The sequence below is a fragment of the Juglans microcarpa x Juglans regia genome, chromosome 4S, assembly GCF_004785595.1.
Source record: "Juglans microcarpa x Juglans regia isolate MS1-56 chromosome 4S, Jm3101_v1.0, whole genome shotgun sequence".
Taxonomy (NCBI): Eukaryota; Viridiplantae; Streptophyta; class Magnoliopsida; order Fagales; family Juglandaceae; genus Juglans; species Juglans microcarpa x Juglans regia.
Window position 1 is genome coordinate 6,312,544 of NC_054601.1, and position 72,089 is coordinate 6,384,632.

Below are 72,089 nucleotides of genomic sequence, written 5' to 3' on the forward strand. Positions count from 1 at the left end.
TAAGATCCATGAGCCACCAACTTCTATTTGGAAAATAAAGTGAGATATACTTCCAACAAAAGAGCGACTCAGAAGCTTTATCCCAATATCCCTTCTTTCCATTGTCCATTATGTGATGAACAAGAAGAATCTCTTGTAAATCTTTTCATTAAATGCCTAATCACAAGAATATTATAGAGTCAAAGTAGCTGGCCTCTAAATTTCTCAACATTGGATATAAGCTCCATGAAGGATTGGTTCCTATTCATTTTCAACCCAAAGGTGAAGTTGGGTTTAACCACTCAAGAAGAACATTATTTTCAGATTTTTGCGACACTAATCTTAGACTTTATCTGGCGACTGTGGAATGATATAATTCATAACCAAACTGAACTCTCTCTACAAAAAGTCTCAAAACAACTGAATTTGGCATACCAGGCAAATCTTAATGCATGGACTGGTAAGATGATGTCCAAAGTTGAGCAAAAATGGCAAAGCCCCAGATTGAATCAACATCTCTTTTGATGCTGCGTTCAGAACCTCATCCTCAACGGCTTCAACGATAAGCAGAAATTCAGAAGGGGATATCATAGAGATCTAGAATGAAGAAAATCCCTCGACAACCCCAATCATTGCAGAAGCACTTGCTGCAAAACTGGCCACCAAAATGATGATTCATCTGAATTACCCGTCCATTTCTTTAGAAGGAGATGCTCAACTGGTTATTTCTTCTATCGAGGGATAGACTACAGATTGGAAGATCACCAACATCACTGGGGATATCACAAATATCCTGAAAATCTACAAAGGCTGGCACTTTAAAAAAATTAATCGATCTCAAAACTAATTTGCGCCCTCAGTGGCGCAGTGGGCCATTACCAATTTCGTGTTTGGCAGCATTCCATTAGATATTATCCCTTCTAGTTTTCTATTAATTGATAGTGAGAACGATCCTCCTTAGACTTGTTTGTATTTATTTATTATATTTTATATAAATGCAAGCTTGATTAGGGGAAAAAAAAAAAAGACCCAAGACAAATGTATAAACAGATCTGATTATATATATATTGGAGATATCTATTCTAGCTTTGTATGTACAGCTAAATTGATGTGTTTTTCCCAAAGGAATCAGAACAAATAATGTGAATTAAGAAGTATTACGGAAGCTGCTATGCGCAAACATATGGTGGGTGACACGCACCAACAACACTACATATTGTCTTGGGGAGGTCATGGACGGTGGAACAGTGAGCAGATCGATCGGGTTGGGGTGTGGGGTCAAAATTCGTATCAACAATTGGGCTCTTTTGTCTTAGGCCAGTACGCTCGATTGACAACCACGTACATGCATGGTGCAACATGCAAGCTGGCTAGCTCTGTTGATTTCTTGATCTGATGGTTACCAAATTCTAGGGGTTGGAGGACTAAAGGGTACGTGCCTATATAGCCTTTTTGTTTAATTCATGACATTTGAACCATTTTGTTTGGGCAGCTAGAAAGCCATTTTCTCTTACCAACTCAAATAATTCTTGAGAGTATTAGATGATTTTCAAGTCCCACGTGCTGTTTGGCTCAACTATAAGCTTCCCCACATATTATATATATATATATATATATATAATCATCAGTTGGTAAAGAGGTTGGGAGCTTTTTCTTTTGAAAATTACTTTCTTCGTCTTAAGTTTTATTATTTCTAGTCAAATGATCTATTATGTGACACTTTTTATCATTGAGTCGTTATTTTATATATGAAGTCACTTAAAATGTATTGCATTAATAAATATAATTTGATATGACAAAATTTAAGATAGAAAATTTGAGGGTTATTTTACTAAGAGCAATGCTACGTACAGTTCCTATTTGAAAATTATAATGCAAGCTTAGACAATTCTATCTTTAAAATTTTTTAAAATTACAAAAATATCCCTCTTAAAATGATATTTTTTCTCATTTAATAAAGGGTCTGCACATACAATCTCTAAGTGGAGATCGCAAATAGAATTTCTCTTTTACTAATTGTTCAAAATCATTTTTATGTGGTTAGGGTACTTTAATTAGCATGTTGGGGGTACCTTTTGGTGAAAAAAAGAAGCAAAAGTACCTCATACGAGATAATCTTAACCATTTAACTTGAAATCAGTGGTTGGGATTTTTTTAAATAAATAAGCAAATAAATTATCTGATTGATGGAATATATATATATATATATATATATAAATATATAATACTTTATAGATAGGGATATTCTTATCTAGTTACTACGTATCGCGCGCCATGCATAGAAGTAATACTACTGGGCCATCAAAATAATGCATGATGTGCCTCTCATTAATGGCATATAATTATAATGAGCTTTAATTAATATTTAATAATAATGTTTTGAGTACTAGATTGTAATTATTATTATTATGCCTAGGATCGGTTAAACATTGTTTAATGGCACGAATTTAAGAGTATTAGTATTGGTCTATGTATATGTATATACAAAGTCATATTTGTATAATATGATCTTAAAATCCTCCACATTAGCTTATGCATATCCAAATATTTAACTACCTATGAATAATACTTATCCAAATTTGGATAACTACTATTCACCTTACAAATTATATTTTAATCATTATTTCTCTCTCTTCCCACTCTTTCTCTCACAATCTTTTCATTTTTTCTCTCCTTCAACAACATAACAAATCTTCACTTGCACATTCATTTTATTATTATAATATATTATATATATATATATTTTTTTTCATTTTATTATATTTTAAATATAATATATAAAAAAATTGATTTTAGGAAAAAATTAATAATAATAAAATAATAATATTTTATTATTATTTTGTCTCAAATATGCATAAGTCAATTGAGAATTTTGCTTGAATGGCAAAGTGAATATATAAAAGAGGTGATTTTAGATATATATATATATGCATAAACCAATACTAATGCTCTAACACGATATAACTCACTTTCGGAACAACAAGGACACCTCGTCATATCTAATCAGCATGGGAAATTCATTTGGAATGTCGCACATTTGATTTTGTGCTAATTATGTAAAATATTGCTTAGTCTCGAATATATTTGATTTAGATGAATTTTACGGTTTATATTTTATGATAAATTATATTTACAGACATGAAGTATGCAAGTATTGCATAATCTCTTTAAAAAATAAATAAAAATAAGATTCGCATAACAAAAAAAACTAATTTTTTTAATAATTGAGTAAGTACCACACTCTTTTTCGAAACGATTATATGTTATTTATGTAATTTACGATTGTACATAATGCGATTACTCAGGCATAGATGATTATGATGTTATATTAGGCATACTTGCAATAAATGCTAGCTACGTATAACTCTTTATCCCGACTCTTGTCATCAAGTTATACTATTTTCAAGTCGGTATGTCATTTTTGTAAAATATAATTTAAAATAAATCATATATCAACTAATTTGATTGAAGATCATGATAATGGATTTATTGGCCTTTTTGAAGTTCCCGTGACAAACAAATTAGAAAAAAGTTGAGAAGCCTGCAACTATGCAACTAGAATTATCTTATATACATATATATATATATATATATATATATATATATAAACTTAAATCCAGGATGGGTCATATTTGGTAGTTTGCAATGAATAATAAAAAGCTAGGCTACCACTCAATGATAATATTAATTATAACTATGTCTTGCAGCATAATTGCAATTTAAATATAAAATGTAACTTAAAAAAGATACTGAAGGGAATTCTTCTTAAAAGAGAAAAGCTCGATCGAATCTGGAGTTGGATTAAATATTTCATTAATCTTTCCCATGTCATTATATATATGGACCGAGGAATTAATTACTTAGTTACAATTTGTGACCCATTCTAGATAATATTAGTAAGAAATCTGTAAAATTATCACTTGTCTAAAAAGTTTAAAATAATAAAAAAATATTAATTATTTATATTTATCTTAACATGACCACATCGATCTGGTGAGTGGTGCATGCCATACATACACCATAAAGCTGGAATGTTTTTTTATATTTATTTTCTTCTTCTTGTTTTCTACAGGGTGCAGACATAATTATCTTGTAAACTTTCAAAATACACTGTAAATAAAAATTATATATATATATATTAATAATTTGTATAAGTCTCAAATAGATAAATTTCGTACATTCTCTTTGTAAAAAAGTGAAACCACCATGAAAGTATATATCACTGATCACTGGCTAGCTAGGTCTATGTATATGCATGCATGTTAGGTTTTCCATTTTAACAGAAAAAGTCATGCTTTCTAATAAAGAAACCATATATACAAAGTGTTTTCTCCTTTGGAAAGATCTCTATATCTTTACGTGCGTTGGCTCCTTTCAAGATTTCACTTCCTACCGATAAACCTGGCCCGATCTCTATAATTTCTTCATTGCTTTTTCATATGTTTGGCTCTTTTCGGCCCCCACAGTGCGTACGTGATTCATTTCCTCCACCTTAATCGCACACTATACATGAAAAGAGAAAAAGGGAAAAAAATAAAAAATAAAAATAAAAATCACCTCTGCTTTTTCCAAGAGATCATATAGCAACGTACATGATGATCATGATTTGATTTGACTTGGATAGGTGCATGTAATTAATTTCATGAATTGCATGTGCAATGATCCTTAAAATAATGCATGATTTTTTTTTTTTTCCCACTGATGCTTATGGCAGGTCGTTTTCCTTTCTTTTTGACTCAAAATCTTTCCTCATGATTTCGGCATTAATTCCGATTCATCAAAATTGACTATATATATATATATATATATATATATATATATATATATTTCTATATACCAAACTTATAACGTCCAATTATTACAAAATTTTTGTACAACTATTTAATAAATTATTTAATTTTTTTTTTAACTTTTTCTTTGACTAAATGTATTTGAGTTTAAAAAATACATATAATTTTTATTATAAAATTACCAAATAATTGTGAGCTAATTGACTGTGCATGATCATCATCATCATCATCTTCACTTCTGATCTTCAACATATATATATATATATATCATGTTTTTCGCCTTACATTTACACGTACGTACTACGGCTTCGACGTACCTGAAGCCCAACTAGTCAATTAAGCCTAAGCTATATATTTAGCTATTGAGTAATGCTACTCATCATCTCATAAATTTCTATCATCCTTTTATTATCTTATAATGTGTCATTAGATGATTAGAGATTATTTATTATATTTCACTTATAAACCTATCATCTAATGTCACATCATGAGATGATAGGAGGATGATAGAAATTAAGATGATGAATAGATTTTTTCTAAGATATTTATTATGTATCTAGCCCTATTTAAAAAGGGAAAAAATTAGCCAAACAAATCCTGAGGGTTCTCGTCGAATTAATTTATTTATGTTAATGCATGAAACCTTATAGTACGTAATTCAAGTCATTCAATTGCTTAGAAATTCTTCTATAAGAGATAATATATACGATCGATCGGGTGCTTAATTTGTTCGTTTTCCTTTTTTTATTTTTTGCTTCATGGCAATGTGATTAGGGTATGTAGAAAAAACTCAAAAACAAATATACCACCTAGCGTTAGAGATTACCTTTCAAAAGGAGTAGTTTGTCCATACATACATACATATATATACCATTTATTCTTATATTTTTATTTGAAGCATTTTTCAGTTTTATTTATAAGAAATGATATTTATAGTCTTGGAGTGTACAAATCTCTTGCACTTCCATTTAAAAAAATGGGTTAATCTGGTATCCACATGAAAAAATTATTTTTTTTAATAGCGGATCTCATTTTTTTTCAAAGTGAGTACGCTGGGTTTGCACACCCTAAAATTGTATCTAACATTACTCTTTATTTATTTTTGTTTTTAGGTTGCTAGCTAAGCCTACAATAATAGTAGATTGGAATCCCTTAGAATTTCTACCCGCACTTAGGATCTAGAGTGGAAGAAAGATATTAACGTCATGTTTCATATGCCTTTGTATCAGGTTCTAGTAATTCGAGTATTGGTCCTTGTATCTGTACACTTAAGAAAATACAAAGAGTGAGGGGCCTTGGGAGAAGTCGGTGAGTCTCTGATGCTTAAATCAGTCTATCTCCTTAGTAGTGTAGCTTATGCAAGAGCTTAAAGGAATCAGAGAGAGTTCTTCGTACTTGGGAGTCAGCTTTTATACTAGGTTTTTGGGTAGAGACAGCTTACACCTTATCTGAGGGAGTTCATGTCACTTTAACTGTTCACTTAGTTAGAATTTTTTAATGTGGCGTGGCTCCTGGGGGGCGCCATTAATGTGGTGTAGAGTCCGAAGAGGTACCATTAATGCGGCGTGGCTCCCTGACTCACTTTACCCTATAGATATTCGTTGTTAAGCCCCTCCATGCCTACTGTCAGGAGATCGAGGGTTCTCCACATCTCTCACCCACCTGCCTGCACAAGTTCTCGAGGGTTGGGTGTCAAGGCGGCGAGTCTCATTTGCCTTTACCATCCGTTTTTCTCACATGAATGTAGCTTCATGAGTTGATTTTACTCATAGGCTGAGTACTCTATAGAGACCCATTAACTCCTTTTAGAGGATGGTTGTTGGACTTGATTGGGCTCTCTCTCCCCTTCTCCCAAAAATCCCTTATGGGCATGTTAAACGGACCATTAGGGGAGAAAATCCTCTTACAAAAGATAAAAGTAAAGTCGGCCAATGCTCAATGAATTTATTCCATCAGTCGTAAGAGTTGTAAGACACTTGATGTATTTATCTATTTTCCATTGTAGGTCCTAGAGTTTGAACATAAACTTTAAAAATTTTAATTTTAATCATCTTTTTGCACTATTCAAATATGTAAAATCTTGAAACCTATTCTAATAGGACTCCAGTGACAAACGTCCCAAATATATAGAAGCTCTTGTGAGTCACAAAGCTGAGTCCTCAAAAAGGACAAAAGAAATATATATATATATATATATATATATATATATATCATAATCAGTTTACTTAAAGTAATAGTCATTGTCATCTTGAGGTTCTATATATGCTTGATCTTGGAAAATGAAGTGGGAGGACCACTCCTACACTCTTCAATCAAGACCCCCCCGCCAACCCACCCCCCAGCCTGCCTCTTTTGACATCCACGTTTATGGGAGTGACAAGTTCTCATTTAAATTACATCATATACAGCAAATTTGATTAGACTCTTCAATTCTTGAAAGAGAGACACATGTGATCTGAACCCTATAGTATATAATGTCGTCCATATAAAGTTTTAAGGCAATGTAAATCTCACAAGAATATTTAATGCCATCCTCTTCCGTATTATACTATTCAATTTGATATGTATAAATGATGAGTAGAACTCAATTAATTTAGAAAGATTAATAAAACTAAAAAAAGAATTTAAAAAAAAAATAGTGTGTGTGAATGATGAGTAGTAAAACTTTATATATACATATATATATATATATAGAGAGAGAGAGAGAGAGGATTGGAATCTTTGGCCGGTAAAAAGATGCTGCAAATATTTTGTTTGGAAGAAGCTGACAAGGAAGATTCCTAAATGGTCATGCTCAAGAATCAAGATCGATCCTCATCGATGGCTGTTGGAGTGAGTCTGAGGTCGACGGTCATGAGTCAGAAGTGGACGACGCATCGATCGGTGGCCATTCCTTCTCTTCAATTGCTCAGCAAGAGCCCTCACCTCTCGATCTCTATAGGCTTCTATATATTAATGTTTCTTCCAACATGCACTCCATCGATGAGCTCAAATTCTATTATGCTCAACACTCAACAGACGTTGTTTGTTATTGATGTCAACCAGAAATTCAACTTTCCCGGCTCTATTAGTCTTTTGATCATCATGATCATAATTATAAGCCCTCCAAACTAATAAGACAGTTGTCATTTTTGAGCACCTCAAGTACTGTTTCATAAAGTTAAGAAGTAATTTCCTCACATGTTGAATCCAAGTGCACCACTAATGGTTCCATGCACACATACATACACATATTCATTTTTATGCATATATATAATTACCAGAAAATATTATTTACGCGAGTGGATTGATCCATCATTCTAAGCCAACTCGGGATATTCCTTAATATTAATTGTTATGATATTGTTATGATGTTTCATTGTCATTCTTTGAGCCTTATGATCTGATCACAGTCGAAGTTAAACGGATCACCGATTAATGTTAAGTACAAGTCTCAAATAGATAAGTCTAGTACAAATCCTTCATAAAAAAATGGATACCATTAAAAAAGACTAATTTTTTTTTTTTTTTACAATTTTTCAAAATGAAAATTTCTTTTTTATAAAGGCATGTACAAAACTTGTCTATTTAGAACTCTTATAAATCACTTATGGAACCCTAAAATCAGCAGAAAAATCAGCAGTGTCTTGAGAGTTTATGGAACCCTAAAAGTCAATCCAGTAAACGTGTATGCTACATCAAAAGTTTCCTGAACAATATCTATTATATTAATTACTCTTGAGCTGTTTGCCACACTTGAATTAAACCAAGATTGTGTACAGACTGCACCTGTGATGTGAATTTCAGGGAACAAGCTGGTACCAAAAGCAGAGAATGGATCCCTCCTTGTTTCTTTGCCTGATACCTTCTTGTTGGTGTTTTGCAGTCCTCCCTGCTTAACCTAAATATATTTATGTTGACTTGTGAATTTGTTTCTTCTCAGCTTCATTGGGAGAAATAAATAGAAAAATGTTCACTAACAGTCAGAGATGTGGTATATTATTCAGCAGTTGTATCTTCAACAGCTTTCTTGTATTCTGGCTTAAGCTCGTAAGTTCCTTGGTTAGTTCCCCTTTTATTGTACACACACAGCTCGTTGAGTATCTCCTTCAAGAATTGCTGCAAAAAAACCATTATTACGAGAGGTGAATGCCAAGTTAAAAGTAATATTAACAATAAAATAAGGGAAACAGCATAACCATTACTGAGAACACTGGGACATAGGTAACTTATGCTATTTGTTTATTATTATTTTTTAAGATGAGGTAATCATCATAACCTTCACCGAATTCACAGGAATCAGGTAACAATGTTTGTAAAGGGAATATCTATACCATCCTTATGCAATTAACAAATAATCAAGTAATTCTTAACTTGTGCCCTTCACTTAAAACAACAAGCATATTATTCCACCCTAAACATGGAAGAGAATGCAGAAGAGAGAAACAAGTAACATAAGGAAAGACTTACTGCAGGTTGATCGGTCTCTTGGACGAGCTGCTTCAAGGCCCAATTTGGTTGTCTTTCAAATAGTTTGAACATTATATCCTCCAGCTCCCCACGATCCCTTCTAGTTCTTTTTACGTCTGACTGCTTAACTGGTGCAGTTTTCTTCTTATCCTGCATAGATCATTGACAGTGAGCATCATGTAATTGTTCTTCCAAGCATGTAAATGTGCTTACTCTAGAGATAGGACTAAATTTACGTTTGTTAAAAAGCATAAACAAGCATGTGTGTATGTGTGCGCACTATTGTGTATGTGTTTGGGGGACATATATAAGAGAGAACACAAATTAAGAACTAAAAGGCTGGACTGTGAAAAAAAAAAAAAGCCCAAATTGGCACAGGCCTACTACTCCATCTCGACACCCCTGAACTAGCCATTTCCAAAGTCAAAACAAGCTAACCTTACAGGCTGGGCAGCCCCCAGGCTAAGGCTAGCCATTGCCACAAATTGGACCCAATCAGGATGTGCTGGAAGGTTAGCTTTTTTGGGGAAGAGGGGGCGGGGGAGCTGTGCCATTTATAAGGATAAATGTTTTTTCTCTTTCATCCAGAAAGATTGGTATCATAATACCAGGACAAAAAAAGTTCATTACAAAAATGTAGCAAACACATAAAATTAGCAACACACTTTTTAATTCAGAGACATTATTTTGTTCAAATAAACACAAATAAATCTGTTTGACAGGTAATAAAAACAAATAAATCTAATACCTTGGAAGTGGATGAAATCAAGCCAACCATTCCAGGCATGGGCCTCATATGTACTCCGCGATCGTTGTCAATGACCTTTCAAAGAAATCAAGTTATTGGATGAAGTGGGAAAAAATGAAAAACATTCACAACAAGAACTGCCCTGGACAAAGCAATGCATGGTCGAATGCCCTACCCGTATTTGTCTATTCTTTATCATGGACTTGCTTGTCCTTTCACGGCACAATCTTCCATACTCTTCAATGTTTTCACCATGGGGTTTCATGTCAAACTTATGCTCTACCTTTCCTTCCATTGCAACCTTACCTACAAATGCAATAGTTGTTACCCAAATTAACATGGGGAACCCATTTTTAAGTGCCAATTTAATATTACTGGTTTTGGACTTTGTTAAAGGTTCCACGTAATAAACTTAATTGTGGGGGCGGTTGTGTATGTCATGCCCAACAAGGTCAGTAAGTACCACTTCCATCAACATTTAAAAAAAAAAAAAAAGAACATCCATAACAATTCTCCAACTTTCTATATATTAACCATCCCCAAATGAAAAATGAAAGTGGTCCCGTATACCCGGATTTTTGTCTATTCTCATGATCAATAAAATTTTGTTTACCAATAAAAAAAATGAAAGTGAACCCTTCGGGAACCTTAAATTATGATCCTCACCTTGATTTGTCTCGGAAAAGATACACATAGGAACAAAATCTTTAAACATATTCAAAGAATAACTTTTTGGAATACTCCCTGCCTCGATACCAGCCATCTCCATTGTGAACTGATTAACAATTCAAAACGTATTAGGAAGTTTGTCTCCAAATATATTGACAAGGTGTATGTATCCCAAAAGCAAGCATGCTAACAAATATGTTCAAAATAATCCTCTAAGGGATGTGACCCTCGGTAAAATGTGGCTGCCTCTACATATACACGTAATAGTTAAGGAAAGATAAATATTGCTTCCCTTGAGAAATTAGTTCCAAACTTATGCTTACCACTTTAGAGTCGTCATAAACGAGCACCATGGGGTAGGGGAAGGAACAAGATAATTCATTGAACTACCAGCTAAATAAGTGAAGGATAATCCAAGGGACACTATCCAACTAATAATGAAAAACATGATGAGGACCGAATGGGCCAATGGAATCCATTAGAGCATCTTACGAACAATATTTCATATGTCTATGCTATCATCCTACAATTTGAAAAATCACATAATGAATACATAAGCTCCAAGGAAAATTGTTGTAACCGAGTATAAGAAAATGCTTTTAACTTCTCATACTGAAATAACTTAAAGGCTTAAAGCTATTCTCTGCAATATATGCCTAAATGAGTTCCGCCCACTCTTTCTCTATCATATTGTTTTCACTCTGCCGACTTCTTAGAACGGAATTACTTCCAAGTCAAAGCTTCAGAGAGTATAAAGTTACAAATGAAAGGAAATAAAGAGGGGAATAGAGACAAGAGACCAACAATAAGGCGAATATCAAAGTACTCTCCCAGTTGGAATTCGAAGCAGGTGAATTTAATGCTAACCGCCACAATTAGCTCATCAAATCCCAAGGAGGACACAATTTTCTCTTTAGGCCGGTTTTGGATAGCAAACGCCTCATCTCATTTCATCTTATCTTAATATCTTCTTATTTTTCTTTTTTTTTTCCTTTTATATATATATATATAATCTTATCTCAATATCTAAACAATATAAAAACAAATATTTTTCAATTTTAAATCTTTAACTTTTTCATCTAATCTTTATAACTTTCTCAAACTTCTAAACTAAACATAAAAAATAATTAAATTTTTTAAATCTTAAAATAAAAATTATATTCTAATAATATTTTAACTTTATAATATTTTTATTCAATTTTTTTTCTCTTTTCTCAAAACTTCATAAAACACCTCAACTAAAACTATTTCACTACTATTTACAAATTATTTATTCACATTTCATCTCCTCTCCCAATCCAAAACAGACAGTTAACAGGATTCACTCAAAAAACAAATCAACCACAGTTAGGAAATAGGCCATGATTTCCCCGGAGCCTGTAAGTGAGAGGTACGCAAAGAAGCTCATATTAAAAACTAAAAGATTCATTTGAATTAACGGAACTTCCAACCGAGTGAGCAAATCCACCAACTTAAGCACCGAGGAAATAGAATCCGATGGAAAAGAGAAAGAGGAAAAGCACCTGGAGGGAAGAGGAATCATCGGGGTGGAGAGGATCGAGGGAGAGGACGACCTTGGCGAGAGGGTGGGGATCAGAGTGGGGATGACTCTGCCACGACTTGGCAACCACCACCGGGCACTTCATGAGCCAAACCGATCTCTCGGCCTTCGCTGCATCCACGTTACTACTGCTACTACCAATACTATGACCATGCGCTTCATCCATCATCGTTCCCTCTCTCGATCGACCTCAAGATGTCTCTCAGTTCGGGGGCGGGGGATCAGTGTGCACTTCCTTTTCTCCCCGGTTTCCAAGTTTCTTGCCTTTGTTTTTCCTCCTCCTGATGACGATGGTGTGCGTGGAATATTTGGGCTGGACCTTGTTTGGTACGGAAAATATTTTCATAGGGTATAAGGAAAACGCTAGTCGGCCCGAGGATTGTGACCGATGAATTTTACCGACTGACGTGGCACGCGAACAAAAAAAATGAAAAACACATGTTCTACCTTATCTCTTATATTCTCTTTATTTTTACAGATAAAATAAGTTAAGATTAAATTTAAAAATAAAATAAAATATTATTAGAATATATATTTTTGATATTATTTTTATTTTAAAACTTAAAAGTTAAATTATTTATTTTATTTTATATGAAAATTTTAAAAAATTATAATGATATAATGAAATAAAATGAGTTGATAAAAATTAAAAAAACAAACTAGATCCTTTTGAATCAACCAGTGAATGGCACCGTAACAGCTTTTGAAAAGCTTTTTGATCGACATGCGTCCCTTTAGTTTTGAAGCAACTAATCATCGCTCCCCTCCTTTTGTACCTCTCGTCATAGAACACGCTATCGCAACAAGTAAGCTTGGGCTAAAAAAATCGTAGGATCGACCAGTCCAAATAATCTGACCCGACCCAACCGATCAATGCGGATTAAATGTATTTTCGGGTCAAACCCATAAACTGTCGGTTTTAACCCGCCTAAAGTCATGCAAATGAAACCTAACCTTCCCATTCTCTTCCTCATCTCTCGTATGAGTTTGCTCTTTTCTTTGGGTTTCTTATATGTCGCAGCCTTTGTTTTGTGGTCGAGAATGATGCGGTTTCTTCTCTGGATGAGGGCTTGATGGGCGATGGAGAAGTTGGCGACGAAGATAGCCGGACGAAAGCCGATATGCAAAGTAATGATGGGGCCATACCTGGTGTGGAGATTACGGAGTATGGGCTCGAACTCAGAGAAGGACTTGCGAAGCAAAGAGAAGTTGTCAATGATGGGGATGTTAAGGGGTCTGGGAGGGAGTTGCTTATTTCCGGAGGATTTCTTGAAGAAAAGAAGGTTGGGACTGTGATATAGAGTGAGACGATGTTGATGAACCAGGTCTCCATTGTCGACCTCAACGATAGGATTATGCTCAGTTCAGTTTAGTATCCGACCAATTTTGTGTGGCAATTGTTGTGAAGTGTTATGCAAATACACACACCAACGATGACAAATAAAGTAAAAGCAACACAATCAAGAACACGATGCACAATATACGTGGTTCGGCAAATTGTCTACATCTACAAAGCTGCATAAATCTTATTAACCAGAGGAGATTACAATCACTCAATCTCAACTCACACTATCTATGGCTTTCTACTCTCTCACACAATACGTACTCACTAGATAATTATTCTCTCTCAAAATATACTTGAGGCCATCCAACACAAGTCTAATATGACATATATATAGTGAATGGTGCTGAAAATCCTATTCTAGCAAAACTGCATATTTCACTTGAGCGACGTGTCAAGCGCTCCTTAAGCGAACAACCAAATGAACATTGGCTCGAGTGGAGTGTCAAGTGATGGTCGAGTGAACACTAGGGTTTGTGTCTCGCTCGAGCGATATGTCAAGCGACGTCAAGCAAAATTTGGCTTGAGCCAACTGTCGAGTCGACTTTCAGCAAACACTTTTTCAACTCCAAAACCAGTCCACATATACCCTAACAATCTCCCACTTAGAGACGGGGTCTCCACATGCCAGCCACTGTTTCCAGCCAAGTCCTATCATCTCTATAGCTCACAGCTCCCGTCTTCAAGTTAGAAGACGCACTGAAGTCAAGCCTGAATTTAGTCTTCCATTACATCCCCCTTAGTCAGCACATCTACAGGGCGATTCACAACTCCTACTGCATTAGGAGTATCCGATCTCGAATCAATCTTGGCAACCTTAGACAACTTTCCTAGGCTTTCGTGAGGAACGGCAAAACTAACTCATTTTGGCTTCCGCACATGTTTCGCGCCATCAAGTCTGTCTTTTTGCACTTTGTACTTCCCTGCACATCACTAGATCCTGATATTAAATACAAAGAGTTAGATCTCTTACCATGCACTAGGACCAGCGCACCCTTAGTGATCTTCCAAGCTCCTCCAGAGAACGCTACTGTAAAACCGCTGTCATCAAGCTGTCCCACAGAGGTCAGGTTTTTCTTTAGATCTGAAACATGTCTAACTTGTTGTAAAGTTCACACACTCCCACTACATTCAGTGCCTCTTCATCAGCCGCATACATCTTCCCAAAATCGCCAGAAACATAATTCTACATGATTTCTCAATGTGAGGTGTTATGGAACGAAGACCCTGAATCCAACACCCAATCATCAATCGGACTGTACACTACAAGAAGTAAAGCATCATGAATTTCTTCTGCCACTACATTCACAGTATCATCATTAGAACTTTCTTGATTTCTGTAGTTTCTCTTGATGTGTCCCGGCTTGCCACAATTCCAGCACGTGATCTATTGCCTAGATCTCGTCTTGCTCTTCCCTCTGCTCTTGGAGTTTGACCTGTCATATCTTCTGCCCCTATTGTCAACAATCAGGGCCAATCCAAAACCCGAGGACTCAATCAAGTCTCTCCTACGTACTTCTTCAGAAAGTACCATGTCACGTATGTTATCGTAGAATTTTGCCTTGCCGGCTGAACTACTCACAGCCATCATCATGGCCTCCCAACTATTTGGCAACAATGCCAATAGAATCAACGCTCTGATCTCATCATCAAACTCAATCTCTACAAAAGATAATTTATTTGTGATCGTATTAAATTCATTCAGGTGTTGGGCTATAAACATACCTTCAGACATATTCAGACTAAACAATTTCTTCATCAATTGCACCTTATTGTTCGTAAACAGCTTTTCATACATACCTGAAAAAGTCGCTGTGAGATCTACTGTGGTTCTCTCCTTACTGACATTGTGTGCCATTGTTCTGGACAAAGTCAGCCGAACAAGACCTAGAACCTGTCGATCTAATAGGGTCCACTCAGCATTAGCCATGCTCTTCGCCTTCTTTCCCAATAATGGAAGGTGGAGCCTCTTCCCATGGAGATAATCCTCAATCTGCATCTTCCAGTACCTAAAATCAGTGCCGTCGAACTTCTCGATCTTGGGTGCATTCATTTTATCTCCAGCCATCATTCTCCTTCAAATCCGACCTGGGTTCTTGATACCAGTTGTTGTGAAATGTTATGCAAACACACACATCAACGATGACAAATAAAGTAAAAGTAACAAAATCAAGAACATGACGCACAATATACGTGGTTCGGCAAATTGTCTACATCTACAGAGCTGCATAAATCTTATTAACCAGAGGAGATTACAATCACTCAATCTCAACTCACACTATCTAGGGTTTTTTACTCTCTCACACAATATGTACTCACTAGATAATTATTCTCTCTCAAAATATGCTTGAGGCCATCCAACACAAGTCTAATATGACATATATATAGTGAGTGGCATTGGAAACCCTAATATAGCAAAACTGCATACTTCGCTCGAACGACGTGTCGAGCGTGCCTCGAGCGAACAACCAAATGAACATTAGCTCGAGCGGAGTGGCGTGTAGAGTGAGGGTCGAGCGAACACTAGGGTTTGTGTCTCGCTCAAGCGAAGTGTCTAGCGGTACTCGAGCGGCACTCTCGGACTTGAGCTTCGCTCGAGTGGTATGTCGAGTAACGTTGAGCGAACTTTGGCTTGAGCCAACTGTCGAGCCGACTTTCAGCAAATACTTTTTCAGCTCCAAAACAAGTCTCCACGTATACCCCAACAATAATTTATATGATTGCCGGTACTGATCAAGGCACAATGTTGAAGCAGGCGGTGCTGTTGATTTATGACCCACTGCCATAAGAACATTTTTTCATTTTTTTTTGGGAAAAATGTGTCAATCATACCCAACTTTTAGTGGGTCAAGTTGAGCTGGCTTGCAAAACAATGCGGGTCGGATTGGGTCAGGCCCAGATACTGCACGGTTTGGTTGGGTTGCAGACTCACAAATGCCTCCCGTCATGTGGTTTTTTTCTTGAGAAATCCTTAGGGCCGATTCGGCCGATTTTCACACAAAAATAGCCTGCCACTTATACAGTTACACATATGCCTTCCACCATATCTATCCTAAACCAACAAACATCAGAAAATTGATTTCAAACAGAGAAATCCTCGCACCCCCTTCGTCCCACGTCCCTCACACAGGCCTTCGTCCCTTGCACCATACCAAATTGCAACACCGAATTGCACCCGCACTCCCGAATCGTACCCCCTGGTTGAAGCTCAACCCGAAGGAAATCAATCGCACCCCCTTCGTCGAAGCTCAACTCGAGATTGCGGGTTTGCGATGGTTTAATTGTAATTTTGAACTTATTCTCTATACTTGATGATCTGAGATTGCGGGTTTGAGATGGTTTTCATTGTGAATTTGAATGGATTATGGTTTGATTATGGGTTGATTTTGGTTTAATTGTGAATTTTGGTTTGATTGGGTTTTGATGGAAAGGAGATGGAGATGATCAAAGGAGATGGGAGAGATCGGTGATAAAGATGCGTCAGACTGAGATGCTTGAGCCAACATCGACATCGGACTGAGATGCTTGCGTCGGCGTTGGCGTCGAGCTGAGGGCAGAGAGAACATCGAGAAAGAAAAGGCAGAGGACAGTGCAAATGAAGAAGAGAAGGCTAGCACATATGAATTGATTGTTTGTGGTGAGGTGTATTTCTCTTAGAATGTTTTTTCCAATGTAGCTTTAAATGAATAAAGGGTTGTTTTTGTGAGAAAATCAGCCCAACCAGTGTAAAGCGGTTCTCTCTCTCTCTCTCTCTCTCTCTCTATGACTCAAGTTTTGCAATATAAATTAGTACCAAAATTTGGGGGCTTAAGGCCATGGTGCTTCCCTTGTAAATTGTCAGCTGTTGTGTTAAACTATTTGAGTTCTTATATTTATGATCTATGTACTGTTTAATTGTTAAGGAAAAAAATAAAAAAATTATATATAAATATGTGGTATAAAAATGATGAATATAATTTTTTTAAAATATCTTCATGGAAAAAATAATCTTTAAATTTTTTAAAAATTATAATAATATTTTTATCAAAATTATATTTTTATTCATTTAATGAAAAATTTGTATATACAATCTTTATTTAGAAATTGCAAATAAAATTTGTCTCTTTATCGCGGTGAAGAGCACAGGCAGAAGAGTGGTACAAAGGGGAAGCTTTCGTGGTGGGTCAGGAGTGGCTTAATTTTCTTCTTTCAGTTACGTGTTGCAATCGAATTAGTCACAATAATGCTTGTCTTTATATCCTACTCTTCAAGAATAACGTTAATGTTTTTATTTTTTTATTTTTTATTTTTTGTAACCTTGTGATTTAATGAGAATCACAGCTGTGGGAAGAATGAATACAAGTTGAAGATAAGAAAAAAGTGGCCACACTAACGAAGCTCTATTGCATAAATCCAAATCAACATAATAATAATAAGCTATCTTGAAAAAAATGACATTGAATTTATTCTGTTCCACATAAAGATGGCCATCGTAATTTACTTCTATAAAAAAAAATGTTATCTATACTTATAATTTTACCTATATAATCATATGTACTAACTTATCAACTATTAAAATTGTGAAAATTTTAAATTTCAGAATTTAAAACTTGAATTTAAAAAAAAAAAAAATTGATAGAATAAAACTGTCACTTAATACGTATAATATTGTGTAAAGTTGTGTATATATATATATATATATATATAGCTCTACTCCTATAATATGTTTTAATTTATAAAAAACGAGGAATGACATATATGACTAGATGAGAAATATTATGTTTTTAATAAAAATTATAAAATATAAATTTCTAAAAAAATATAAAGGAGTAATGCTAGAGAGAAGTCATTGTAGCAATGTATACTTTATACTCACTACATGACTACTTTTAATTGATTATTTTCAACACTCATTTAAGAAAATATATAATCTAGATAATATCACATTATATATATAAAATAAATATTTTTAATAATAATTTTTATCTATATTTATTCATAAATAAACTATGAAGAAGAAAACAAAGATAATAATGGACGTGTTGTCCGAATAGTCTGTAGGAAAGGAATCTTCGTGCTTTCTATCTTAGTACCCTTTTGTTGTCTAGCACAACTTGCAGCATGCCCAGCAAATAAAAGAACGGTACGTATCACAATCACATTCGCAACCTACCTACTGTAGCATTCTCCCATGTAACCTTTATATCGTCTATTATCCTCTCTGTTGTTCTAAACGGCCTGAAATATCTCTGTGCAAATGGACCGCCTTTTTCTCTTCGCTGTCTTCAGTCTCTTCCTCGTATCCTCTGCGGTCGATGATAGCGATGGTGGTGGCGATGACCCACTGATCCGTCAAGTGGTGTCGGAGGGAGAGGATCTTCTCCTACATGCCGAGCGTCATTTCTTGACGTTCAAGGCCAGGTTCGGTAAGAGCTATGCCAGCCAAGAGGAGCACGACTACAGATTCGGCGTGTTCAAGGCCAACGTGCGCCGAGCAAAGCGACACCAGAAGCTGGACCCTGGCGCCGTACACGGCGTCACCAAGTTCTCTGATCTCACTCCGGCCGAGTTCCGCAGAAATTTTCTCGGACTGAAGCGTCTCCGGCTCCCGGCTGACGCTCACAAGGCTCCGGTCCTTCCCACCAACGATCTCCCCACAGAATTTGACTGGCGCGATCACGGTGCCGTCACGGGGGTCAAAGACCAGGTATATAGAAAATTTTGGTTTATTATTTTCACCCTGTATCTCCTTAAAATTTTAAACATCGACGCAAACTAGTTTTTTGTTTTTATTTTATGTTATTTTGTGTGTGTGGGTGGGAATTAGGGTGCGTGTGGATCGTGCTGGTCGTTTAGTACAACAGGGGCGTTGGAAGGAGCTCATTATTTGGAGACTGGGGAGCTAGTGAGCCTGAGTGAGCAACAGCTTGTGGATTGCGACCATGAGGTTTGACTCTCTCTCTCCCCTTTTTTCTATCGAGGCCTCTGCTTACCAAAATGTTTATAATTCTAATATTAAAGCATTACTATTGGTATTATCAAATTCATTTTTAAAATTGGATAGAAAGTACATATTTTACATAAATTTAAAACTTCCTTATCCATAATCTCACGTTGAATTAATCATTAGATTCATCAAAATCATAATATAATATTATTAATAATAATATTTTTTAATAATAATATTTTTATTTTCATATTTTACAATTACACTAACTATATATACATTAATAATTTAATTTGATATTTAAATTATTGATACTAACCAGAGAGTCATTGCATGAATTATAAGAAATGTAAGAAAAACATTTTATAATAAAATAATAAGAATAGAGAATAAATAATGAGTCTTTAAATATAGAGATGAAAACTAAGATAATGTATCTCAAAGCTTGAGCTTTGATGGTATACCGAATCCAATGCCAACAATTTAACCCCCAAATATCAAATTTTGATGAAACCTCCCTTTTGATGAGACCGATGCTGGTGCTCTTATGGGCATCAGGAAAGGTCACTGATAATCTATTCGGTTTGAACTCAATTCTTATGCTTTTCATGTTTGAAAATGGATTTGAGCATCTAATTTGTAATAGAAACAAATCTTGTGGAAGAATATTATGAGATAGTACACATTTTTCTCAAGGCAGATGTTCACCATACTAAACAGTCATCTTATTCATTGATCTAAAGAAGTACATGTCCAACGATTTGTTAACTCATCTCCAACGCCCGTGGCTGAGGCCCGTGTCCTCTGCGGTACCTAAACAAGGCCAAAAGGATTGGCCTCTTCTCTTTAATTACTATACTTTTCAAGGCATGTCCTCGAATACAACTGCCCCCATATATCCACTTGTTTATTTAGTGGGTTTGATGCAAAAGAAAAACCATTTTTTATCCAACAATAACACGTAAGAAGTTCAAAGGTGATCATAGTATCCCGCACGACACCACAAGTTTTCTACGGGGCAGTAATGATTATGGTTCCGACTTTCTAATACTTTTTTAAAGTTATAGCACAAGTAATGATGATTTTATCTGCTTTAATCAGAGAAAAAAAATGATTAGACCCCCATCAGATATGAAAACAAGATCATGTCTTGAGGCATTGTCAAAAGGCATGGAGGAACCTAGGCTACATTAAGGGGCCACTCTAGGAGACACTATAATGGAGACACAAGGCACGTATAAAGGAGCTATAGATCCAAGCTAGAATTCCACCCCAACTAAGAGACAAAAGGAGAATACAAAATCAACAAAGGTGGCTAGAGAAAAAGTCCATGTGCTAAAGGAGGTTAATATGAATGTACCAATGACCAATCAAGCAAGAACATGGAAGATAAGGGCACGTGACCATCTTTCAAGCCAAGTGGCGCTTGAAACTGAGTGCTTTTAGTTGAGAGGCCTATGCAATGATGATGAGTACAATTTCCTACAAAGAAGTGGGTGTGACAAAGTTTATCCTCGAGGGTAGGACAACAACTTCCATTAATGCAACAAAACCAACAACTAAAAAAAACCAAAGCATCGTTGAACTGGAACCCTAGAACAATTCAAGGTTAAATACAAATTGTAGAATCCCAAGACCACCATAGCTCCAATCAGTTTGAGATGCATTTAGTAAGTTTACAACTTGCATGGCATCTCCCTCAAGGATAAATTTTGTCACACCCACTTATTCGCAGAAAATTGTACTCATCATCATTGCTTAGGCCTCTCCACTAAAAGCACTCAGTTTCAAGCACCTCTTGGCTTGAAAGATAGTCACGTGCCATTCTCTTCCATGTTCTTGCTTGATTAGTCATTGGTACATTCATATCAACCTCCCTCCTTTAGCACATGGACTTTTTCTCTATACACCTTTGTTGACTTTATATTCTCCTTTTGTCTTTTAGTTGGGATGGAATTCCAGCTTGGATCTATAGCCCCTTTATGCGTGCTTTGTGTCTCCATTATAGTGGCCCCTTGATGTAGCCTAAGTTCCTCCATGCCCTTTGATAATGCCTTTAAACAGGATCTTGTTTCCTGATGGGGTCCAATCATATTTTTTTTTTCTATTAAAGTAGATAAAATCATCATTATCTGTGCTGTAATTTGAAAAAGTATTAAGAAATTGAAACCATAATCATTACCGCCCCATAGAAAACTTGTAGTGCCGTGTGGGATAATATAATCACCTTTGAACTTCCTACATGTTATTCTTGGATAAAAAATGGTTTTTCTTTTGCATCAAACCCACTAAATAAACAAGTGGATATATGGGGGCAGTTGTATTTGAGGACATGCTCATAGATCATAGTTATACAACCAATTAAACAACAAAGAATGATCAATAATACCTTCATAACCTTTGAAAGCTAATTAATTCAATACAATAAAATTTCAATTATCATATTCATCCATAGTCTTTAACTTAATTGGAACACCTAAAACAACTTCCTCAATCAATGACACAATAGCCCTCACAAAAATTGAATACCAAGCCTTCCCAGTCCCTTGGTTAAGCTTTCGCACAACATCGGCCCCCATCTTCATGTGAAAACGATGTCATTGCTAGCAGCAACAGAATACACCAGAGAACAAGCCTTCACCACCGTACTACACTGCTGCCGCCTCAAGCCACCACCTTTCCTCACGGTAAACCACTTTCATCTTCTCTGTATCTTCCCCTCACGTCGCTTTTAGCCACCATGACCCTCCCATGTTCAACCTCTCTGAGTGCCAAGACCACGATACCATTTTCTCTCTCAGGACTTGACCCACCCTTACAACTCTCACTAACTCTGTCTCTCTCGCTCATTATCCTTCGTTTATTTCTTTCACATATCAGAACAAACAACACCATGAACAAACCAACCTTATCGTAGCTACCGCAACCACTGCACCTTTGAAAAAAAAACCCACAGCACCATAGTTGAAAGCCAATCACAGAAGCTAGAGCACACGACATCAACCCAAGCATGCATGCCCTTCTACGTCCAAGAGTTGCCACAATGATCACCTCCACAAGCCTCCTCCACCACCAACTTCCTCAACACGAAAACCATCTTCCCGCAACCTACATCTTCTGCTCAGCCACTGGTCATCGCCAAATAGCATCCACTACAGCCCATTTTTCCTCCACTGAGAACCACTGTCGCCAGCCACCCTGCTTCCTCCACGGTCAAGCAAACACAAAAGGTACCTCTGTTTTACTTCCCGAAAATAGAGCAGTTTCTCTTCTGCTTACTGCCGTTCGACGCAACCTAGCCGAACGACGCCGCCATCAACCTCCATCCAAACCACTGCCGCATGCATCCTTCACCTCATGTTTGGCCGTCGCCGCACCATCACCTCAGCCTAGCATCTGTTGACCTCCCACTGTGCCGCTATCTCTTTGTTCGTCCTTGGGTAAGTGATGCCGCCGCACATTAGATGATTTCCCTCTCTCTTTTCTCTTTCTCACTCTCTCTCTATCTCAGCTTCACCACCCTGCATGATGCCACCATCGCCGATCTTGGTTTGATCGCCTCGAGTGGCAATCGCATGACCTACTTCTCTCACACGGTGGCCTTTATTTTTGTTGGTAAGCTGCCGCTCGAATACTTCTGCATGAGCTACATTTCCTAAACACCCGGTGACAATCCACCAAAAAAGAAGATACAGAGAATAGAGAGAGAAGAAGAAGAAGAAGAAGAAGAGAGAAAAAGTTACTTCCGGTGAGAAGAAAAAACAAAATATGAAGAGGGAAGAGAAATAGGAAAGTAAAAAGATTGACAGGAAAAAAAGTAAAGTTGCCGACCCTCTGACACAACTAACTAAAAGACCAAAAAGACCTCGCATAAACGGACACAAAAGAAGGAAGTAGAGGGATAAAAAAGTAACCACACAATACACATGGAAAATTTACACGGATGGACAAAACCTCACTGCTCATTACTGTAGAAGCGCGATAGGCACTTATTATAAGATAATAGAAATAGATGTATATATATATATATATATATATATATGTATGTGTGTGTGTGTATGTGTGTCGCTCGCCATGATACTTCAAAACCTGCGTTCTTTTTTAATGAGATCGTTGGCAAGTTGGTGTCTTGATTCGCCAATTTGATGCTGTATGGGTTTGCCCGCATTAATGCCCCATCTATCAGGAAGTTTCAGAATTTAGCTTGTTGATCCCTAGGAATGAAAGTTGGAAACTTGGAAAACGGACAAAACAGAAGTTAGAGATTTGGCATGTAGTTGTTCATCACGTAGGTAGGACTCGGAGATGAAGCATATCTAATTCTAAGTGTCTTCCTGGCAACACTGCAAAAATAAAACAATGGCCATACATATTTATTATTTTGCAGTGTGATCCCGAAGAATATGGTGCATGCGACTCGGGGTGTAGTGGCGGGCTGATGACCTCTGCATTTGAGTACACCCTCAAGGCAGGTGGACTAGAGAGAGAGAAGGACTATCCTTACACTGGGACTGATCGTGGGACCTGCAAATTTGACAAAAGCAAAATTGTTGCTTCTGTATCTAACTTCAGCGTTGTTTCAATCGATGAAGATCAAATTGCTGCAAATTTGGTGAAGAATGGCCCTCTTGCAAGTAATTACCTTTCTTTGAAACCTAGTTTTTTTTTTTTTTTTTTTTTAACTTCCACTCTTTAGTATGATGTGTTATATACTGATTTGAGAAGGGGCTAAGAATGATGGAGTGATAGATCTGTATTGATTAATGGTTTTTGTGCCTGCATTTTGCAGTTGGTATCAATGCAGTTTTCATGCAGACATATGTTGGGAAAGTCTCATGCCCATACATCTGCTCCAAGCATTTGGATCACGGGGTGCTTCTGGTGGGTTTCGGGTCTGCCGGTTATGCTCCGATCCGGTTCAAGGAGAAGCCATACTGGATCATAAAGAACTCTTGGGGAGAAAATTGGGGTGAGAATGGATATTACAAGATCTGCAAGGGCCATAATGCATGTGGAGTGGATTCCATGGTTTCAACTGTGGCTGCTATACATACCACCACTGAGTAAATTAAGAAGTTTCATGGCTGCACTCGGTTTATGCGAGTAGAGCACCTGTGAATATGAAAAGATAATATGCATTAAGACATGGAGTTCCTAGACTTTTATCAGCTCTTAATGCTTCCTTAACTTGTCTAGGTAGATGGTTGTCTTGCACTAGTTTGGTACTTCCATTTTAGAACTGTGTTTATATATATGCAGATTTGTTTATATATATGCAGATTCCCTGTAACTTAGTTCATGCTACTGTTGATCAAGTTAAACTTGATGCCATTTAAATGACGATTCGGTGTATGTGCTTGAAACATGCCAATATATAGCAGAATGTGGTTGATTGTAGCATTGGCATTTGCTTGAAACATGCCACAAACTTGTCAAACTCGCCTACCAAAAAAACTCAGCAAACTATGTCATAGCAACAGTAACTCATTCATTAAGTAATTGTTGCAAAAAGAAGTTACAATTCATCTTACAATAGGGTTCACAAACCCTTTTCCCTAAACAATCGCACAACAAACTACAACAGATCAACATCATCCTATCAATAAGAATAGAATAATTGAACATTGATTTGGAGACAAATTGGCATGTTCTCCACTTGGATGCAGAATTCCTACTGATATACATAAACAATGATTTGCGGCCTCATCAGGGAAGGCTCTTTATTACAATGAATAAGCAACTGCTCTTGCTAGCAAGGCAATTGCTCCGTTACCTTTCTAAGATCTACACTTCACGTGAAAGAATTGGCAGATTATCCACCAGCAAATTCAATATGATCAATTTTGTTTCCTATTTTTTAGCCTATGACCAAACTCAAACAGTGCATCATTCATCCTCCTCGCTAAGCAATGCAAATGAAAATGGTTCGAATTTATAACCATCTCCCTGGTAGAACTTGTTCTGGAACTCTACCCAGTGGAGTCGCAAGGCATGTAGGAATGCACTTAGGGTTTCCATCACTAGTAGCACACCAACAGTCGCAAATATAAATACAATGATGCCAACAATAAGAATAATAACATTGTTGTACCTGCAATCATCCGCACATTTGGCACTCACAATCATATTGAAATTCAAGTCATTTTCACCACAAAAAACATGACCAAACAAACTTACCCCCAGGCTAGAAGTAGAACCTTGTCGTAAAAGACACTTGACAACTCCGAGTGAGCTAGACTAAAAAAGAAGAAGAAACAGACGAGTCAGATGATCAAGACTTGGTACTTCAAAACTAAAGTTGGATAAATTTAAAGAACCAAGGGAGACATAGGTTTTACAATGAATTCATGCAGCGTGAAGACCGTAATAGTTCAGATTTACATTGTCGTAGAAAAATAATATTATTATTGTTATAAAGATTATTTTTTTTTATAAGTAATTATAAAGATTATATAGGTGCTATTATTATCGTTATTATCAGTGCTATTGTTCTGGGATAAGTTAAATCAACATGGGTTTAATTTTAACCATTCTTTTACAAGGAAAAAGTTCCTTCAGCAAAAATAACTCTGGACAATTTTTTCAAGTTGGTCCGTGCAGCTGCCTTCAACAAAAAACTAACACTTAGCAAGTTTCATTCATATTGCAATGATATATTAAATCCAGCAAACTACCAATAAGCTCTTTCCAATTCACTACCTGAGGGCCCATAATCGTAGATATGAAGCTGTATTGGACACCGCTCCAAGCACAAATTCTATGGTATGTATCATTTGGTGTACGAAGACCTCGCTGAACTCAAACTCCTCATGGTCATGGGAATCATGATGAGGTTCTGTTTCGAAAGGGTCATCAATGCTGTGGAGCAGCGCGTAAGATTGTCCTCGGTGCCTCTGAGGAAAAAGGGGTAAAAACAAGTAGAAAGAAAAAAAAACAAAAGCTTATTGACAAAGAGAAAACAAAGCTGAAAACACATAGGGTAAATTAATTTTTGGGCATACCTCTTGGTGTTGTTTCTTCAAGAGAAAAGGCTTTGGAAACAGCATCCATGGTACAGCAACGAGAGCCAAGAGAAGTAACACAAGCTGGTACAGAAAAAATGGAGATGTCAAAATTAGTTTTGTCTTTTACAGGACAAGACAATTTCAGCACAATGCTTATAAAAAGGATATTTAAACCTGAAGGGACTTCTGGCCAACGAAAAGCTGATTTTCCCCGAGATCATCCGTAGGACTGAGGAACATGTATATCATCACATGATAAAGATCAGCTTGCGAGCCAGTGCACCATTTCACAATAATGAGGAGTGAAAGGTAGCCAAACAGGCTGTTTAAAAATATTATCTGGGGAACAAATTGGTACCTAAACAAATCCACTGTTAATAACACAACGCTAAATAATCGTCATTACAATATTATCCAAGTATACAACAAAACACATTCTTCATGAGTTAGATAATCAACTATAGAGTGGAAGAGAGGGAGAGAGAGACTGTTCATCTAATTAAGGATTCAGATATGCATGATGCATGGAAGGATCAACTTGAGCAATATAGCATACCAGATATTTAGGTCATCTCCAAAGAATTTTGCATTAAAGTAACTCAATGCAATTCCAAGATTCATCTGGGCTACTCCCAGTAGAATTGACATCTTCATCTTCAAAGAGTTGAGAAATGGCAACTCACTACGGGTACCATGCCACTTAGGGTCCACGCCAAATGGATACGTGTCCCACACCTTTATTAAGCCCACAGTAGAAGCGTCACTGTGACAAAATGTAAATAAGTTAACAGGGAGAAATTTTTTACAAATATGATGAGTATTTCGTATTAGTTCGGTACCTGCACGATGGATCACGACATCCGTAGGCAGAGAGCCCAAATAGTTCAAATGGGACTGAGAAGAACTCATTATATATCAATCCTGTGTAGATTGAGAACAATGCCATCATCAAGATAACATAACGGCCGCCAAAAGTCATTTCTATGATGTCTCCAAGTTTCTGTTGTTAACACAATGAAGTCAGCTTAACTGAAACAGTTTTTTTTTTATAAGTAGCTTAACTGAAACAGTTACAACGGAAGAACAGAGTTTACAGTCAACTATCAAGACATGCAGCAACTACCTGACTGGAAAATTTCTTCTCTCTGACTATGAAGTATAATGTTGCCAGCAACAAGCATATACCATGGCCCCAATCACCAAACATAACAGCAAAAAGGAAAGGGAATGTGATTATTGTGTATACACCAGGATTCGCTTCCTGATATTTGGCAACACTGCAATAATATTGCACCAGTTATGTCCCCCAATACATTTGGGTCAGAAGCTTGTAACCCATCCAATGAAGGGTATCTATGAGAACAGTGAGATGTAAAAGTTTCAAATTCAAGCTTTCTTCACATATCAAATTTAAAATACATTACCTTTTCGAAAAAGAAAATACAGAAGGAAAAATGCAAAAATAAAGTGAGAAGAGAAATACGCATTGGTTCATCACAACATAGACCTAAAATCTTTGGGGGAAAATTAAATGGAAAGATTAATGAGATTGATGGGTAATATATGGAAAAGTGTCAAAAGTAGAAGACTCAACTAGGAAGTCCTCCATTATACTTATATCATATATTATCTGGCAAGTAATAAATAGGACACGGCATCACCATCAAACCAATAACCTTTTACTAAACAATGTTTTACAGTTAATAAATGCGTTAAAGCAAAGGTTATATATCATGGTTATTTCTCAAGGAAAATTTTCCATGTCCATTTGGATCAAAAGCAAATAGTACGGCATAACTTGAGCAAACAGACTATCAGATGCATAAAACATTGCCTTTTTCTTCAGAAGATAGTAAGTATGAAACATAGTCTAAATGGTACATACATCATGCATGACATGCAATATCTTCAAAACAGTACTAATAGCTATCAAGTCCCCACTAGATCCATGAAATAAAGATCCCTGGTTCCAGCACATAAAGCATTAGAATTTAGAATTCTGGACATGACTTCTCTCACAAAGGAACTCACCCATATGCATCAACAATTTCTTGAAAAGAAGAAGTAAACTTGTTTGTGCAGAAATAGGTTGGTGGTGATTCCTTTGTATGCAAAACCTGGAAGATGGCCCCTACTTGTGAGTTGCTGTCAAAGGTTGCCTGCTGCAATGCATTTTGAATCTACAAGACATCAAGGATAATCTAATTAAGTGATCCCTTCAACAATATATTAAAATTAAGATGATTCAGTAATAAATTAAAATACAAGTACGCTGTGAGTGTTAAAATGGCAAACTGATACAAGGTAAAAGAACAAACCTGCTTAGTTGCAAAAACAGGACACCAACCTTCCCCAACGAGACACTTCTTTGTCACATCAAAGCTGAGCATATTTAAAGTGTGATAAATGGACTTTTCCTTCTTCACCTATTAAGTTAAGAGAACACAATTAAGTGACCGAAGAAAATTCAACATACAAATGCTCAAATATCAACCCCAACACACAAGCACACATATATGCATGCATCAACACATGCATGAAAGGGGAAAAGGTATGCTTTAACAAAACTAAAGGCATTGAAAAATCAAATCAAGCAACTCAAACAAACCTGAAGATTCCACTGCTCGTATTCATAGCCAATTGTCTGTAGCAGATTGTTCCTATGCAGCAGACCGGCATCTATAGTCACCGTCAGCTCTGAAAGTCCTCCAGACACCTAGAAAAAAATAATTACAGGACTGATAGTCGATCATGACCATCACTGATGGCTTATTCACAATTTGAAAAATACTAAGATCGTTGGATTTAGTTCAAATTAACTAACAAATTGCAGTACAGGTAAGAACTAGGGAACATTGGAAAAAAAAAATGAATTTACATAACATGTTTTGAATTAAAGATTTCGCATCGGCTGAAAATCATTAATAAGAAATCATTAATAAAACACAAACATCAGGTGTGCCAAATGTGCCTCTCACACTTTCAACGAGGGAACGTCATGAGGTCAACCCATGTGTGGACAGACTTGGGAAGGGAGGCTACCTTGTGTCATGTAGCCTACCGTTTGCTACCAATGAAGAAGTTTTTGTCCAGTAGTTCAGTCCTAACCTACTTATTTTGGAAAATTTATGGTAACACCCCTGTGCTTTTGGGACTTTCGACATTCAGATCCAAGTTTTCAATTGTGAAACATTGAGCTCCAAATTTTGCAACATTGGAAATTCTAGATCTCTGTCCAATTTAAATTGCCGACATTACCATAAACTAACACATCTTCCATGTGTATGAGAAAAAAATCCAGAAACAGATAAGAAAGAAAAAAAATAAAAAACAACAATTCAAAAATAAAAAACCAGTGAAAAAATTCGTCGCCATTGGGTTGGTACAACTTGATAGATGGAGGTGGGGGAGATGCACAGGCAGAGTGGAGGGGATACCCCCAACCACATCTGGTTGAGGAGAATTCCTCCATCACTTGCGAGGGAGATCTCCCCCACCAGTTGGTGATGGGGGAGCGTGTTGGGGGCAGAGAGGGGATGTGGCGATCGAGGGCATTCCTCCACCATGTGGATGAGGCTGAAGAACCCCCATCCACCGCAATGGGGATCTCCACCCTGCCTCGAGGTGGAAAAGACCTCTATCCTCATATTGTAGTATTCACTATGGTGGTTACCTTGTCAGCAACCTTATCTTGCAACAGATCATTTTCTCATGTAAAGTTGCATGTATTGAATTGGCATGAGGCTTTTCCATTTTAACCATAGGAAAATAGAAATTTCACTATAATGTTACCCCTATAGTCAGAAAGAATAAATCTGACTGATAGTGACCAAACCTTACTCATTGTGACTTTCAGATCACTATATAATTTGACCCACTAGGACACGTATGAAATCAAAATAATTTCTCAGTTTTACTCATATAGAAAATCTAGACCAATGTGACCAATCGATGTAGTTTGATCAATTAGAAAAATCCTGATTGCGTATATGGCAGAGGACTGAGAATTAGAAATGCAAATTACGAATGTGTTTTATGTCCAAGGCTACTCTCTTTCCCTGAACCAAAAATCCAGCCATGAAGAAAGTTTCCAGGCAAATGATGTTGCTGCAATTGTTGGACAAAGCAGCTCACAAAAAAAAAAAAAAAAAAAAAAAACAAAAGAAATAACTATCAACCAAAACTAATTATAGACAATAACACAAACATGTAACAGAAAATATAAAGAGATAATCCAGGTGCAGTATCTTGAAGCTTCTAATTCCAGATAACTCATACCTCTGATATCGTCTGAAATTGTTTTCCTAAGTCATCCGCAAATGGGTAACGGTTTGCTCCAAAAGCTTCACATATTTTCAGTATTTTGCTCTTCGCTCTCTCCCCAGAATAGAAGATAACGAAAACATTTTTCTCAACCTGCCAAATGACACTTTATCAATTTCCTCATAAAAAATCTAATCAATAGAGATGCATGATTTTGGATCATATTTTGTTTAGGCCCTCCAAGATTCAAAATCTGTTATCAATAGGAAGAGGGAAAGATAGAATCTGTGGAAGTTGTCAAAGGGTGGAAAGTTTGGGGCCAAATCTTTCTATGATGTTTGAAAGGTCCTACAACAGTCATTTTTCCATAAAGGAACATTTGGAGAATGAAGGTTCCTAGAAAAGTTGCATTATTTGGCTGGCTAGCTGTCTGGCACAATTTTTTTTTTATATATAGGTAAAAATAAATTTGGTAAACCAAGTGATTAGGCATAGCCCAAGTACACACGTTGTATACAAGAGAGAGCACCTAATTACAAGATAGGAACTAGAAAAAACAACAATGAAATCATGAAAACAGGCCTCATCAAGTACAAGAGCAGATGCCCAAAGGAAATAAATAACATATGGAAGAAAAAATCTCCAATCTCTCCCAACAAGCATTCTCTATCTTCAAAACTATGGCCGTTCCTCTCAAGCCAAATACACCACATAAGACATAGGGGAACCATCTTCCAAACGGCAGCAATTTGGTGACTACCCTGGATACCTCTCCAACAGGCCAAAAGATCCACCACCCTCCTAGGCATCACCTAGGCAATACCAATCCTATTAAAGATTTCATCCCATAGAACCTTTGCCACTTCACAATGGAGAAGTAGGTGATCCATGGATCCTCCATTCCTTTACACATAAAGTACCAATCCATAATGATGAAACCACGCTTTCTCAAATTATCGGTGGTCGGGATTTTTCCAAAAGAAGCCAGCCAACCAAAAAAGCAACCTTGAGAGGCAACTTGATCCTCCAAATGCACATCCAAGGAAAAGCACTAGGAGATTGGCATGACATATCCTTATACAAGTCTGGGACAAATATCGATGGCAGATAATCTTATCATGCATCATATTGTTGTAGTAAACTAGTGTTGTATGTGTATGGATTCTGGGGAAACAGTTAATTATTTACTTCTGTGTTGTGCAGTGGCTGGAGAGTTGCAGTCTGTAGAATTCTCTTCAATTGGATACAGCCGGTGGCTGCTGATGCCCATGGCAATTTATGAGTGGCATGAGGCTGGGAAGGTAAGTTTGATCAACTCAATAGCATTAATATTAGGTTGGCTGCTTCATTGTGCCCTTTTCTTTTCTTTTTGATAAGTAAGAGATAAATATTATATATATGAATGAAATACGCATAGCCCATGTACATAGGAAGTATACAGAAGAACACCTAAATAATTCTAAATGCGATAAATTAAAGACAAGAAATCATGAACATTGCCCCCGTGCAATACAATAGCGGAAAGCCAAGACAATAAAGTTTGGAACAAAAAGTGCTTCAACTTAGCCAATGTGCGTTCCTTATCTTCGAAGCAGCGCGCATTCCTTTCCGTCTAAATACACCATATGATGCACAACGAAATCATCTTCCACACCACTGCTGATGACAGCCTTGCATCTTTCTCCAACAACCCAACAGATCCACCACCCTCATAGGCATAACCCAAACAACATCAACCCTTTGAAAGATCTCATCCCACAACACCCTTGTTACCTCACAATGTAGTAAGACGTGGTCCACAGATTCTCCATTCTTTTTACACATGTAACGCCAATCCATCACTACACATCCTCTCTTCCTCAAGTTGTCCGTGGTCAAGATCTTCCCAAGAGCGGCATTCCAAACAAAAAATGCTACAGAGTATGATCTTGTGTTTTCAAGATGTTATAATATGCCTTCACTATACATATCTTGTGATTATTAGACCTCCACTTCAATCTATCTCGCTATGCTATAGGGGTCCCCATGAAATATAATGTGCTGAAAAAATCTGCAACAATAGATAATTCTCAGTCATGAACATCCCTATTAAAGAGAATATTCCACTGATACGAGCCATGAGAAAATAACCACACTTCCGCCACGAACGCCTCCCTGTTAACTGCAATATGATACAGAGCCAGAAAAGCCCTTTCCAAGGCTTGATCTCCACACCACACGTCCCGCTAAAAACTGATTTGATTGCCCTCACCCACTACAAAACGGATTTGATTTGCAAAGCATGGCCACCCCTTCCTTATAAACTTCTATAAACCCACACCATACCCCCTCTCACTTCGTTGGAACACCAACCACTCCTAGCAACACTATATCAGCATCAATAATTTCCTTCCACAATGATCCCCCTTCCAAGTGATATCTCCAAAGCCATTTTCCCAATAGAGTTTTATTAAAAGTTCTCAAGTTACACACTCTCAACCCCCCATTCAGAACTGAGGCACAAATTGTTTTCCATCTATGACCAAATGAAACAAAGATAAAAAATATGTGGGGAGGTTAGTAAGAGTACTCTTAATAAGAGTGAGGCGGCCTCCTTTTGATAAATACACTCGTTTCCAACCAGCCAACATTTTCTCTATCTTCTCCACCACCCATCCCAAATAGCTCTATTCTTGAAAGTTGCTCCCAACAGAAGGCCTAGATATTTCATTAGGAAAGAAGACACCTTACATTCCAAAAAGCTTGCTAAACTAAGGATATCAGAAACCGCACTCACAGGAACCATCTCAGACTTGCCAAGGTTCACCTTAAGCCCTGATACTGCTTCAAAACAAAGTAATAATGCTCGTAGAGTTTGGATCTGGATATTATCTGCTTCACAAAAGACTAAAGTATCATCTGCAAAAAGAAGGTGTGAGATGATAGTAGGGCCACTAGAGCCATTACCCACCTGAAAAACAGCTAAAAACCCTCCCCCAACAGCAGCCTGCACCATCCTACTTAGAGCCTCCATAACTATAACAAATAAAAGTGGAGATAGAGGGTCTCCCTGCTGCAATCCCCACGAACTATCAAAAAAAACCTGCAGGTGTGCCGTTGACTAAAACTGAGAACCGGGCGGTTGAAATACAATGACGCATCCATGAAATCCACCTAACCCCAAAGCCACACCTCTCAAGCAGGTATAAGAGGAATTCTCAGTTCACATGATCATACGCTTTCTCCATGTCAAGTTTGCAAAGAACACCTGAACCTCCCGCTCATAGTCTGTGGTCCAAGCACTCATTTGCAATGAGTACCGAATCAAGAATTTGTCTCCCCCGAATAAATGCATTATGAGACTTGGAGATAATATGCTCCAACACCGGGCTAAGCCGGTTGGCAAGGACCTTTGCAATAATCTTATACACGTTACTAACCAGGCTTATTGGACGAAAGTCCTCCATAGTCGAAGCACCATGTTTTTTAGGAATGAGAGCAATGAATGTCGCATTAAGGGATTTTTCAAACTTTTGCAAAAGAGTGAAATTCACTAAAAACCTGCATTACATCACGTCTCACAATGTCCCAACAAGTTTGAAAGAAATCCATTAAAAAACCATTTGGACCCGACGCTTTATCCTTAGCCATACCAGAGATGACCTTGTAAATCTCTTCTTCAGCAAAAGGTCTCTCCAAAACACTCACACTCTGTGAGTCAATTGCCTCAAAAGGCAAGGCATCAAGCTTCGGCTTCCAGGAAACCGATTCTGTGAGAAGGGTCTCATAGTAGTGTACTATATGGTTTTCTAGCTCGGGAGGAGAAGAAATCACCTGAGAGCCTAATTGAAGCAACTCAATAGCATTGTTACGCCGATGTGAATTAGCCACTTTGTGAAAGAACTTCGTGCACCAATCACCTTCATTCAACCAAAGGGTCCTGGAATTTTTACGCCATGAAGTTTCCTCTGACAACAGAACCCTCTCCAAGTTTGTCATAACCATGCCCTTCCTCAATAAAACCTCCTCTGAGGTATCTCCCAATAATTCTTTGCCCTCTAGCTCTTGCAATTCCTCCAACAAAGTAGACTTCTAATTGTCAAAGTGACCAAAAACTTCCAAGTTCCACTTTTTCAGGTCTTGTTTCAGCGCCTTTAACTTGCCTGCAAGAATGAAACTTGGAGTACCAATGAACTGATATGATGACCACCAAGCACTCACCATCTCTACAAAACCATCCGTTGATAGCCACATATTTTCGAACTTGAAATACCGACGACCCCTGTGAATACCCCCACAATCTAAAAGGATAAGAAAGTGATCTGAGCTGACTCGAGCTAACTGCATATGGCTTACTTCTGGATAATGGGCTTCCCACGAAGGAGAGACAAGGAATCGATTCAATCTCGACCAAACCCGCCCATTTGACCAAGTGTACTCCCACCCTACCAGGGAGAAATCCACGAGGTCCAAATTAAAGATAAACTCGGAAAATTCCTCATAGCCACAGAATTTCAATAATGCCCTGATCGTTCACTAAGAAAGCGAGTAATGTTAAAATCACCCCCCAAACACCATGGCACTTCCCATAGTGAGTGTAGGCCCGCCAACTCCTCCCACAACCTTCTCCTATCCCTATCCACGTTAGGACCATTGGAGCCTGCAAATGCTCATTCCCATCCATCAACCACATTTTTAAATAAAGTCGCAAACGAGAAATTTTCAATACACTCCTCAATCACCTCAACCACTCTTTTATCCCACATTAGTAATACTCCACTTGAAGCTCCCAAAGAAGCCAAATAAGTCCAACCCACATACAAGCACCCCCATAAACTTCACACAATTCTTTTATCAATGAATTGCAACTTTGTTTCTTGAAAACCTACCAAGTCACCCTTCCACATCCGCAATAATGATTTGATACGAAGGCGTTTATTGCAATCATTGAGCCCCTGTACATTCCATGATAAAATCTTAGGCTTCATAAAAACATAGATTGCTCCTTCCTTTCGATCTATCCCTTCCGCCACTCCTTCCTTTCACATCATAGTTAACGGAACAAGTTAGCCATCTAAGTTCCCTATCCTGGTTTGAAACTGATTTTGAATGGCTAGCTTCAAGTGCTATGAGAAGGGCCTTGAATTGTTCCTCGTAACCTCCAAAAGAAACCCCAATAACAGCTTGAATCTCCTCTACCTTCTTGAAAACCCAATTTGACGGACAACTCCCATAATTAGAGTTGGGAGAGAGTGTACATAGAGGAGTTAGGGTAGCCCCCTCCTCACCAGGACTATCAGGGGCAAATAAGGCAAGTTCCAAGCCTCATACTAAATCTGGTTCACCACTGTCGACCAAATTTAATTGGTTTACCACTAGTACACCAAATGATAAAGCCAATTTCTTTACATCCCCATACTTATTCCCATCAACATACTCCATCTCTAGTAATAGATTGCCTAACGGAGACCCCTGTAACGACAATCCACGCTCCGGCATGTCTGACTGCATAGAAAATGCATTGGGGCCTCCAACCACCATGCATGACTGGGTCTGTGCAATCGACAGTCCACGACACAAAGACCCATCCTCTACCGGCTCCTTTACCAACTCGCCATCCTCTGTGCCGGTGTGTAGTGACTGTGCAAACTCACCATGATGGTCAACAGTGACCGGCGGAACTTTCTGTGCCGATGTGAAGTCCGGCAAGACACTTATCGGCGCCACAGGAGGAAGGCACTCTGCCTAGACTGATATATCAGTCTACATCATAGTCGACACCTTCCAGGCTTTCTTCGAGCCTAACGCTTGGCCCAACCCAAAGCCCTTTACCAACCCAATCTACACCGATTGAGCCCTCCCCTCCCTTGAGCCCATCACCCTCTGATCCAAAACTAAAGGCCTTCCCCTCCCTTCATTAAACCCCGAATCACGGCCCAAGCCCATCTTCATAACTTCCTTTCCCTTAACACAGCGTTTAAGGCAAAGTATATCTTCCAATAGAACCCCAACTTCTTCCTCCATATCAACCAACGCCCTTAGCAATTTATCCTCATTTAGCCCTAATAACAAACTACCATCTCCCCCACTCCTACGCACAATCTCTAAGATGGACACGTCTGGCACCACTGCACTCACGTCTCGAGGCAGTACCTTCTGCACTTGGAGCACCTCACAATACGACCGTGAACCATCTACCGTCAACGATGGAGCACCACCATCTACCTTTGGCTTGCCTGCCTGAGGAGACCACAGAACGCAAGCCCCTCTATTTCTCACACTCGAAACAGAGGAGGAGAAAGTAAGCTCCTTTATAGTGTCTCCAAAGTTCCTCCACCCCTCACCCTTCCTCCCTTCCGGTACCACTAACATACCTCTCCTCTTATCATGCCTAAACTCCGAAAGGGAGAAGAAACTGCCATTGTAGTTGCATCCCCTCTGCACCATCAACACGGAATTTCCTGTTCTACGTGTTCTAAGAAACTCAGAAAAGCCCAAAGACGTAGCACATTCCCTCACCGTAAAGCCCAACCACTCCAAAGCTTCATGATCCAAGGAAATGTATTTCACCACACGACTACTCCTCTCAGTGATTCTCCACCACCTATCATTCTCCCTTCTAAATGCAAATAACTTCTATTCAATGAAAACATCTCTGCGCATTCCCATCGAAACCAACCAATGACACTAACATGGTAATCACCAAACTAGACTACACGCTAATCACACAAAGAAATATTGCCATTGACAACCCACCTCCAAAAGCAAAAAGCAAAGAAGCAAAAAGTGTATGGAGAGAGAAAATATTTAGGAGAGAGAATCCTTCTAAATATTTAACTTACCTGCAACTAAGAGATCAATTGACAGCATTGATTTCCGAAACTCCCCATTTCATTGTGCCCTATGTGGATGATTTGGAAATAATACAAGAATTGGACTCTTGAAGGGGTGGAACATGTGGTTTTGTCAACTCTATACTTTCAAAGTGCTTTCTCTTGTAATGCCTTATTTAAAAAAATAACTGATCTACGAATTTCAGATTGCAACTCTTTACATGCTTTTCTCATACATTTCTTGTGCATTTGGATTGTCTCCTTTTGATAATAAAGCTTTCTATCACCTACGAGTATGATTGACATATGTAAAATTGAGTTACAAAAAAGTTCCATCGTACAAACAAACTATTTTAAGGGAAACAAAATCAAAGAACAAGAAAGGGATACATCCATACTAGACACAACTATACTTCAAAAGAGCGCAACAAGTTGGATGGGTCTCTCATCAACTTTTATCTCTTATTCAATTATGATGTCACCCATATAACCCTCAAACCGGATAACATTAGCATAAAACTGAAACAAAAGGAGGACACTATTTAAATGAGGATAAAAGTTAATGACATTTCACAAATGTAAGTTATGTAATTACCTTCTCTCCTGACACGGGATCAATGACAGGATGTTCAACCACAGCTTGCTTCAAAAACACATTGCCCCTGGTTGCTCGAAATAGAATCATTTCAAAAGCCATTGATTTTTCTCTAGGAACGAGACCGCTGACAAATCCCAGCTTAACTTGTTTTGATGGATCTGTTGTCATTTCCTGGAACATCAAATCTCTAAGCATCATATGAAGGAAAAACAAAGATCTTTAGCCAAATCAACAAAAACAAATGTAGAGACTGTTAAACTTATACTTGCTCCAGTAATAAAGGACTGTCAATTGATCCTTCACCAGTTTGTTGCACTTCAAGTTCACTCTGCTGCGCTGCAGCACTGCTTTGAGCTGAATGGAAAAACTCACCAGCCTGAAATTAGAAAAAGAGATCGAAAGCTCATTTTATAACTTGGAGAAAACAAAAAGAATTCCATGCTAAATAAACTAATTCTCTTCTGCCCAAGAAGTAGTTTTAGCTTATGTTAGATGTGAATGAGATCCTGCACAGAAGAACATTGGAGAGAGAGAGAGAGAGAATCGTAATCTAAAATAAGTACAATAGTTATGTACCATAAACACATAACAAAGAAAGGCTAGTGGAAAACAGAAAAACAAGCCAAACCTTCTGCAGAACAAGCTTATATTCTGATAGCTCATTATAAGAATGGCGTAACTTTTCATTGTTTGCATTTATCTCTAACAGCTCAGCTTCAAGTTCTCCAAGTTTAACCTGACACACAAAGAGATGAAATTATTTCAAGACATCATAAGTTTTAAAACAAACAGGGAAAATTTACAGACATAGCAACCTCCAAGTTGTCCAGATCAATATCATTGCTTCTAAATCTTGATGAGCTTGACAAACCAGCTTTTTTCATTTGTTCCCTGAAGAAACGTAGCCTGCGAGCCATTTCCCCACATCTTTTGATCTGCATGTAGAAAACAAAAATAACCACATATAACGTATTACATGTATGTAGAATTCATAAAAGGATTTTCATATTCTTTTATCAAAATTATATGTAAACACAAACCTAAATAAAAAAATAAGGGCAATTATTTTGTAATGTCAACTACCCAACATGCATGAAACAATGGGAATTAACATTCTATTGATAAAGGGATGGGAAGAGCAAATACTGTCGTTCAAACTTACTAAATTCAGAGTCTGTTTGTCACTGAATCTCACCATTACTATAGAATCTCTAAAATTCACCAAGCCATGAAGAATGGATCTAGTATGCAGACAAAAGATAAATTGTGGCCTATACTAGCACCAGAACAGGAAAAAAATACAAGCATCCAGGGGCACAGGACCCATCATAGAGGAAGGCTCAAAAAAATGATCCCCCCTCCCTCCCTCAGCTACTAGTTGATGTTTCTACAGTTAATGAAGAATGAGAAAAGTAAGATTTGAAATTAAATGTCCGTACGAATTCTAAATTTTTTGAACTCAAATAGTTATGAAGCCTTATTCTGGCAGTTATTGTATTTTGTAAAACCAATGAGATGGTCTCATATAACATGATTCATCATACCACAACCTTAGGTGGCTGACTTAGTTTTGAGATCCTTCTAAATCAGTGTACTTAAAGCTGCCAACCTGGATGGAAAAGAAAGCTACTAGGGACAGACTTTTCCAAGTTGGTGCCCACATGGATATAAGTACATGCGAGAATGACCTATGAAAAAATATACATTTATGTGTATGTGCATGTGTGTGTGTCGTGTACATGCATGCGTGTGCATAAACACAATACACGCATTTGCACACATAAACATAATTTACACGTAAAATATGTTGGAAATGATTCTTCTTATATGTTATTTTTTCAAATCCAATCTAACATTCCTCATAAAATGTTATTCGTGCTTAAGCCCAAACAACACCACATGCCACATAATTTTTCCTTCCTGCCTGGGCATACAGTGGGTGACTGTGTACCTCTACAGCCTCTCTTTTTTTCCAATGAATATCAAACATAATTCCTGCTAGAAAACGCAACAGTGGACAAATTTATGTTACTCTCAAGTTTTTTTTGTAATAGATAACCTTTATGTTACTCTTTAAGTATTCTCACTGCCTAGCTAGCAAGGTAATATTTTAAATATTGTCGGACCTTTTCTTTTCACAGAGAACAATTGATGATATTTTCTTTTTGATTTATAGCTTTTAATGAGTCTCTATAGACTGAAACGACAACTGAAGATTTATAAACTAAATTCAACTTGGAGTTTCTATTTGACTACATTATTTATTATACACATATATAGGAAGTTGCAAGCTCACAGTGGGCAGGTTGTCAGCTGTTAGAAATTTCCCCGTTTGATATGTCATAGGCATTAAATGTCGACAGCATGAATGTTTTAGCTGGCAAGACTGGTTTATGTGAAAATAAGATCTTCATCTTAGGGTACAAGACAAGCAGGCAGTCCCATAATATAGAAGCCAGGGCTCAAGAACTATAGAAATAGCGCATAAACGCACCTGAGAAGCATATGTCCGCTGGAATGGGCTCTTTTCTGCATTGAGCTGCAAAGGAGAAATAAATGCGACCAATTAAAAATGTTTCCAATTTGAGGAAACATCCAAAAGATTATTCAAGATGCATAAGTACTCAGCGCCATGGTATTAGACCATCATGAAAGCTCCACACAAACTAAAGTGTAAAATAAATAAGTTAAAAATATTAGTAACGGGCCAATGAATGAATCTGCTCTCAACAGCCAACAATAAATTTCTAAGTTTTCTCTTCTAAAATATATAAGTGGACTCGATATAACCAATCGAAACAGAAAGAAGCAGATCTATCCTGTACCAGGTAAATACCAATACAAATGTTAAGGGGAGGCATCATCTTAGCATGTATACATATACATACAAACATATATATATATATATATATGAGAGAGAGAGAGAGAGAAGTTCAGAAGTATCAAAATGTGGACATACATCCGATTTTTCAATCACGATTTTAACAAATAGCATATAATTAATAGATTCTCTGGTGTGTACGGTTAAGTTCTTTCCCCAACAATTGCAAGATAATACAGCACGAATTCTTCTAAAATAAAAACAAACAAGTGCGCACAATAATCAACCAAAAGCAGATCGCAAGCGAGAAAAGAAACTATAAACCAATAATAGAAATAATGAAGATGATGATGCAAACTTCATCGTGACAGAGCCAAAGCAAAACAGGAAATGAACTTCAGAGTTTGAATGCAAGAAAATTCGGATGTAAAATGATCAGCATGAGGAGGAACGATGAACGGCAAAAGTAATTAAAAAAAAATTGAGGTTGGAAAATGGAGCTTACATCTTTGAATTGAAAGAGACCAAGGTCACCGAGATAGGAGATCGTGCGGTAAGCTGATTCGATGGGAATGATGAGTTGCACCAATTGCATCGGCTCCGACCGTAGCAGATCCATCGTCGACCAACACCCTCCCTCTCCCATCTCCAATTGTCATTCAACGAATATCTGAATATAAAATGTATATATCTACGCGTGCGTGTTTATATATGCGAGTACGTCCTCGTTCTTTTTTTTTTTCTTTTCTTTTTTTCTTCTTCTGAACGCGTCTGTTTGTTGATCGGAGAGAATTTGTTCACCGGGCGATATAAGAAAGGGACGCCAAATGTATCCACTAAATATGACCAATCGTGCAATTATATTTTTTTTAACATCTTTTAATATTTAAAAATATATATAAATTCAATAATAATCAATTTCTTAATTATTAAAAAAATAAATAAAATGCACTGGACTTGGTAGGCACGTTCAAGAGTCATCCAAACATTTTCCATGAGAAATTGCTTTGAGAGCTAAGAATCTGTCATGTACCATAAAAGGTGTTACTACTCGGCCCATAAAAGGTGCTCCCTCAGTTATTATTAATGCAATTGTATTTTTTTCTTTTTTTTTCAATATTTTTTAAATATCTTTAAACCTTAAAAGAAATATACAAATTCACTAGTAGTCATTTCTTATACCATTAAAAAATAAATAAAATAAAATAAAATATACGAGCAAAATGAGAAGGCAAAATCATGGGACTAAATAACATTATCCTACTCCATATGGAATAAGTTGTAAATAATCACATTTTCTACGCATTTTTGGAAAAAGAATTATTCTATTTTTAATTTTTTAAATTTCTATGATTGATTATATCGCTACAATCAATCACTTCCTTCGATACAAAGTTTTGAAATGTGAGATTTACACTAGGTCGTAATCAATAAGTATGGATGCATAATAGATAAAGAGAATAGGAGGGGGGTGTATGCCCCTAGACAAAAACCACCTTACAATATCGCAGGGGAGAGGGGGCTAAAACAAAAATAATAATGAATAATTTTATTTAAAAGTTTTTACATCACATACCATCTACGTGGTATAATTAACCATAGATTCAGATCCATGTTCATTGGCTAAGTCAATGAGTCTACCGCTAAAGGTAATTTATGTTTGTCCAATAATGGACCACCAATTTGTTGCAATTTGAAATTACAATCAGTAGAAAGACACTACAATTGATTGTTTCGATATATTTCGTAGAAGAATTCTACTTTCCATGACCTCCATTGTGAGGAGGGCCCTCCGCGAAGATTGGCCCAGATTCAAAGAGATCAGGTCGCGGAGGCCCCAAACCCCTCAGGCATAAACCCAAAGCAGGCCAAAAGCCTGAGAAGTTGTGCCAAGCCCACAACTCACTTGCCCATACGGACAAGCCTTGGCACCGTACTCAGCCCAAATAAGGAGTCCACCATAAGGCAGAGATCACTTGGGACCTCGGCTGGCTACCAAGCCTTGCAATAGGGTACGTAACAGACAACTGCAGCAGAGCACAAGCAGCTGGGCGTGTCCGATCAAGGGCATGCTAGGCTAAAGACATGCCGCATTCAATGCGTGTTAGGAAGCCCAACACGCAACGCCGTGCTACTAAGGTGTCGTAGGACGGCACAACCACGTCCTGACACACTGCCCTGGCAAGAGGGTGGTGGCAGGTCTGACCCAAGCACGGCCTGACACCCCACGGTCTCCCTCGGCAGTCAAGTCCAAACACAGTATAAATACAACCATCCCTCCAGGGGAAGGCTCTCTGAACTCTTATTCTACACTTAACGCATTTAGCTTTCTTCATCACCAGAATATACCCCTATTGACTTTGGCATCAGAGTGACCCCAGACGTCACCGGAGCCTACTCTTCTTCCTAGTTGTAGGTCTTGAGAGTTTAGATACTGTGGAATTGCTCATGCTACGAAACACGACATCAATATCTATATTCTTATTGGAAAAAACATAAACAGTTAGATAACCAAAGATGAAAAAACATGATCATCGACAACACAAAATTATAATCAGGCATTGTACGAGTGCGTGAAGCTCACATGCTAGTGAGAATGAAGTGGAGTGGAGCATATTTTGAATATTTAAGTCCAAGGGATCCACTTGCTATGGGTCGAAGCTGAGCTGTGGATTTGCTGCGATGTGTGAGCTACACACAGTTTGAATGATAGTGTTTTTTGGCCCATTTAATATACTGGCGTTTAGAGAGTATGGTGGTGCGGTGTGTGTAAGGATTTGATTGTCGAAAAGCGATAAATTGAGCATTCTCTAACCTAGTGGATAAAAAAAAGAATGGTGCTAGGCTACCGCCAACAATGATCGTTGGGTGTGCCGCCTAATACAAATTTAGCTTTTTATTTTTTTCTTATTTTTCTTTTCATACTTTTTTAACATATTTAAATATTTTTAAAAAATAAAAAAATATATATCAATACACTAAACGTTACTTTCTTAATCATTCAGTAAAAAAATTTAAATATATGAGTGATCAAAATGAGGGGGCAAACTAAAAGTTACTTTCTTACACCACGCATCTACTGATGTGGATCTTTATTTTTTAAATTTTTATTTTTCTTACTCAATAGATTATGTTGTAGGACTGTTAAGTAGAATTTCATGGAGAAAACAATCTTTAGAGATAGAGGAGAGACTAGTGGAAGGTGAAAACTTAGGGCTGGTTTGGATTCACAGATAAGATGAGATGATTTTATATGAAAAATGAAAGTTAAAAAAATTATTGTTAGAATACTATTTTTTAATATTATTATTATTTTGGGATTTGAAAAGTTGAATTGGAATTTAAAAAAGTTGAATTTTTTATTATATTTTGTATGAAAATTTAGAAAAGTTGTAATAATGAGATGAAACATTTTTCGAATTGAAACAGAGCCTTAAATAGAATTTTGTAAACTAATATGTTCACGGCATTGAGCCATTTGAGGGTGGCCCAAATTGGGCCCCTTTTGCGGCTACCCAAAGGGTGACATCACTGTTTTAATTTACACGGCCTTTTTGAATTCGACCCTCTCTCTAGACGGACTGACGTGTGGCATTCGCGTCCAAACGAAAGCTATATGATTTGATTTGAAAGGGCAAAGGGCTTTGTAGTAGAACTTCAATCGCCACAAACAAGAGCTATGGGATTTGATCTGGGGTTTTCTTTTTTATAATTTAATTACAACCGAATCACGAGAATTATTATATAGTAATGTTTTAGAATATGCAAGTCTTGGGCACTTTTATTGAAAAAAATTATGGTTCACTTTTAAAAAAATAATTTTTTTATGTAGATCTCAGATTTAACCATTTTTTTTAAGAAAAGTGCGTGAGACTTGAACATCCTAGGACTACAAATATCATTTCTCATTATTATGGAGTAATGTTAGATACATGTATAGGGTATGCTAGCTTCACATATTGCCGTTGAAAAAAGTGAGGATCACCTTGTTAACGCTTAAAATCGGCACAACAGACCAGAATGGGAGAAAAAGTCATTCCTAGCTCGCTATGGCGATCTAGACCTCTATCGGTGTGGAATGGAGCCCCCAGTGATGGCCCGATGAGGTTGTTTAGTGTTTGTACCTACATTCATGGTAGTGAATAATAAATAAATGTAGAGAAAATAAAGAGAGATAAATATACAGATTTATGTGATTCAGCACTGAGCCTACATCTACAGGGGTTTGGAGAAGGGAGAGTCCATTATAACATGTTTGTTTTACAGTCTCTCGTGATCTTTCATGCTCATTGTACAATAGATATCGAAGGACTATCTTCTGATGGAGATATCATTGATGGAGCTCCTGTTGTGAGATTAAAGAAGCCTTTCAGGATAAGTCTTGCTCAAAAGTCCCTAAAGTCGTCTGGTTCCATCCCTTTTATCTTTTGCCCCTCTCCCTACTTTACGTTCCTTCACCTTCGTTTATGTCACAATACCTCTCATTTATGTTCACTCTCATATTTTTCTCCTGACACTAACACTTTTCTCAGGCTTTTCTCATTTCTCTCTCTTTTCTTATTCTTCCCTCTTAATGATTCCCCCCACCGTGGGTTGGACCTAGAAAACACCATGGGTTTGTTATTATTTTATTCCTTCTACACTCTAAAGTGAGTTTTTTCATATAGATATATATATAGATTCCAAATTTGCCAATTTTTTTCAAATGGAATATGCACAAATGCAATACTCCTTGTTTCTTATGCTTTGTTCGGAGTGCATGCGCAATGAAGTTACTAATTTTAGGAATACATGGATTAATAATATATTTCAATAAGGCAAAACAAGTCATGATAGATCATGAAATGCTAGTAATACTTGTCACTACAACAAATACCTGTTTTTCCCTCAAGGGATTGTGGTGGCAAAAACTTTTATTCCATGGGAGAAACTCTTTTCCCACAAATTTTAGTCGTAGAATGCTCGTGACATAAAATATTTTTCTCCGTGAAAGGCTCAACTTGTGGAAAATGCCTACATTTTCCCACAAGATTAGTCACGGAAAAAAATTATTTCACCGTGAAAAATATGATGGCCTTTGGTAGTAAATCGTGGGAAAAAAGTATTTCCGGTAAAATAATTTCATGAAAAATAATATTTCCACAAACTATTTTGTCGGAGATACTTATTTACGAAGAAATGTTATCATGGAAAATAATCACTTTCGGCAAAAGAAAGTGTATTTGCCGCGAGTTACATTCACGACAAGTGCTAAGAGATTTCACAAAAAAAAAATAAAAAATAAAAAATAAATTGTAAAATAAAAAAAATGAGACAGAACAAAAAATAATCATAACAAATAGTCTAATATAGGCTAAAATAAATATGTTCGAACCTTGGAGATCCAAATTCACACTTACAATAATTTATCAAAAAAATAATTTCTTCTGGTGTTAAGAGCATCAATTTCTTCTTGCATGGCTTGCTGCCATTTTGGATCAACTAGAGCTTGCTTATACATTTTAGATTCTTGTGGTTGGGTTGTGAGATCAGCGACAAAGCAAGCAGGTACTGGGTGTCGTGAAGAGAGAAAGACCTTGGGCTTTAGTGTGCCTGTTTGAGTCTATGGGATCAAGTGGTGAGTTCTACGAGGGACATATGGTGAGATAGGCTCAATTGCTAAAGAACACAATTCTGATACATCCTAGATTATTGTAAGAGCGATAGTAGTATAAGGATCTTGGCATGGTGGGGACTGAGCCATAGTGGAACTAGGAGCAAGATCAGTAGGTTCAGACTTTCAGACAATAGCAGACAAAGGATGCAAATAGCCAATGGAGGGGAGATTTGCAGCTACAGACAAGGAATCCGAAGGAGAAGATTGTAAAGTAGCAATCTAAAGAGGCCTAGTAAGTGCACGAACTTTGAAGGAGTGAAAATCAGATTTAATAAAGCCCTGTGGACACATGAATGGAAATGTGAGTTCATCAAATTTTACATGCCAAGAGATATAGGCGTGGCCCGTTTATATGTCAAAACACTGATACCCTTTGTGATGAAAAGACTATCCTAGGAACACACAGCGAATGGATTTATACTCTAGCTTTGACCTACCAAAATGTGTAAGGCATGGATAACATGCACACCCAAAAACCCTTAGAAGAGTATAAGATGAAGGGGACCCAAAAACAAGCTCATAAGGTGACTTATGACCAAAAATGGAAGTAGGCAGCAAATTGATAAGAAATACAATAGTGTTAAATGTCACTGTCCAAAATTTGGTAGGAATGGAGGCATGTGCCATTAATGTTAAACCGGTTTCCACAATGTGTCGGTCTCGACGTTCTGCCAATCCATTTTGCTCTGGTGTCCCTAGACATGATAATCTGTGAATAATTCCATGAGCTACAAAATAATTCTGTAAGATTTTGTTAACAAATCCACCGCCGCCATCACTTTGAATTATTTTTACACAAGTATTGAACTAATTATCCATTCACTTAAGAAATGCAGGAAAAATGGTAGCTACACCAGATTTACAAGCCATAGGAAAATACTATATGTATCGAGATTATTCATCGACAATGATTAAATAAAATTGAAACCCATCATAGGAGGAAACAAAAACAAGACCCCATACATCGGTGTGAAGAGTATGTAAAAATGAAGTAGCATAGGATTGACGAAACTCAAATGGCAACTTTGTTGATTTTTCCAAAACACAGCTTTTACAAAATTCAACACTTTTATTCAGAGACGGCAAACATGATAATAAAAGTTTAAGAGTCCGAGATTAAGGGTGTCCAAGCCGAGCATGCCACAAGTTGTTGGGTACTTTATTTGCTAGAAGTCCAACTAGAGAATGTAAAGGTCATCGCAGATGGATTGTGTACAAGCCATCGATCATTGAGCCCTTAAATATCACCTAGTTCGTCCTCATGTCCTTAAGAAGAAATCCCCAAAGATAAAATAGAAAGTAACATTTATTGTCCCTTATAAATTTAGAGACAGATAGCAATTTCTTTTTATTATCAAGGACGATAAGAACATTGTTCAACTTGATATTAGTAGCAGGCAGTGAAACTTGTCCAATACCAGATATAGGTAATCCATGTCCATTTCCAACCATAACAAAATCGTTTTCGAGATAAGAATGAATACCTTGTACTTCAACTGTATCAAATGTCATATGATGATTTGCGCCAATATCAAGATACCAAGTATCCTCCGTAGTATCAGCAATTTGCAAGGCAACAAAAGCTTTGTATTGGTATGCTTCTTCATTCGAGTCAAAACATCCATCTGCTTTATGGTTTGGGCCTCCACAATGAAAGCAAGTGATGCCACCATGTCCTCGTCCACCACGATTTGACGATGGTTGCAAACAATTTCTAGAGGGGCCTCCATTTGAGCAAGAGGGTTGCAACTTTGTTTCGTGATTGAGAGTTGGGCTAGTGGTTGGCACCATTATGGCCACGAGGAGCATGACCTCCATGAGGCCTTGTATTGGTTCTGTCACAATTTGTGTAAAATACGACGTTGGAAGAAGTTGCCCGTGCTGCATGAAGTCTTATTTTGAAACCACGGAATTTGCTAATGACTCATTCAAGAGATGGAAAAGTATCTCGAGCATTTATAACCGCTACTATAGAATCAAACTCAAATCCTATGTCTCGAAGAATACATATGATGAACTCATCTTCATCCATTGGCTTACCTGTACCGTGGAAAGACAAAGCCAGAGATTTGGCTTTGTGCATATAATCCTCCAAAGAGGAAGTGCCTTTGTTGAGCGACTATAGCTCGCCCTTCATCTGTTGAATATGATCCTGAGTATGACTACCATAAAGAGTCTCCAAAACATGCCAGGCATCATGGGAGGATTCATTGTTGATCACTTGGGACATAGGACCGTCGAACAAGGAGCTATTGATCCATCCAAGAATCAGTTGGTCAATGTCCAGCTAAGTAGCTGTCGCTGGGCTGGTTCGTAACACACCATCCTCACTGATGATGGTTGGCAGTCGATGATGGTTGGCGATGGACATGAAACCTGATTTTGCACATAGTCGAGAAGACCATTACCACGTAGAATCGGAATGACTTGTGCTTTCCATAAAAGATAATTGTTGGAGGCTAGCTTAATGGAGATATCAGGTAAATGAGCATTAGAAGGTGAAAATTCAAAAGAATGAGAAGTGGACACAGGTGGGATCGAAGAGGTGGAAGACTCCATTGTCAGTACCTCTAGGGACGTTGATACCATATAGAAAATCTAACCTGCTTGTTCTTTGATATTGTATTCATCTTAAATAGAGATTACAAGAGTGATTAACAACTATATACAGCTAACATCATGGTTGTCTATTCTGCTATACATGGAAAGTAACAGATATACAAAAAAGAGAATGAGAGAAAATTATGGGAGAAAATCATGGGAAAGAGGATCACAATAGAATGTTGGAAAGCTAGTCTCTTCACTAATTTCCATAGCTACACCAACAAATGAATTAAATTGTCTGCTCCTCTGGAGCGCAATCTAGTACATCTACAAACTCACCATCAATATTATAAGAAGGGTAGCACTTGGAGCCGGTCGGGTGGGAAGTGAATTTTTACACCAGCCAATCGAAGGTTACCACATAGGTGTCTCCACATCTTTCTATTTGCACCCTCACACAAGTGATAAAAACAGTTTATTTGCACCCTCATCCATCCCTCTTTCTCTCTCTACAATACAATCTAGTTTTCAAAAATTTTTTAGGCTCTCTGTTTAGTTTCCAAGATTTGTGGGGCTCTCATGTCTGGTAAAACTTTCTAAAAGGTAAAACTTTTTTGTTTGTTTAGTTCCTCATTTTTGTTTTGTCTTACAAAATCCACAAATAATTCTAAGGTTCACGAATTTAATCAACTGAAAGGTGCAAGCTATAGGCATTTCTCTTTCTCCTTTTTTTCTTATAATCTTTTTTTATTTTACATATCTCACGATTATATTTTTAAAATCTAAGGATCATATTTATTAATTTATTTAACATTATTTTTATGTATCGATCATTTTTTATGATGATAAATGTGTTGTGTCCCTTATGCATGTCTGGTCTATAAGGCGAATCAAGTGGTCTCATGACCTTTCCTTATCATTATCTATCAGCTAATATCTGCCTTATAATATTTTTGTCTCCTTTCCCCATACTTGTTTTGACATCTCCATCAATATCTTGGTCTTTTTTTACTTTTCTTTTCTTTCATCTTTTTATCAACTTGTGTGGTGCACCACATACAACAGCAGAATATAAATATATTGGAATTTCGTGTGATTTTTTTATGAATTTTGCATTGAAATCTTTAAATTATATTCTAGAGTTTTGTATTAAGCTATATATACTACACTTAATTTGATTGTCAATTGAGCTATCCTTGCAAACCATATCAGGTTGAGTGAATGATGAGTACATCAATAAATCATGTTGGGATTTTAGATAGTTGTAATTCTAGCACCGATGAAGTTGAGATGGTTGAAGAGGATGGTGAGGTCGAACAAGGCAAGAATATGCCTAAGGAAGGCCATACGATGTCATTTTCATATGTGGAGCCATATGTGGGGTTAGAGTTTGACGATCTAGAGAATGCGCATAGTTGCTGTAAAGCTTTCTCCAGACGAATTGGTTTTAGCATTCGAACAAATCATACTTGGTTGTCAAACATAAACAAATCATTAATTGGTGCAGAGTATTTGTGTTCGAGAGAATGATCCCGTTGATATAATTCTAAACTTAAAGAGAGAGTAAGACAATAGGCTGCGGAAATAAAGTGTGGGTGTAAGGTGATGATGACAATAAAGAAGGATGGAGAGAAATGGATTGTGTCTAAGTTTGTACTCCAGCATAATCATGAGTTGTTGACACCTAGGAGTGTAAGTTTGCTTCGTGGGCATAAATGGGTGACACCAGCACAAAAAAATTTGATAAACACACTAAATGAGTCAGGGATACCAATACGGAAAATAATGTTCATGTTGAGTAAGTAGTCAAGTGGTGATTATAATGTTGGTTGCATTGCTAAGGACATTTAGAATTATTTGGACAATCGAATGAGGCAACTTCTTAGAGAAGGAGACGCATAAAAATTATATGAGTACTTTTGGAAAGCGAACGTAACAATTCAGGTTTCGTATATTCAATCCAAGTTGATAAAGATGGGTCGATGATGAATTATTTTTGGGCAAATGTTAGATCAAGAGCCGCATATCAATATTTTTGGGACGTTGTTACGTTTGACGCTACGTACTTGACAAATCATTACAAGATGCCCATTGTTCCATTCACTGGAGTTAACCATCATCATTAATTTGTGATGTTTGGATGTGCTTTATTGATAAATGAGACAGTCGAGTCTTGCACATGGTTATTAAAAATATGTCAAGAAGCGAAGCTTGGTTGTACTCCATTTACAATAATAACTAATGATGACAAGTCAATAGTTAAGGCCATTGTTTAGATATTGCCCAATACAACTCACAAATTGTGTTTATGACATCTCTTACAAAAAGTTTCTAAACATGTAGCTCATATTTATAACAAATATCCAGAATTTTAACATGAATTTAACCATTGTATTCATGAGACACTCACTATTAAGGAGTTTTAGTTGGAGTGGATTGATATGTTACTAAAGTACAATTTAGAAGAAAATAGTTGGTTTATGAATATTTATACCAGGAAATCGAAGTAGGTGCCAACTTACTTGAGGAGCACATTTTGTGCAGGAATGTCCACAACTCAACAAAGTGAGAGTATAAATAAGTTTTTTAAAGACTATGTTCAGTCAAGTATGATGGTAAGTGAATTCGTCCATCAATATGATAAAGTTTTGAACGCCCGTTATCTCAGTGAGAAAGAGAAAGATATGAAGACAAAAATATCGAAGCCAATTATGATAACTTCTTACAATATTGAAGAGGAAGCGACCAAGATCTACACAAGAAAATCATTTTTTATCTATCTTTCAATATCAATTATTTAATAGCCAACGATTCAAGGCACACAAAACACTTGAGGAAGATGGTCGAAAAATTTACTGGTGAGCATTGCGGGAAAAAAAAATCCGGCATATGAAATAACACTTGGTAGGGAGAACAACATTATTTCTTGTACATGTTGTAAGTTTGAGTTTATTGACTTTTTATGCCGGCACGGCCTACATGTTTTGGCAAAATAAAAAAGTGTTTTGGACAGTGTACTGCTGTCATATGTTTTGGAGAGGTGGACGATGAAGGGCGTGGTGCATGTGATATGTGTCGATGAGGGGCCATTAGAGACAGTCCCAATGTATTAGTGATGAAACATCGTTTGATGAGACAGTTTTACTTCGTTGCAAAGATGGGGTCATTATCTATCAAAAAATATGAGCATGCTTTTAGGAGAATAAAGAATATTTATCAAGAACTTCAACTGATGAATGATGATGATTGTAACACAGAGGGACATACGGTCTAGAGCCAAATAGTCTCCAATTTCTCATTGCAAGATCCACCACATATTGTTTCTAAAGGAAAGCCCAAATCATTAAGACAAAAAAATCGAAAGGAAAATATATCAATAAAAAAGCAACAATGCAGCGTTTGTAAACAAAAAGGACATGTAAGTAGCAAATACCCATCACATAGGTGTTTTTTTTTTTTTTTTAACTTGGCATTTTTTTTTCCTTGGCATGTAAAAAGGGCATTTGCTTTAACTTGATGATTTTTTTTTTTTTGTAGGAATATGCAAGACCCGACAATGTCACAAAATGAAAAGCTCAGAACATCTTGAAATTTTGATATGCTAGATGGTCATTAGACTCATTAGACATTTTCTTTTTTTGGTTGTAAAAAAATTCTCAAACTCGAGGACTATGAGCCAAGTGATATGTGAGATGGATATGGTTATGTGAGACTTACGGATTCTGCCTATGGATATCCCTGTACTCTGTTTGCCCTTTTCTTCTTACCGTTTTGGACTGTATGCTTTGTGTTTTTGGATGATAGAGTTCTTTAAATTGCATTGGAATTGTCTTTGCTTTTCTTTTCCTAGTTTTATTTATATTTTTGGGTCCAAGAACACATATTTGTAAGGTTTTTGTTTGTCTTAAGTATGGAATGTTTATATCAGGTTGCCACACTTTGTCATGCCTGCAAGTTAATATTGCTATTTAATCGTGTTTCAAAACTTATACAGTATTAGACGATTTACATTATCACTAACAATTTACATTAAACGATTGATCTCTTCCTTTGTCTATTATAAGTAATAGTTTTTTGACAATTATTTCTTGTATAAAATAGGGGCATGTTCCATGTATAATAGATTATTGTGATCTACAATAGCATAAAACGCAATTCAAGAACGATTTAAATTAAACGATTTACATTATCATTAATAATTTACATTAAATATTTTATAGTAGTATTAAACGATTTACATTATTATTAACTTTAAAAAATTTCAAACTAACTAATAACGCAATAAATAAAACACAAGACTAATCAAGACACTTTTGTACTTCTTTTTCATTGATTGGAATTTTGCATCTTCTATTCTTTCATGTTTATATACTATCATTTCATTTCTTCATCGTGCTAATTCCAAGGCTCACAACAATCTGGTTATTCCATTGCAAGGTCAACCCATTCAAAAAATCTACACTGGTTTTGAGCCTTGTAATATGGACAATTAAAAAACCACTGATCAAAACTTTTGGGGTTGGCTAACGTCTGCAGTTTGGAGGGAATACCACAATAACATAATGGTTTTCGTCCCAACATGATTTCATCTTCTGCCCTCATAGAACGTAAACTAGATATGTTGTCTTTGTCAGTACTTTCCATATTTCTGGGAACGAATATAAAAAAAAAGTAGTAAACAAACACACGGTGTATGAGATATTTTTACAAACACAAGGTGCACAATTTTATACCCGACTGGCCTTGAGTTTTTCTCATCTACAAACTTGCTGCAAAAACTAGAAGTCAAATTTACCGAGCAACATTGTGACCAATCTGAAGGAACATATCAAAGCGATAATATTGACAAGTGGGCAGACATATGATTAGTTTGTAAATACCGAGCGAGAGGCAGAAGTTGCCGAAAATGTAGAGTCCGAGAAGAAGGAAACCAAGTACAAGGTGAAAAAAGTAGATCAGGATGCGACCAACCAACAAGCTGAGAAGACTAAGGAGAATAAATGGGCTATAAAATCCAAGAAATTGTGCAGCCATGTATTCCTTGGAGATCTCCCTAGCCTCTTCGTTCCTTAAATTTGATGGAAGTGATTTGAGTTTAAGCTTGGGTGGTTTCTTACGTGGTAGCTTTGGGAATTCGGCTCCGTAAGTCTCGTTGGCCATGACCACGTCTTGATTACTTATTTGAAAACAAGAATGTACTTCTGAAGGAAATTTCATAAATTTAAATACATCATAAGTGACCTGCTCCTCGCTGATCTTCAAAATGAGTTTCCCTTTCTAAACACAATTAAAATTCTCCTTGTCGCAAGGAAAGGTCGACCCAATATCAAAGAGATCTCCTCGTCCTCCTTCATATCGAGTACAATGAAGTCGGTCGGGAAGATGAACTTATCAATTTTCACCAGTACGTCCTCAATGAGTCATTTCGGGTATTTAATGGATCTGTCCGCCAACTATAGAGAGATGGTGGTCGGCTTTGCTTATCCAAGACCTGGTTCCTTAGACGGCATCTTCTTTTGTATAATTCCTCTGCTCTCCACGGTCACCAATTGTAGAGAGAACTGATTATCAATCTTATTTTTTCTTAATATCTGCGGAAAAGGAATTGGTGGATCATAAATTGAAGGAGAATAAGTTTCAGAAATAAAATCCATGGATTTCTTGGTTTTGCAACCCCTTTATTCTCCTTAGTCTTCTCAGCTTGCTGGTCGGTCGCATCTCGATCTGTTTCTTTCACCTCGTACTCGGTTCCATTCTTCTCGAACTCTACATTTTCGGCAGCTTCTGCGTCTCGCTTGATATTTACCAATTGGTCATATGTCTGCTCACTTCTCAATGTTATGGCTTTGATATGTTCATTCGGATTGGTTACAGTGTTACTCGGTAAAGTCCCTGTTGTCCTCTCCGTAAGCCTGTTTGAGAGCTAGCCGATTTGTGCCTCAAGATTTCGGTTTGAAGCTGTGATGTTTTGATTCACCATATCAGTCTTTTGCATGTAGTGTATGATCATATCTTCAAGTGTCGGCTTCTTATCTTGCTGTGTAAACTATTGAGGTGGTCTAGCTGGCACTTGGTTATTGTTCTATGAAAAATTAGGGTTATTTCTCCATCCGAAATTGAACGTGTTTGAATAAGGATTATTTTGAAGTTAGAAATTGGACACGTAATGGACTTGTTCATATTCATAACTCGGTTAGGCAAAAGGATTTCCCACTTGGCAATCTACACTTGAATGATTTCCTGCACAATAATCACAAATAATATTAGTTTGAATAGTATTAACGTTCATCTTACCTATTTATTGTGATAGATGTCATCTACACCGCCAATGTGTTAATAGCATAATCTCTGAACGCCTTGTACTCTTGGTCAGCCGTATTAAATTTGGAGGCGATGAACTCTTTTTTCTTCTCTTTATTGTACACATTGTACTCTCTCTTTTTTAAAAAAATAAAATAAAATTCAAAGTAGTAAAAATCTAGCTGGTATCAATATCAATAACAAATAACTATTCCCCGACAACGACACCAAAATCTTGTTCGCATAAAAATATATATGCAAATGCACAGAATATAACAAGTAGTAAAGTGTTTTAAAGAAAACGGATATTGAACCTATAGAAAATAATTACGCTATTGAGTATTTAAATTGACTAAATTAATTACTATTTGAAAAACTAAAATTTGAATAATAGTTTATCTAAATTAATGAAGAAAAGAACATTAAAATTAAGATTTTAAAAATAATAATAATAGATTTAGAGCATTTGACTTTACCTAGCAAATCCCACACAATTAATTTTTCATTGTTATAGAATCCTAATTATCCCAAGTTGATGATAAAAATTTCTTAACTATTCAATATTTTCTCTCGAACAATACCAAAAATGTCTCCAATTAATAACTTCATATCTCTATGTGAATTTAACTAATTGGAGACTCATTAAGTTATTTAAATTTTTCTTGAAAATCACACTAGTCGCGGTAAAGAATATATGATTTCGTTCAACTAATGGTGTTTAATCCTAGAACTTTAATTACAAATCACCTCTCGGTCTCATTGCAATCCAAAAGATCGAACAATAGTTAGCTAGAAAATTGTAAACATTAAAAACAAGGAACAAACACTCAATCATGAAAATATTAAAAATAAAATAATTTGGAATATAAACTGTGTGTTCAATGTTAGGCTACATCAAAGATCTAGAAAATAAAATTAGTTCATAATGAAATTAAAAAGAAAAAGAATTAAATTGATGTTTTTCATAGAAGTCGGTTGATGAGGCATGCAGCCTTCACCTCTGCCCTTTAGTTTCGCCTTCTCGAAAGAACACTTAAAAAATAAATTATGGAACTCTAAAACATAAAAACTCTTAACTCCAATTCAAAACTCCTATTATTCATCCTACAAGACGGGATTAAATAGATGTCAAAATTTAAATTTGGAAACAAGATAACTGCGGCTAAAATCTAGCCTAAATCTAGAAAATAGTTTTTAAAGATAAATGCTAATATAAAAGGAATTATCTCAAGAACAACGAGTTTATCTAAAATAGAAGATTCAGTGATAGGTGGCTTGAATTGCGGGGTTCGAGAGGATTCGGTCACCAACAAATTGATTGCGGAACTTGGATTTGATGGTCAGCAGCAAATTAATCTTGGTCGAGAGGAATTATCCCACCGAGTAGATGCTGTGTGCACTGAAGATAACTGGCGTGGAGGTCACAAATGAACAGACGTGGAGGTCACAAAGACTACACGACCCTCTCTTGGCCTACCGAGTGGAAAGACTCTCAATCGAGATGAAAGACTCCTCTCGCATTTTCTAGTTGTTACCCACGATATCGTTTAGGTTGGTCTCTTAAGTTGGTCGTTTAGACTAGTCACCCAATCAAACCACCTAGAGCCTTGTCACCAAATCTTCGCGCTTTCTAATTGTGCCTTTTGGTCGCGAGTTTCCTTACCTACCAAGAGGTAAGTTGCTCGCATTTGGCAGAGAGAGAGAGAGAGATCTCTTTGCTGCCCACGGGGCAAGGCTCCTCACCTAAATCACGTCGGCTCTCTTCAGATCTCGCTACCTTTCATTGGTCTGGATCCAAAGTCTCTTATTTTGTACCAAAATGCTCTCATTTTGTACTAAATTTTCTCATTCCTTCAAATCCCAGAAAATAAATAAAAATATGTAGAAAAAAAATAAAATCAATAGTATTAAAGGAAAAATGACAATTTTCATAAATAAAAGAGTAATAAAAATCATATAAAAATAACACTTATAATCATCCTCATCATATAAAAGACAACAACCATAAGAAAATATGAACACAATTGCAGCATTAAAGTCTGGACCCACCTTGATATTATTCAACACAAACATATATATATATAGGACCATTTGACCTAGTTTATTTTATACCAATGAACTTCGCTCCATACATGCTATTCTATATCTTATTTCAACTAGATTCACAATAATTCTTTCAAGCAATCTCCATGAATTTTATTTATCTGTGACATATATTCATTATTTCCCCAAATATGAACCACTTACAAAAAAGTGAATTTTGCAAGTCCAAAAATGTCAAGTTTACTTAAGTCCAAACATGCACAAACAGATCAATAAATTAATACCACTATATATTATCTCAAGTATTGTCAACCAACCTTATCCATTTGTCAAATAAGAGAACATCAGGTTTACTTAAGTGAATGATGACACATAATGCATAAGAAGGTGCACAGAGAAGTAGGTGTGAATTCATCAAATAGCTAAATAATTTAAGAGATCACCTCTACTTGTCATAGGTTGTATGTTTTATCAAATAACATTCAGAATAGTTTTATCAAACAATCTAGTCGAGACAATGTTATTTATTGGTATAACTGCATGGTTTAGAATGTTTCAGTTGTCATTCTCCTTAAAAATTAAAAATCAATCTTATTCAAAAAAATATTATGAATATATAGAGATCCCCACAAGAAAATGCATAAATCGAACCCTAGAATCGCATGAAATGCAAAAATAAACCCATAAATTAAATCCTAAAATCCAACAGAAAATGACATATGAAATGCATAAATCAAAAACTTACCCACTCAAGGAGAAGACGGAGGGGTTTGTGAAATCGGCGCCGCGAGAGGGAGGGGGCAGTGAAATAGGCACTGCGAGAGAGGGAGGGGTGGGGAAAAGGCACTGCAAAAGGGAAGGGAAGGGGAAATCAATTGCGTGAGATGAGTTGATCTTATCGAAATCGTGTTGGATGACAAACGAAATGGGGCTGGGATGGAGAGAAATCTCAAAAAGGGGGCTGGGGCTGCGAATGGAAAGGGAGATGAAAAATTCTGAAGGGTCAGGTGTAGGTGTTTGGAGGCTGCACCTCCTACGTGGCCAATAGTTATCGATTGGTGTGAAAATGAGTTTTATACCCGACTGGCCTTGAGTTTTTCCCTTCTAAGAACATGCATAGTGATAAAAGGTATTTTGAGGGCAGTAGTCTATGTATAGAACAAGAAATTAAATACTGGTTAGTTAGGAATTAGCACATACACAATCATTTAAAAGGCTTTCTCTTACAAGAAACAAATTTGGATTTCTAAAATATTAATGTCATTCGCACCCAAAAATCGTGGATCATTAAGTTTATATTGGTTTCAAATTAGAGCTCAACAAACGCCTAGTGAACTACTTTACAACACTTTGGTTGACAATGTGTTTGCATGAAAGTAAATTCTCAAGCAATCAAACGCAAGACAAATTGTTGAAGAGAAGTATTACAATCACAAAGAGATTTTGTCCACGAAAGTAAATCTATAAATTGATTATATAATTTCATATGATACGTACGTTAGATGTACGTTATTAATAAAAATAGCTTTACAATTTAATATATTACATCAAATCATGTCAGTTTGTGAGTTTACTTTTGTAGAATTTCTTTATAGTTAAAGCATTTTTCATTGCTAAAATTTTGGCCAGATTGCAACATCTCACAAAGGTCTAGCGACTATGTAAGGAAGATCTAGCAAACTTTCATTTTTGAAATTTTTGTTCCATAAATTTTAAACATCGACTCTATGTAACCTATTATTTAGGTGTAAAAAAAAAATCGAAAAAGGGGACCAGACCGTCTCGAACTGGTCAAAACGGTCCATTTTGGACCGATCTAGTCCAGAACCAATTTTCGTAATGGCAAAACTTGTCGGAACCAATCCGGTTCCAGTTCTAGGCTTTTTAGGCCCGGACCGGACTAGTTCTATATAATATATATTTTAAAATGTTTTTTAATATTATATATAATAAAATAAATCAATTTAAAAATAAACTAAAATTGTAAAAATTTAAATTGAAATTGATAAATCACATTAATTGAAAAAAAAATCCTAAATATCAAATGATTTGAATTTATATACCAAAGTTGTAAATAAGTTCACTAAAATATTATTTACATAAAAAAATCAATCAAATATTATTACCAAATTTTTATAACTAATAAATTCTCAATATATTCTTTCTGATAAGTACATAATACAATAGTAAATTAGTAATGCTAATATATATTAGTATATAATGTATATTAATTATAATTTACATTTTATGGCCTAATACTAATAGTCTAATACTATATTACTATTAGTAATATACTTTAAGTCTATATATGAATTAATATAGATATTTTAAAACCAGAAAATTGGACTAAATCGGACCAAAACAGGTAAAAACCAGATGTACCAGTTTAGGGATAGCCAATGCGTAATCGATTTTTGAAATTGTAAAACTGCTACATATAAGTTCGATCCTAAATTTTGTCTAAAATAGAATCAGACCAGACCGGTTATATCCCTACATATAAATTTAAAAGTTAATGAGAATAAATTTTGATTGAATACACCAACAACACATGAATATTACTTTGAAAGGAAATTAAGTAGTACAAAATTTTATTTCATAAAAGCATGAGTATTGTTAATTATTGTCCGTTTATGTTTTAGCATAACAATCACATTTTATAATCACGTACACAACCAACTAAAATTCAAACATAAACACCATTACAAAAATACATGGGTTTCACAGGTTACATGCATGCATATCTCCTTATACTTAAAAGTGTTTATAAACGTGAACAGTAATAAATAGTATACGTGAACAGTAATGAACAGTAATCACAAAATCACTGAAATCACACAACGCCAAACTCACCGAAATCATCTCAAAATCACCGAAATCACAACAGATCACACAACACCAAACTCACCGAAATCATCTCAAAATCACCGAAATCACAGCAGATCATACAACGCCAAACTCACGAAAATCATCTCAAAATCACCAAAATCATAACAGATCACACAACGCCAAACTCACCGAAATCATCTCAAAACATATTCCACAACGCCAAACTCACCGAAATCATCTCAAAATCACAGTAGGATGATCACAAACTCACTGTAAATCATCCTAATTCTACAAAATCACAAAATGTACAAAACTACAAATTTACAAAATCACAAAATGGGAGAGGTAGAGGGCTGGGCATCGAGGAGCAGGGGAAGTACCGTGGAAGGCTGGTGGTGGCGTCGTGGGTTGTAGGCGGCGGATCTAGGCCGCTGTGGTGGTGCGGTAACGTGGGTTTGGCTAACAACAAGGCTACGGGGAGAAACCCGTGCGTTTAGAGGCGCTGCTTGGTGGGGCTAGGGAGGAGTTACGGGTGGTGAGTTTCATGGAAATGGTCCACAGCGTTAGGGGAACTCGATGGTGGTGCTTGGTGGAGCAGAGGCTGAGCCGCGGTGGCGCAAGGGTGGAGAACTCGTGCGTTGAGACCCATTTCGAGTTGCACGCATGCAGCTAACGAAGGAGCTTCCAAGGGACTTCGACGGTGGGGTTTGATCGCCGGCGTGAGGGGAAGCCGGTGACGTGGTCGGTGACACCGCACGGTGGCGCACGGCTGCTTGAGGGAGGAGTTCGTGTGAGAGAGAGAGAGAGAGAGAGAGAGAGAGAGAGAGAGAGAGAGAGAGAGTGAAGGGAAAAAGAAAGTTTTTGAAATTTAAATCAAACATTTTGTTATAGTCTCTAAATTTGATCCAATGATAAAAATTTAAATATTGATTTAAATTAATTTAAAATAGATAATTAACATATAAATATCATATCATAAATAAATTATTAAATTTAACATATAAAATATTAAAATTTTTGAGATTTAAATCCAACCCTTTATCATAAGTTTCTAAATTTGATCTACTGGTGAAAATTTAAATACTGATTTAAATTAATTTAAATTAGATAATTAACATATAAATATCATATCATAAATAAATTATCAAATTTAATTTATAAAATATTAAAGTTTTTGGGATTTAAATCAACCCTTCATCATAAGTATCCAAATTTGATCCAATGGTAAAAATTTAAATATTGATTTAAATTAATTTAAAATAGATAATTAACATATAAATATCATATCATAAATAAATTATCAATTTTAATTTATAAAATATTAAAGTTTTTGAGATTTAAATCTAACCTTTCATCATAAATCTTCAAATTTGATCAAATGGTAAAAATTTAAATACTAATTTAAATTAATTTAAAATAGATAATTAACATATAAATATTATATCATAAATAAATTATCAAATTTAATTTATAAAATATTATTCTTAATTAACTGAACTGGGCAAATGTCCCTGGACGTTACCTACTGCTAGTATATATACACGTGGGTGTGTGTGTGATCGATCAGCTGACAATTAACTTCTCAAAAATGGTGGCTGTTACAGTTAATTATCTTTTTCGGCTAGTAATTAAGATATTAGGATACAAATCAACCTAGCATTTAAATCTATCCTGATAACCTAAGTATCATTTTCAAACAAACCTACAACCAAGTAAAATCCAAACATAAATATTGCGAGAAAAACGTGTTTCACGCCGGATTACATGCATGCGACCAATTCGCAAAACAAAACAAAAAAACAAAACAAAAAACAAAAACAAAAACAAAAATTGTGGCTAGCTATTGCAATATTTATCTTTTTCGGCTATTTTATGATACAATTAATCTAGCTAGCTAGCTAGCATTTAGCATTTAAATCCATCCGTTATAACTTAAGTCAAAACCTAAGTAATTGGGGCTCAATAATATCATTTTCACTCTCTCCTTAAATTTTGTACAAATTTTAAAACCCAAATAGAAAATATATATTTTTCCATACATATAAAATGGGGCCTTATGATATTTCTAGTAATATACCCATGTGATTTTTTACGAAATTATTAAACGATCAATAATTTTAATTTTCACATTTTTTACTGGCTAAATATAGTCGGCCCAAATTGCTGGCCAAATTAATTTTATATAGTTTTATATGTTCCCTTCTGCTAGTCTGTAGGGTGGTGCGCCCATTTTGCTTTACTTTTTATTTGCCATCATCGTGGCATTGCCACTTTCCAGCAGTATGTGGTTTTGGAGATAGTTCTGGTCTTTACATTTGTAATGTGGCTTTGATTGAACTGGACCCACTTGTTGGTTTATGCTAATTGTCGATGCTTTTCTGGAATTAGCAGTAAAATGTTTTTTAAAAAAAAAAATTCATTAAGAAAAAATGAAAAAAAAAAAGATTTTACAGAAAAATTTGAGTTGAAGTGAATACAATTGTTGAAAAAATGTTATGTTTTATAATAGAAGAATATAACCGTTGAAAAAATATAGCCTTTAAAAATATATCCGTTGAAATTCACTACAAAAAAACTATTTATTTGTAGTCAGTTAATTCCAGCAAAATGACTATTTACAACTAAAATGAGTCTGTTTTTATCACAAATGGTCTTTTTGTCGTAACTAAATGGTTATAAAAGCCCGTTTTTCTTGTAGTGAAAAAATATGACTATTGAAAAAATATATCCGTTGAAAAAATATGACCGTTGTAAAAAAAGTCCGTTAAAAAATTATATCTGTTGGAATAATATGAATGTTAGAAAATTAATATGTAATTTTTTAATAACAAATAAATATTCCAATTAACATTAGAATTAAAATAAATGAAAAGATCAAAATCAATATTTTAATAGAATAGTGATAGATTTAGAGAGTTTGTTATTTGATATTATTGCAAAGTGACTAGTTAAATAAGAAAAAGTGAATTTCGCAATCAAATTTTGGCTAAAGAATGGCTAGGAGCACCACTACAAATGCTCTAAGCACTTTAGAGCATTAAAAGTGAGCTAGGCATAGTCAAATTTTTGTCAAAATTTGGTTAAGTTTCATCTACATCAAACTCAACAATTCTACTTTAATTTTAGCCATCCTCTTTTCACTGCCCAAATATAGCTAAACCCAAACTGCTGGCCAAATAATATTTTGGCCATAAAATAATCTTTCTGCTTCTATCTTCATCGCATGCGAAGCACACCTAGAGAAACAAAACATCGACCATTGTTGTTGCACCCTCCCAAAGCTTTTTCAGTTCTTTTTTCAAGGACTTTTTCAGTTCTTTTCTTCGGTAAGCTTCTGCTACTTGATGTTGATTGCCACAACAAATTCCTCCGATTGCGTCGTTTCGTTTTAACATTTCAATAAATGAATGAACATTTTCCTAATTTTCCTGAATCGTGAACTTAGACCAAGCCCTGAAAGTGTGTAGTAAATGGGCCATATATATTATATATATTACTCTGAAAAAAAAAAAAATTGAAAGCATCACTTGACAAGTAGAAGTAGTAGATTCAGAAGGACGTGTGAGAGGTATTTGAGATGGAATCTCCGAGTAATTTGTAAGGAGGCTAATAATGAGGGGATCAGTTGTGGTTGCTTGGACTAGAATAGTCGAATGGTATAAATTTGGGCTATCAAAGATGATTTTGTAGTTATTTTGGATGTTCCGCTACATGATTCATATATGCATAATTTAAAGGTACATATGTTAGCTATGGTTTTGTAGTTTTTCTTTTCCTCTATTGTCTTCCACTTTTCAAGTTGGCTCTGTTTTGAGATTTTCTAGGTTGAAATTTTAGAGTTTGGAGGATCAAGGTGGAAATTGACTAGATAATTAATATTTTAATAGAAAATTGATAGATTTGGAAAGCTTGTTATTTAGTGACATTGAAAAGTGCCTAACTAAATTTATAAAAGTAAATTTACTAATCAAATTTTGGCCAAATTTTGACTAAGCCACTATTAGGCTGTATTTAGATGTTAAGCTCAGCTCAACTGAGTTAAGTTCTTTATAAATAATAGTGAGTTGAGTAGTAGAGGAAGTTATGTGGAGTTCATCTAAACTGAGTTTAAAGTGTGTTTGGATATTAAGATGAATTTAATACTTTTTATGAAAAATTGAAAAAGATTATGAGTCTCACATATAAAGATATTTTAAATTGAAAAAAGTTGTGAATCCCACGGATAAAAAGGTTTTGAGTTAGGATGAATTTAATAATTTGAGAGTTATGTGTTTAGATGTTAGACTTAGCTTAAATTAGATTGAGCTCAGCTGAGTTTGGAAACTAAACGCAGTCTAATGCTCTTATATACGTATGCTCTACACACCGATTGAGTTCGGAATAAAATTTTCCTTTATATATCTATCTTTGATGTGGACATACAAATTAAAACTACTTTTAAATGCTCCCGGTCCTTGTGAAAAACTGCAGTAGACCATTTGAAATTTTGAATGCTTCTATTTATAAGAAAAACTGAAGCAACATCTGGTTAGAACATAGCAAATTAAGACTGTTTGGTTACGAATTCAAAAAAAAAAAAAACTGTTTGGTTACATTAATTTGGTTGAATTGGAAAAGTAAAGTACGAATTGGAGTACTGAAATATTAATTTGGCAGATCCAATATTGTTGGCAAACTTAGAACCAGATCAGTTGAGAGCTGCTAGCCTGGTTACATTAAAAATGATCGACAACAAATCTACAATACTTGTATCTTTGACATGATCAGGCATGCTTGCAGCAGCCATGCATGCATGCATGCTAAAGATCAGCTTCTTCGTAAAAATGGAAACGACAGAATAAACCTGCATCATATATATGCAGGTCGCAGCGGCAGAGCTACGGGGATGGATAAAAATTACTGTTATTTTGGACCACAATAATTATATAAAATATATTAATATTCATGCGCAAGCTGCCTGGCCCCTACCAACCATTTACGCTAATGATGATCACTCCTCAAAACTCTACACAGTGCAATAGTACTGACAGGAACAAACCCTAGCTACCTAGTTGATGCATGTTTATGTTCGGCTTTTTCGATGCAGCTTAGAAGTTCGAGCCGGCGGCCATGATCGATGATGATCATCCATTAATTCACTTCGAAGTTGATCGCCTGCATCGTTGCCACAGTTTTCAAATCTCTCAGATCCAGTTAGTTATATTCGTAATTTGGAAAACGTGTTAATGATAACTGCATGAATTTGACCAAAGGACGTACTAAGTACTGTGTATACTTTCAAGGGCTATACATATAGAGTAAGATTGACCTACTGGTTTGACAGTCAAGCACGTTGATAAATTGGAAATGATCGATCACAATTAAATCTGATTCATTATTTATATATTTATTTTTTTAAGAAAAATCGGCAGATTTTGCAAACTAAGATGATCATCATGATCTGCTATATATGATTTTGTTTTAAGATCGAGCGAGCTGATCGCCGATCTGAACACATGCATATGGCATACCAAATTTAGTTTAGGTTATTGTTATTCAGAAAAGTAACTTTGGATCCATTTGGTAAAGGAAATAACGGGGAAAAGAGAAAACTTTGGATCCTACTTATAACTCCTCGTTCCAAACAGCTAAACTGATAGCTAGATGGTACCACCCTACCTACGAATTGCTATCCGAACTGTATAATACCTAAAACTTGATGTGAGAGGGAGAGAGAGAGAGAGGCCCTAAGTTGGTGGGGGCTTCACACATGTTCGTCATTCATGGATAATTAGGCCGGCCAGTGTCCTTATTTTCCGAGTACATTTAATTTGGACTGATGAGAGTCAATTTTCAGCCGAATTTCTGACAGGGACAGCACAGAGGGTATGTATGTATAAGGAAATCTTGACCCACTTTTCGTTTCTTGACCACGATTCGTTTTAAGATTGTCCAGGACACCAACATCCAAATTAAAAACCCAAAACCAAAAAAGTATTGCATGCGCTGATCATGAGCTAGCTAGTCAGCTTCTGTTTTTGTAATCTTTGATTCTTTGTTTCTCACCCTTTTTCCTTATCTGATCCGGCCCTAAAGTTTTTGGCAGTGAATTGAAATGATAGTTGAAAGTTAAATAAAATATTATTAAAATATAATTTTTTAATATAATTTTTATTTTAAAAATTAAAAAAATTAATTATATTTTATTTAAAAATTTAAAAAAATTATAATGATCAGATGAATAGAGTAAACACATTCTCCAAATAAGGCGTTAGCTATCAAAAGGATTCTTCCCGAAAGGCTATATATATATATATAATATATATATATATTATTGGGTGTTAATATTATAAGTGTAGCAGATAGAAAGGAAAAAACAACTGGAGTTGGCACTCACAAACGTAATTAAATACAAAATAATATATACGAGTTAGTAAGTTACATGCAGTATGTAAGTTGTACAGATCAATATTCTGGGACTAGTGACTGAAATGGCACTAAAGAACATCAAATTGACCAGTAATCTGCAGTGAGGTGTAAGATAAAAAGATTTGGTTAATGTTGTCTACACTATATATATATATATATATATAATATTTCCAAGTAGCATGGATAAGAACCCAATATATTTTTAACATTAGCATATATAGAACATTTGAATACGTCTGCGGTATGGAGGAGATCACTTGAGGAAATCAAGCAGGCCGGTTCAGATCACGTCGGTCAGTGGAGTACGTACTGACACAAAAACACTTGTGGCTAAAATCATATAGACCAATTAACCCTATTTCGATCCAACTTCATGGACTGCTTCGCTCTCATAAAGATATATATATATATATATATATATATATATATATACTTATATATATATATGATTCTGCTATAATAATTTGCATTTATCATTCCATTAATATATATATATATATATATCTATCATATGAACCAAGAAATCGAAAAGGCAAGCAATGTCACCGGCGCCAACTTGCTATACTGATAATACTAATAGATCGATCAAGTAATGCTCCGGCCAACAGAAAGAGGGAGAACGTCACACACAGACACAGAGAGAGAGAGAGAGAGAGAGAGAGAGAGAGAGAGAGAGAGAGAGAGAGCACTGAAAATCCAAATTACGATAATCGGCCAGGTGCAATACCATATATATGGCCAAGCAGACTAGGAATATACTAATTATCAAATGTTGTACTGTATTTTAGTACTACTGCTGGTCAGTATGTGTGTGTGTGTATATATATATATATATCTGAAGGTCATCACAAGCTAGCATCGACAGCATGCAGTCAGCAGATCATAAAGAATAATACACTCTTACGAACGAAAATACACTCATTTCAAATGCTGTAAATAACGTGGTAACTAAGATTAATTCGATTCATCTAATTATGAGAAAGTTTAAAACGCATGTCACGAAGTACTGCTGACTCAATGAAGTTGATGATGTCCCATCGTACAACCATCTGTGTCTTCTGGCTTAATGATGCACCGATATGCATTGATATTATATAATATAAGGAACCTCGATCGGACGAGATCAGATCAAGAAAATATTTATCTTTGTGGTTAGAAATACGTACATGAGAAGCAATTAAAATAATAACCAGCACTTTCATCCTCAATTTCAGCAGATCCTTTGTTGACCTAAAGTTGAATTAAATCTATACATTATAAGAAAGACATAAAAAAAATATAAAGCTTTGTCACAATATTAATGTTGTTATAATGATTTCATTCTAACTAATTTACATTACTTGGATCCAGCTTGGTTTCTTCAGCATGATTTTGTCGCTTTACCAACAAATTAATGTCATTGATCAAATATTTATGCAAATTCTCATCTATTTGCGTGTCATGAATCCATCTCTAGACTCCAATACTCAGAATATCTTTCAGTTTTGTCCATTAGGCTCCAACATGGCTCTAAAAAACACTTGGTAATGTAAGGATTACCTAATAAAACCCTCTATCTTAATCTTGACCTAAAAACTACTGGTTCGTGATCAAATCAAAACGTACAGATCTATTGACTGGAATATTCATAAAAGCATGATCTACCAATCGGTTTATCTTTATTTTCATATCCAAACAAGTCATGAATAACTAAATGAAATAGAATAGAAGAAAAAGTAAATGGGACGTCAGATAATACAAAACTAGGAAAGACTTCCGTAAGCTTCCTCATGATAATTCTTTCATACATTCCCAGAACCAGTAGCCAGTCTCATCATAATACTATTTTCGTAAAAGTTATTAGCTAATGAGCACCTCTCTTTTCACTCCACCAAGGAGCGAGTCACATCGATCCATGCATGTCTATCTATTCATGGAGGCGCTAAATTTTAATTGTTTTGGAGAAAAGTCGTCGGTATGTGTGTAAAAAGTAACTTCTGGTATCTACTTATATAAATAATTAGTGAATTTGTGCAGGGAGCAGGGAGACTAGGAGAGGGTGTTCAAGAATTAATGGTGTAAAAGACATGTAAAGGATAAAGATCATGGCTTTTCAAATTCTTTGCTTAACCTAACACGGAAGCTAAACGTCCCATTTGCATCCGGCAAGCAAACGGATAAACTGGAAAAAGTGACTTCGAGTGCAACGCCAACCAGAAAGCGTATTGAATATCAACCCAGATTAGAAAAAAAAAACACTACAGAGAAACTAAATAATAAACATTATAGCACGCACACATCCACATGCTACCACAGAGAACAAATGTACTGTAATTTAAAATGGGTCATCGATAAGATCAAAATAACCAGGAAATCTGAATTGAAAATCGAACAAAATCAAGCATCCCCCGTATCATCATCATCCTCGATTGTTTCTAATTCCTGTGCCTTCTAGCTACTTCAGTGGTGGGTTTTACAAAGTACTACTTAAAACCTTAACGAGAATAACTCTAAAAAGAGTGATAGATTTGAGACTATCTTAAAGAGGTTTCTACGATCTGGGGGAGGGAAGAATTGCGTACCAGCCATGAAGGCATTGAGCGAAGCTGGATATAGTGAAGGATCAAGCAACGTAGCAGATGGGTTACTAGTGGTTGCTGTCGTGGTGGTGGTGGTGGGGCCTCCCATGATGAGATTAAGATGTTGAGCTCCGCCTCCATTGCCGCCTGAGGAGCTCTCCCCGCCTTGGGTGTAACGATCGTCGCGGCCTTGATCGTAGAGAATTCCCTTGAAAACATGTCCTCCAATGTTTACAGCTGTTTGATACGCGTACTGCTCGTCCGGATCTTCCATCGCGCTTACTCTTACACAGCGAAAGACCGCTGGAGAGTTCACCTCAGCTGGAAATTGTCCCAGTTCCAACCCTAGTCAACTCCAAGAAAGATCAGTCCAAACGATCGAAGGAGAAAAAAGAATTCTAAAATATGAAGTAAGGAAGAATGGGAAGTAGTTTAATGGAACTTTTCGTCAGTTTTACTAAAATACAGTGGTAAAATTGGAAATGGAAAAAAAAAAACTTTGAAAGAGAAAGATCAAAAGCAGGTGAGTGGGTGAGATTGACCATGGAGCTGGACTTTCTCACACGCAAACGATATGGATTTGTTGGGTACGGGGTACTGAGTATTTGTCCAGAGAAATTCGTCGAGATCACAGGAAAACGTTCTCTAGCATCTCACAGTTTTCTGAAAATTCTTTATAGGTCCTTTCCCCAGCAGATCTTTAGGCTAAAATTCCAATCGTGGGGTTTTCTTTCCCACCTTTTGTTTGTCCGTAAACTACAACTTTACCTGACGTGGTGTTGGGTATACGGGTGCAAGCAAGAGGGGCCGCTCCTAATTGCTTGTCTCTCTGCTGCCTTTTGGGATTGTCTCCTCGTAACTGTTGCTGTTGTTCTTGATGTTGATCTTGCTCATGTTGTTGGTCATGCGGCTGTATCTGTTGTTGTAAAGCTGTGAGCTGTTGTTGCCGCTCGCGCCTTTTAGCTGCAGGAACCCAAGTGCTCTTTACGTGGGTTTGGCACTGAAACCCTCGGCTCTTGCAACATGTCCTGCATCTGAGATGGGAACAGTCTTTCTTGGCTTGGTTTCCACAGTCTTGGCAATTCATGCCTCCTCCTAGTCCTCCGGCCTGACTTATCAACGCGAATCCGGATCTTGACGGCTCATGATTATCAGAGACGCTGTTGGGGTTTCTTCGACTAGGACCCACTCCAAACGAGTAGTAGTTGCTCAAGTTTTGCTGCTGCGAATAGTACTGTGGCCATAACTCAAACCCTTTGTTGCAGATCTCCTCGTTTCTGTACAAAAACAGGTTCCGCTCTTGCTTCTCTTCTTCTTCCTCCTCTTGTTTGTTTTGCTGGCCTTCTCGTCCACCTAGATAGAAAAACCCAGCCATTTTTTGCACCCAATACCCGAGACGACGACTACAGAAGACCTCAGTTCTGACCAAAAATCCATAGCAGAACGTTGTTGTCTCCAAGTAATAACCAAATCTTCGAAGACAGATCGTGATTTTCGGGAACTTGAGGGTTGGAATTGTAAACAACCTTGGTGTTGAGTTTAAAGAGACAGCGAGTCGGAGAGCGTTGTTTACAGTTTTGACCTGGTTTGTGTTTCAGACTACTCTGACTTGGAGAGCGTGTGATCTTCGTTGTTGGGGTTTTGCAGCTTTTGTGGGCAAAGATATGGAATTTTTTAAGGGTAAGAGACATGGGGAGAAAGAGGATTTCTTGGTTCACTCAGAGCTCCAATTCTCTTATTCCGTTGTCCGAAGCAATAATAATGGCACGGAATTAGAGCTCTGCAACGCCGCCATGGCAACTGCACCCCACTCTGCTACTTAAACACTAACCTTATTCAATTTATGACAACCAACTCTCTCTCTCTCTCTCTCACACACAACTGAGTTTAGATTTTTGGCCGTGCGTTGGTGAGAGAAAGGAAAAAAACCTTTCACTGGACATTTCTCTACAGTTTACTTCCATTTTCATCCGATATTCTAAAAAAGAAAAGAAAAAATCGTTGAATCTCAGTTATTGTAGGAGCATCGGATGGTCACCACATATCCACGTGTCAAGGAGTCAGCTTTTGCTTATTCGTCCTGGTACCGGAAAACCCGCTAGTACTTTTTCTGCCCTTCCCCGCTATTACCCATTTTTTAATGCACAAAAGCGATCTACCACGAGAGCAAGCACTGATAACCTCACTGTGTGTCCCCTACAAAGTGCCCGTGAAAGTTGTATAATACTCTGACACGTCAACTATTTTCAAAAATTGTGGTGGTGACCGACCGGGATTACAACTCACGGTAGTGACCCCTTCGATCATAAATGTTGAATTTTAAGGCTAGCGATAAATGTATTTTAAAAGAAATGCTAGCACAAAACTTTATAAATGTAATTTATTATTTTTATATTTATATTTCATTACAAGAAAACTGTTTATTTACGATCAGTTAATTTTAGCGAAATGACTATTTACAACTAAAATTGGTTACGAATAGTCTTTTGATCGCAATAAATTGATTACAAAAATCTATTTTTCTTATAGTGTTTATATATTTAAATATTAAGATAGAATGATAAAAATGACAAATCACATTTTATATAGACAAAAATATATAGTGTAAGACTTCTCTGTAGAATTTTTCATTTTAAAAATATCAAAAATAAATAAATTCACAACCCTCCTCTATAACAATTTAAAATCAAAATCATTTCTCATAAGTCAAATCTTATATGTGGAGTGTCAAATTTACGTATAAAACTCATACTCTAAAAAATAGTTAATGTTATAATTAATGTGCCTTA

The 72,089-nt window shown here is 36.3% G+C and overlaps 4 protein-coding genes across 6 annotated transcripts; 1 reads left to right on the plus strand and 3 right to left on the minus strand.

Moving 5' to 3' along the window:
* Nucleotides 1–8,457: 8,457 nt before the first annotated feature.
* LOC121263086 (transcription initiation factor IIF subunit beta-like) lies at nucleotides 8,458–12,520 on the minus strand. Its single transcript, XM_041165875.1, has 6 exons — nucleotides 12,159–12,520; nucleotides 10,633–10,741; nucleotides 10,142–10,272; nucleotides 9,967–10,041; nucleotides 9,219–9,368; nucleotides 8,458–8,867 (listed from the first exon to the last, which is right to left on the minus strand). The coding sequence occupies exons 1-6, from the start codon at nucleotides 12,363–12,365 to the stop codon at nucleotides 8,748–8,750; spliced, it is 792 nt and encodes a 263-aa protein (XP_041021809.1). The 5' UTR covers nucleotides 12,366–12,520; the 3' UTR covers nucleotides 8,458–8,747.
* Nucleotides 12,521–18,686: 6,166 nt separating this feature from the next.
* Nucleotides 18,687–24,804, plus strand: LOC121263002 (cysteine proteinase 15A-like). The gene is made up of 4 exons (XM_041165757.1): nucleotides 18,687–19,224; nucleotides 19,345–19,464; nucleotides 23,852–24,098; nucleotides 24,254–24,804. Exons 1-4 carry the CDS (start codon nucleotides 18,775–18,777, stop codon nucleotides 24,529–24,531), a joined length of 1,095 nt encoding a protein of 364 aa, XP_041021691.1. The 5' UTR covers nucleotides 18,687–18,774; the 3' UTR covers nucleotides 24,532–24,804.
* Nucleotides 24,805–24,932: 128 nt separating this feature from the next.
* LOC121262839 (V-type proton ATPase subunit a3-like) lies at nucleotides 24,933–41,783 on the minus strand. The gene is made up of 18 exons (XM_041165474.1): nucleotides 41,468–41,783; nucleotides 40,636–40,680; nucleotides 38,957–39,076; nucleotides 38,770–38,877; nucleotides 38,407–38,517; nucleotides 38,139–38,312; nucleotides 30,747–30,884; nucleotides 29,077–29,184; nucleotides 28,787–28,894; nucleotides 28,500–28,648; nucleotides 27,592–27,745; nucleotides 27,308–27,468; nucleotides 27,025–27,231; nucleotides 26,643–26,826; nucleotides 26,466–26,549; nucleotides 26,164–26,357; nucleotides 25,642–25,701; nucleotides 24,933–25,555 (listed from the first exon to the last, which is right to left on the minus strand). Exons 1-18 carry the CDS (start codon nucleotides 41,606–41,608, stop codon nucleotides 25,351–25,353), a joined length of 2,451 nt encoding a protein of 816 aa, XP_041021408.1. The 5' UTR covers nucleotides 41,609–41,783; the 3' UTR covers nucleotides 24,933–25,350.
* A 23,539-nt stretch (nucleotides 41,784–65,322) lies between these two features.
* Nucleotides 65,323–71,334, minus strand: LOC121263020 (protein EXPRESSION OF TERPENOIDS 1-like). Of its 3 annotated transcripts, none has more exons than XM_041165784.1 (3): nucleotides 70,069–71,334; nucleotides 69,304–69,645; nucleotides 65,323–65,488 (listed from the first exon to the last, which is right to left on the minus strand). In XM_041165784.1, exons 1-3 carry the CDS (start codon nucleotides 70,673–70,675, stop codon nucleotides 65,397–65,399), a joined length of 1,041 nt encoding a protein of 346 aa, XP_041021718.1. In that variant the 5' UTR covers nucleotides 70,676–71,334; the 3' UTR covers nucleotides 65,323–65,396. The 3 variants fall into 3 exon arrangements, with proteins under 3 accessions (XP_041021718.1, XP_041021719.1, XP_041021717.1); XM_041165785.1 differs by lacking the exon at nucleotides 65,323–65,488 and adding an exon at nucleotides 66,753–66,837 and having other exon boundaries at nucleotides 70,069–71,331; XM_041165783.1 differs by lacking the exon at nucleotides 65,323–65,488 and having other exon boundaries at nucleotides 68,879–69,645; nucleotides 70,069–71,323.
* Between the last annotated feature and the right edge of the window lie 755 nt (nucleotides 71,335–72,089).

Bases quoted from the DNA above. Each gene is read 5' to 3' on its own strand.
- LOC121263086 (XM_041165875.1), bottom strand. From the start codon at position 12,365: ATGATGGATGAAGCGCATGGTCATAGTATTGGTAGTAGCAGTAGTAAC. The intron at 10,742-12,158 runs GTGCTTTTCCTC...ATTGTTAATCAG, and splicing joins ATGATTCCTCTTCCCTCCAG to TTCACAATGGAGATGGCTGG. The intron at 8,868-9,218 runs GTAAGTCTTTCC...GTTTTTTTGCAG, and splicing joins AAGAGACCGATCAACCTGCA to CAATTCTTGAAGGAGATACT.
- LOC121263002 (XM_041165757.1), top strand. From the start codon at position 18,775: ATGGACCGCCTTTTTCTCTTCGCTGTCTTCAGTCTCTTCCTCGTATCC. The intron at 19,465-23,851 runs GTTTGACTCTCT...ATTATTTTGCAG, and splicing joins TTGTGGATTGCGACCATGAG to TGTGATCCCGAAGAATATGG. The intron at 24,099-24,253 runs GTAATTACCTTT...TGCATTTTGCAG, and splicing joins GAAGAATGGCCCTCTTGCAA to TTGGTATCAATGCAGTTTTC.
- LOC121262839 (XM_041165474.1), bottom strand. From the start codon at position 41,608: ATGGGAGAGGGAGGGTGTTGGTCGACGATGGATCTGCTACGGTCGGAG. The intron at 27,469-27,591 runs GTAGTTGCTGCA...TGTTAACAACAG, and splicing joins AGAAGAAATTTTCCAGTCAG to AAACTTGGAGACATCATAGA. The intron at 26,550-26,642 runs GTTTAAATATCC...TTTCTGTACCAG, and splicing joins TTGGCCAGAAGTCCCTTCAG to CTTGTGTTACTTCTCTTGGC.
- LOC121263020 (XM_041165783.1), bottom strand. From the start codon at position 70,675: ATGGCTGGGTTTTTCTATCTAGGTGGACGAGAAGGCCAGCAAAACAAA. The intron at 69,646-70,068 runs GTAAAGTTGTAG...GGAGTTGACTAG, and splicing joins TATACCCAACACCACGTCAG to GGTTGGAACTGGGACAATTT.